This window comes from Elaeis guineensis, chromosome 14 (assembly GCF_000442705.2).
Source record: "Elaeis guineensis isolate ETL-2024a chromosome 14, EG11, whole genome shotgun sequence".
NCBI lineage: Eukaryota > Viridiplantae > Streptophyta > Magnoliopsida > Arecales > Arecaceae > Elaeis > Elaeis guineensis.
In genome coordinates this window covers 45,033,445-45,095,569 of record NC_026006.2, presented here as the reverse complement: position 1 = coordinate 45,095,569, position 62,125 = coordinate 45,033,445, and the positions used below count along the sequence as shown (strand labels likewise).

Genomic DNA, 62,125 nt, shown 5'->3' with positions numbered 1-62,125 from the left:
AAGTTTTTCTCTCTCTAGAATTGGACTTTCTCTCTCTACTTTTTCTCTCTAAAAATTTTTTCTCTCTAAAAAGCCCTATGGATCCCCTATTAGGCCATCTTCTCCACTCCTAAGGACCTATGACCTTACATCAGTTTAGAGCCGAAGGGAGAGATTTATTGGACTGATCATCAAATTGATCATCTTCTTATATTATGTAATTTTATTAAATATATGAAATAAAATTTATTGATAATTTAATATTTTAAATAGGACTGTCCGATTCTTTTAAGAAAGATTAAAAGGTCTAGAACGATCGAGGTATGTAGATCTTACGCTCCTTATTTATTTTTTAAAATCTCCATAATTTTCATGCATATGATCTCTTATTGATAAAGTCATATTTTTCGTAAAATCGGGATCAGCATATGTGATATAAAAAAGCATATTTTATTATGAGCATTGATTGCATGAATGTATTTTATAAAAGTTGTATGATTATGAAGTATGAGATTTTATTCTATGTATATGTATGGTTTAAGAAAAAGATATAAAGATTTCAAAAGCTCTCAGATAGCTATAAATGAATTTCTTCGAGAAGGTCGACATCCGGAGCTAGCATCCACATGAAATATGACCCTGCCAGTGGGTATAAAGTTGGCACATGAATTAAGAACTCTATCGATTAAGAAACATGACCCTGTCATGGATATAATAGTGACCTTAGCATGAATATCTGTAAGCAATATTTTTAAAATATAACACAAATACATGACAGAAATGATTTATGATTCATGATTATGAAATATACATGATTTATGCATGCATGATGAGCTTATAACTTGTTTTATTATATGCTCTATGAAATATTTATTTTTACAATAATTATTATTTGCTAAATGATGTATTATCATAGAAAATTTATGCTTGATCCGGTAAGGAAGCGAAAGTCTACTTACTGAGCTAGTGTAGCTCATATTCTTTTTGTTTTCTTTTTCATGTACAGAGAAATAAGGCTAAGACCGGTGGAAAAAGAATCCAGGCTTGGGGATCAGCAAAGCAAGCTTGAAAATTTTGTACTAGAAATTCAGTTTATGTTAGATTGTAGTCATTATGAATTTTAAGGCTTGGATTATTTCATCTTTGGATTTAGATGTTCTGAACCAGTTTTGGTTTAATTAAATATTTGAATTAAACTTTATTATTACATTTATTTATGATACACCTGTTATTATATTTAAGAAGATGAATTTTGGCTTCGTGTGTTATGTCCCAGATTTGGGGCGTGATATTTTATGGTATCAGAGCGATAGGTTTAATCAAGGGTAGAACTTAAAACCTAACAGTGGGTAGTTAGGTTACGCATAGTTAGACTCTGACTTAAATTATTAACTATACTGCAACTCTGTTATAAAATAATATAATAATATTGGCATTTGACTAGGAAGCGATGAGCGATAGGGAGGGCGAGACCTTGGCAAATATGGCTGCTAGGATAAGAGGAGCAAGATTGACATCGCAGGGAGCTGTCAATCAACCAGTTGAGCGAACTCCTGACGCACCGGCCACTCAGGCGGACATTACTGGTGTATGTCAAGTGGTAGCTCAGCTTATCCAGCAGCAGGCATAAACTACTCCTCGATCGATATTATCTATGGAGTCATACTACGAGAGATTCAGAAGGCTCAACCCACCTCTATTTGAGGGTGGATCTGATCCTATGGTTGCAGAGACATGAATTCGAGAGATGGAAAAGATGTTTGATGCCCTGCAATACCCTGAGAATGTGAAGGTCCGATTAGCCGTTCCTATGTTAAAAGGGAATGCTGAGTTTTGGTGGACTGCAATAAAAGCTGCCTATGAGAATAATGATGATCAGCTCACTTGGAAAGAATTCAAAGAGATATTTTATGATCAGTACTTTCTGGACACAATGAGATTGGTAAAAGAAAATGAGTTTCTAGCCTTAAAGCAAAAGGATGATATGACGGTATTAGAATATGCTAACAAATTTAATGAGTTAGGCCGCTTCTGCCCTCAGCTTATGGAGTTCGAAATGAGTAAAGCTAACATATTCGAACAAGGTCTAAGATATGAAATTCGATCCCGTCTGTCTTCTCATATTTTCAATAACTATAAGGACGTACTGGAGCGAGCTTTGAAAGTGGAGTCTGAATTGAAAAGAGCAGATCTAGAAAGATGAGATAGGAAGAGATCGAGATCAGCAGGAAATCTAAAGGATCAGCAGAAAAATTTTAAAAATAATTACTCTGATAAGAAGAAAAAATCTACATCCTGCTCCTATTATGGAAAAAATCATAATGGACCTTGTCTCAAGAGAATAGGAGCATGCTTCTTATGTGGCGAGAAAGGACATATGGCTCGTGATTGCCCAAATAAGAAAAAAGATGACTCTAGACCTAACAAACTAGTTGATCAAAAATAGAAAGGAAATGCACGAGTGTTTGCTTTAAACCAGTAGGAGGTCAATGCAAGTGATCAAGTGGTGACAGGTACTATCCCAGTCAATTCTATTCATGCTTGTGTGCTATTCGATTCCGACTCTTCTCACTCTTTTATATCTCTCAAGTTTGCTACTTCTTTGAATTGTGTGCCTGAAAAACTAAATAAACCATTATATGTTAGCACACCTTTTAAAAATATTATTGTTGCTAACACTATTTTTAAGACTTGCATAATCCAAATAGAAGAAAAAAAATTAGCAGCAGATTTGATTCAGTTAAACATGCATGATTTTGACGTTATTCTTGGGATGAACTGGTTATCTTCGTACCATGCACATATTGATTATTTTAGAAAAAGAGTGGTATTTCAAATTTTGGTTGAACCATAATTCTTCTTTCAAGGCGAAGTTCATAATATGGAGTCCAAACAATCTTTGGGTATTATCTCAATCATGAACATAAGAAAAGCTTTGAGGAAAGGATGCAAAGCATTTTTGGCCCATGTAGTAAATGCCGAGAAGGAAAAGATAAAGTTGGATGATATTCCAATTGTCAAAAAAATTTTTGATATTTTTCCAGATGAACTACCCGGACTGTCCCCAGAGCATGAGGTTGAATTTAAAATTGATATCACACCAGGAACCGGACCTATATCAAAACCTCCTTATCGGATGGCTCCCGTAGAATTACGAGAATTAAAGGATCAACTGCAAGAACTTTTGAATAAAAAGTTTATCCGATCAAGTACATTACCTTGGGGAGCTCCTGTGTTATTTGTGAAAAAGAAAGATGGGAGCATGCATCTATGCATTGACTATCGAGAGTTGAATAAGGTAACCATAAAGAATAAATATCCTCTTCCTCGAATAGATGACTTATTTGATCAACTTCAAGGTGCACAAGTTTTCTCCAAAATTGACTTACGATCAGGCTATCATCAACTAAGAATTAGAGATGAAGATGTACCTAAGACTGCATTTAGAATCAGGTATGGCCATTATGAATTTTTAGTAATGCCTTTTGGACTAACTAATGCACCGGCTGCTTTTATGGATATGATGAACAGGATTTTCAAGCCGTATCTGGATCAATTCATTGTTATTTTTATTGATGATATCCTAGTTTATTCTAAAAATATAGCAGAACATGAGAGACATTTGAGGATCGTGTTTCAAACCTTGAGAGAAGAGAAGCTCTTCGCCAAGCTTAACAAGTGTGAGTTCTGGTTGGATAGTGTTGTCTTCCTCGACCATGTAATATTTAAGAAAGAAATCTCAGTCGATCCAAAGAAGATAGAAGCCATGGTGAATTGGCCTTGTCCGACTAATGTGACGGAAGTTAGAAGCTTCTTAGGCTTGGCTGGTTATTATAGAAGATTCGTCGAGAGATTTTCTCAAATTGCAATTCCTCTAACCCGCTTAACTCAGAAACGAATAAAATATGAATGGAACAGTGAATGTGAGTAGAGTTTTCAAGATCTGAAGCAACGATTGATATCTACCCCAATTCTTACTTTACCATCTAATAAGGAAGGATTTGTCATTTATAGTGATGCTTCCAAGAAGGGATTAGGTTGTGTGTTGATGCAGAATGATAAGGTCATTGCTTATGCTTCTCGACAACTAAAAACCTATGAGCAGAATTATCCGACACATGATTTGAAGTTAGCAGCTATTATTTTTGCTTTAAAGATTTGGCGATACTATTTATATGGAGAATCATGTGAAATCTTTACTGATTATAAAAGCTTGAAATACTTATTTACTCAAAAAGAGCTGAACATGAGGCAAAGAAGGTGGCTTGAACTATTAAAATATTATGATCTAAATATTAAATATCATCCTGAAAAAGCCAATGTGATGGCAGATGCACTTAGTAGGAAGTCTTCAGCAAATGTGACGACTCTACTATCCTTTCAGCAATAAATTCTAAGGGATCTTGAAGATTTGCAAATTGAAGTGACTTGTACTGATGTTAAGAATGTGTTAGCAAATTTAATGGTACAACCAGCATTGATCGAACAGATAAAAGTGGCCCAACAAAGTGATATTCATTTGTGTCAATTTAAGAAGGACATGGAGAAAGGGCTACGAACTGAGTTTAGGCTACATACAGATGGAACTCTTTATTTTAGAAATAGATTATGTATGCCAGGAGATCCTAAACTTAAAAAAAAAAATTTGGAAGAAGCCCATAAATCCCGTTTCTCCTTTCATCCCGATAGTATAAAGATGTATAGAGATTTAAAACAACTCTTCTGATGGAATGGAATGAAGCAGGAGATAGCTCGATTTGTATCTCAATGCTTGGTATGCCAGCAAGTGAAAGCCGAACATCAAAGATTTGCTGGTTTGCTAAGACCATTAGAGATACCAGAATAGAAATGGGAGCATATCATGATGGATTTCGTTACTGAACTTCCAAGGACAGCAAGAAAAAATGATGCAGTATGGGTGATTGTTGATCGGCTTACTAAATCAGCTCACTTTCTATCTTTTTGAGTTGGCACTCCACTTGATAAGTTAGCCCAGATGTATATTGATGAAATTGTACGCCTGCATGATGTTCCAATAAGTATTGTGTCTGATCGAGATCCACGATTCGTATCTAGATTTTGAAAAAGTTTTCAAGATGCTTTAGGGATAGAATTGAGGCTTAGTACTGCATTCCATCCCCAGACTGATGGCCAATCTGAAAGGACAATTCAAACTCTTGAGAATATGTTAAGAGCTTGTGCTTTTGATTTCGGAGGACATTGGGATAATCATGTGACATTGATTGAAATTGCATATAACAACAGTTTTCATTCTAGTATCCGGATGGCACCCTATGAAGCCCTATATGGAAGAAAGTGTAAATCTCCTCTGTATTAGGATGAAGTAGGTGAAAAAAAATTAATAGGTCTCGAGTTAGTTCAAGATGCTAGAGATAAAATTTATCTAATCAAGAGAAGACTCAAGGCAGCACAGTATAGACAGAAGAGTTGGGCAGATAGAAAAAGAAGAGAATTAAAATTTTAGGTTGGTGATCATGTTTTTCTAAAAGTATCACCTACTAAGGGTGTTATGAGATTTGGGAGACATGGCAAGCTGAGTTCGCGATATATTGAACCTTTTGAAATTTTAAATCGAGTAGGAGATGTTGCTTATAAACTAGCTTTACCATCAGATTTATCCAAAGTGTACAATGTCTTTCATGTTTCACTACTGAGAAAGTTTGTACCTGATCCAAATAGTATGATAAAGTATCAGCCATTGCAAGTTCATGAAGATCTAACCTATGAAGAATTTTTTCTCCGAATTATTGATCGAAAAGAGCAAGTTCTAAGATGATGTATCATTCTGTATGTAAAGATTCATTGGAGTAATCATGAAGAGAGAGGCTACATGGGAGATTGAAGATGATATGAAGACGAGATATCCACACTTATTTGAAAATGAAGGTATGTTAAATTTCGAGAATAAAATTTTTTTTAAGGAGGGTAGAATGTGATAACCCGATCCGATGGGCCAAAAGCCCACTAAGCCCACCTAGAAGAAGAAAAAAAAAAGAGAGAGGGGGAAGAAGACTCTCGATAGGAGTCTTTTCCTTCCCCGATCCTGATCGAAATCAGAGTCCTAGGGCCATTAAAAGATCCTAGGATGAGCCCTATAAGAACCCCCCTCCTCTCCTCTAAGAGAGGACACAACAGTCACCGATGATCACCGAAGTTCTTCTCCAATTTTTTCGATTGAAGCCACGGCCCCTCGACTCGTGCTCGCCGTGATTTCACGTCGGTGGGGGTCATTAGAGGCTGTGGTAAGTCCTTCCTCCTCTTCCTCCCTTCTCTCCCTTCTTTTTCATGCCGATGGGCATGACTGCCGGTGACAGGAGTTGCCGGATTTCGTCAGAAAAGGAAGTTCTGTTCGGCCTCTCCCTTTTTCTGATTTTTAAGACGCCGATGTTCACCACCGACCGTCGGCTCTGGCCTCTCTGAACTCAGAAGGGTCGTCCCTTGCCGCCAGCCACCGTCGGACAAGGTATGGTTGTGAACGGTTGGTCAAAGACAAGGGCACCTCTAGGTCCCCTGTTTCGGCCAAAGAAGGCCACGGGAAGAAAAGGAAAAAGAAAAGAAAAGAAAAAAGAAAAAAAAGAAAAAGAAAAAGAAAAGAAAAAAATATATATATATATATATAATAATAATAATAATAATAATAATACACATGAGAGAAAGTTTCTCTCATCCCTCTCTAAAGTCTTTCTCTCTCTAAAATTGGTCTTTCTCTCTCTATTTTCTCTCTTTAAAATTTTTTTCTCTTTAAGAAGCCCTATGGATCTCCTATTAGGCCATCTTCTCCACTCCTAGGGACCTATGACCTTAAATCGGTTTAGAGCCGAAGGGGAAGATTTATTGGACTGATCATCAAATCGATCATCTCTTTATATTATATAATTTTATTAAATATATAAAATAAAATTTATTAATGATTTAATATTTTAAATAGGATTGTCTGATTTCTTTAAGAAAGATTAAAAGGTCCAGAACGATCGAGGTATGTAGATCTTACCCTCCTTATTTATTTTTTAAAATCTTCATGATTTTCATGCATATGATCTCTTATTGATAAAGTCTTATTTTTTGTAAAATTAGGATCAGCATATGTGATATGAAAAAGTATATTTTATTATGAGCATTGATTGCATGAATGTATTTTATAAAAGTTGCATGATTATGAAGCATGAGATTTTATTCTATGTATATGTATGATTTAAGAAAAAGATATAAAGCTTTCAAAAGCTCTTAGATAGCCATGAATGAATTTCTTCGAGAAGATCGACATCCGGAGCTAGTATTCACACGAAATATAGCCCTGCCAGTGGGTATAAAGTTGGCACATGAATTAAGAACTCTGTCGATTAAGAAATATGGTCCTGTCACAGATATAATAGTGACCTTAGCACGAACATCTATTAGCAATATTTTTGAAACATGACACAAATACATGACAGAAATGATTTATGATTTATGATTGTGAAATATATATGATTTATGCATACATGATGAGCTTATAACTTATTTTATTATATACTCTATGAAATATTTATTTTTATAATAATTATTATTTGCTAAATGATGCATTATCATAGAAAACTTATGCTTGATCCGGTAAGGAAGCGGAAGTCTACTTATTGAGCTAGTGTAGCTCATATTCTTTTTATTTTCTTTTTCATGTACAAAGAAATAAGGCTAGGACTGGTGGAAAGGAAATCCAGGCTTGGGGATCAGTAAAGCAAGCTTGAAAATTTTGCACTAGGAATTCAGTTTATGTTTATGGATTGTAGTCATTATGAATTTTAAGGCTTGGATTATTTCATCTTTGGATTTAGATGCTCTGAACCAGTTTTGGTTTAATTAAATATTTGAATTGAATTTTATTATTATATTTATTTATGATACACCTGTTATTATATTTAAGAAGATAAATTTTGGCTTCGTGTTATGGTGGATCCATCCCTCGGTAGCATGGCCGTGTTATATCTCAAATTTGGAGCGTGACACCTCCGACTGAGTAAATTTTGGAAGACCGCTTGGAGCCTATGGGGATGCATCACGTGGCAATGTATCGATTTGCGAAGCATCATCTGAGTTAGTTTCTGAGGTTAGGAAGATGTGCCATTTATGGCTTCAGAATAGCTAAAGCCGACGATTGGTGAACAATCGATGCACTCGTCCCTATAAAGTGGGCCTGATGGTTGGCGAGAACCTCACCTTCCACCCTTCTTCCCATAGAATGTATGAAAACTCCCCCTCTCCTTCGTCACCATGATGCCCTCTAGAAAATCTATCAAAGAGTTGGTCAAGGAGAGGAGGGCTGCCTCCAAGAAGGCTCACTCATCCAAGAAGGCGAAGAAAGGGGAGCTATGCCAGTCTGCCTCCCAATCAAGTTGGGCTTCTGCTCCCTTCGCAAAACCTAAGAAGAAGCCACCGCCGCCTGCCAGGGGTGAGAGTGCCTTTTTTCCTATCGAGCAGATCCTCTATGTGGTCTGCAAGCACTGCATTGAGGAGTTCAAGATGTTGACAATGTTAGAGGAAGAGGTCACTAGTGTCGTTGCCACCACCTTTATTTTTAGATTCAAAAATTGAAGGCCCACTTGTGGCGAATGATGCTGCAGCTGGACCTCAGCTATCTCCTCTTTGGCAATAGTGATGAGGAGGTGGGGGGCCTTCTCCTCAGATGAGGAGTAAACTCTTCATCCTCTTCTTCTTCTCCCCTTTTTTTTATTGGACGGTGTTTGTGCGAGATTCTGCAAGGCATTGGGATGTTGGAGTGGATGGTGAGGTGGGGGTCTCCTATAGACCTATAAAATAGTTTTGACTGATGGTTGCTTCGGTGGGGATCCTTCGATGCTCAACTCAAAACTCTCGTTTAACAGATAGAAGAGTATGAGAGAGAGTAATGGCACATCTTTTTTAGGATCCTCTTTGGGCCTCTTTTTATGGATGGAGGTGGTTGCTTTGGTTGGCAGGTTGGTTGGCACGATCCCATCTAGCTAAGGCACAATTTACATATAGTAGCAGAACTATCGCTCAAGATTCTTGGGATATGACGATTGTGGTTGCCTTATCAGTTTTATGACAATTGTCGTCAGGTAGCCATTGAATTTCAAATTGACATGCCAACTAGTCTCAATGAGCCAAGGACTGGTTAGTCACGATCATGAGTCAGATGCCCCATGCTGCTTCCATATAAGAAAGTTAGAAATTGAAGGCCCGCTCGGTAGGGGGAGGCTGGTGGGCCGGATGTGATCGGCTGATGACCATCTTCCGTTCGGACTGAGCTGGCCATTCGGATGTGCTATTGATTCGTTGGTCTATCCTACAGGAGTCGATCGCTAAGGAGATATCGATGGTCATATGTGAGAGTTACCTCAGTGACAATCAAGAAGTCTTCATCGGCTCTTGATGCTAATTGAACGAATGTCAAAGATTGATCATCGATAAAGTGACAATGATTACGGCCGACTAGGGGTCGGCTAGATCTTAGCAGGCAGGCTTGTCAGGTTTGGATATCCTGGGCCTTTTGCTTCTTCATATCATTGGCCTATATGAATTTTTCTCTAACACATACCTCCTACTCTCAGTCCGAGCTTTGGTCGGACAAAGGGAGTATACTTGCTTTCTTATGCCGAGGATATGAAAAGACCCTTCAGTTGATGGGATGTATGTGATTTTTAGGGCAGAAATGAGACGGCACGACTAAACCTTTATTACAAATTACATGGACATCTTTTCAAAATCCCCTTTTGAAGCATGGCATCGATTTGCCCAACTGGTGATAGCGGCTAATCAAATAGGGAGGTGCTAGGCATGCCATGTGCTGTAGGTTATTGGCAGGAGATGGTTCGATATTTGGTGATTATCTTCTCTCGATTATAAATAGAAAAAGAACCTATTCTAGATCCTTTGACTGTTTCTAGGCCCCTCCATTCTCTTTCTCTTTTCCTTGCTCTTTTTGTCAAGGTTGCTACTGCGCCAAACTCGTCCTCCTTCAACTTTGTCTTCGCTGCAGTCTTCTTGGAACAAGAGACTCCTCCTTTTGTTCATATTGCGGTCCTTCTGAGTTGCTTTTGAAAGTATTTTCTTGCTGCTTCATTTTTTTATCCTTTTTTCTTTATTCTCAGATGGATTTTTCTTGGTATTTCTTCCTCGTCCATCTATCTTCTTTATCTGTCTTTCCTTTTCAGACTTACCCTTTCGCCTTTTTGTTTGGAAATGACTGAACAGAGTGAGGTTGGGCCTAGCACCCATGATTCCGTATTAAATCTAGATTACTTGAGTCGGATATAAATTTGGTATAGAATTCCTCTGGAGTTCGATCTGGAACTCCCTAGGACTAGCGATCGAGTAAACAATCTGCCTCCCAGGTGGCTCGACATGTTTGAGGAAGCACTTCGAGCTGGCTTTAGATTTTCTATTCCTCCTCTTATTCTTGACATCTTCTATTTTTATGGTCTTTTCTTTTGTGCAATTATTCTAAACTCTTTTAGGTTTGTTATAAATTTTTTGGTTATCTGCGTTATGGCCAATATTTGGCCATCTGTCTCTCTCTTTCATTCTTTCTTTACCATTAAGAGGCAACCCTATGGCAAAAACTGGTGGTACATCTCTTTCCGAAGAGAGATTTCTTCTTTGATAAAGGATGCTCCTTCCTCCATTCATGGGTGGAAGGAGAGGCTTTTGTTTTTTTTCAGTTCTTCTGTAGATAGTTGGAATTTGCTGAGTTGGGATCGACCAGAGGCTTTAGCACTCCAGATCCTGAAACTAGGGGCTGAGGAAGAGGATCATTTAAAGATCCTTAGGAATTTCAAAGCTCCCTCCATTGATGAATTATTGTCCGATGAATCCCTTTATAATGCGGGACTCAATTGGGCCAACCTAAGGGGTGAGCAGTGTAGTCATCCATCTTTTCTATTTCTTTGTTTTTTCATTTCTGATCGAGTTTTGTCGATCACAGAGATAAGGTCTGAGGATCTCATCAAAATGAAATGGAATCTTTCAAAAAAGAGAAAGGCTCTGATATTAGAGGGCACTCCTAAGAAACCAACAGTCTACCGACAAGAGGCTGCGGGTGATCGGACCTCAGTAATCGAGGCCACTGTCGTGTTGGTGGCTACTGCCCCTCTGAGTCCATCTTCATCGACTGTGGCCCCCACCTTCATTACTCAGATGTAGGTATCTCCACCATACCTATTGCTCTTATGCCGAATCCTCTTGCATCCCCCATCAGAGTTGGGGTTCGGTCGTCTGTAGCTGCAGGCCCAAGTAGTTTCCTCCCCCAGATGACCAGTTCAATCTAGATGCTCACCTTTTTTCCATCCCCAAGGATATGATTTTTGATGATTGAAAAGTTGTCAAGGAGCTAATTGAGAGGACAATGCTCCCAGTAGAGCTGAGGGGGATCAGTGGCATAGACTTTGATGACCTACAACAATATTCTGCGACTATCATGCACCAAAAACTTTTCTTGCTCTTTCTCTCCTCTTCATCTCTTTTCCTAACATAGCTTCCATGTAGATGCTTCATTTCTTAGTTGTTCTTTTGAACTGCATTCATAAAGCAGAGATAATGAGGAATCTTCGCCTGAAGGCAGAGCCTGATGCTGCAGAGGTGCATGTACAAGCCAAGGTGACTCGAAGGGAGGTTAATAGTTTGATGGTGTCTTTAAATAAAGCCACTACTGATCTTGCCTGAAAGGACATCGAGGATCATACTAAGCTTTTTCGATCTTTAAGATGAGGTTGGAGGATGAGGTGCCTTATACTTTTTCTTTTCTTTCCCTTCTATAAGAAAGTCATTGTTAGTGAAATGATGTTTTGTCTCTTTTTAAATTTATACTATCCTTCTTTTGTTGGTTCAGTCATGTCAGTATATCCTCGATGGTTATGTTCCTTCAATTTCTATCATCGAGCCCTTACCAGCAGCTTCTGCTATAAGGATTAGGTCTTGCATATGTGATCTAGAGAAGAGGGTTAAGGAATTGTAAAAGAAAGCTGCTGCTCGAAGGATGGAGCTGTCAAAGATCAAGAAGGCATTCGATGTAGCTTCAGCAAAAATTGATTGATTGAGGTTGACCATTCATCAGAATAGCAAGATGCATTTAACAGAGAAGGCTCGGCTGGCAACTAAATCCACAAAGCTATTGAGACTCATTTAGGAAGCTACCTAGGGTGCCTCTACCAAATAGCACTACCTCCGTAGTCAGCTTCGTTGGGCTCAAGGAAGGAATTCAGAACTGGAGTCGTCAGAAATTACCGCTAAAAAAGCTAGAGGGTGCTTTGCCGATCATGTGGCATAGCTCCAAAAAGATCTTTGTGCCATCCAAAATGAATTTTCAGGCTTGAGCATTCGGGGAGTGCAGTTGCCGAATATAGACCTAGGAAAAGTTGGTCAGTAGTTACAAGATCCCAGCGTCTGGTCGGACAAAGACTAGTTGACCCCACATCTTTGGTTGATACGGTCCGATGTATGTTCGATGCAGGTTACACGGTTGGCTTTTGGACACACAGAAATCAGATCAAAGTAGCATTGTCAGGGTTACATCTTTTTAGCTTCTCGCCTGAGGGCAATACTGAGTCTTCCATCTCCCGATGTAGGTCTCAAGGAGTAGAGATCCACGACCTCGATCCTGATGATATGGAGATCCATGGGACAATTTCTAATGAAGCTTCGAAGGTCAGGACTAGTCATGACCTCATGTAACAATTTTTTTTGTCGTCCATTATAGGTGACGATGTTCCTATAGTCGTAAAAATTTTATAAATGCAATAAAAATTTTTTATGTTGCTTTCTCCTTTACTCTGTGATGCTATCTGGCATCATCATTGGACTACTTCATATCGAATTTCTAATGAAGAATCCTCAGTGCTTGTCAAGTCAAATGCTCCTTGCATTAATTATGGGCGGCGCTTCGTAAATTTGGATGCATTTAAGATGGGCATGATGTGATTGGGCAATGGTTCTAGGGAATAACAGTTGCTATTTCCTTCAACAAAGTAAATTTTGAGAGATTGCTTGGAGCCTGTGGGGACACACCATGTGGCAATGTATCAATCTGCAAAGCATTGCCTAAGTTGGTTTTCGAGGTTAGGAAAACATGCCATTTATGGCTTGGGGAACAGCTGCACTGTCAAAGCCGACAATTGATGAACAGTGGAGGTGCTCATGCCTATAAAGTGGGGTTGATGGTTGGCGAGAACTTCACCTTCCAACGTTCTTCCCGTAGCACCTGTGAAAACTTTTCTCTCCTTCATCACCATGATACCTTTTAAGAAATCCATCAAACAGTTGGTCAAGGAGAGGAGGGCTGCCTCCAAGAAGGTCCTCTTGTCCAAGAAGGCGATGAAAGGGGAGCTAGGCCAATCTGCCTCCCAGTCAAGTTGGGCTTCTGCTCCCTCCATAGGGCTTGAGAAGAAGCCACTACCGCCTGTCAGGGATGAGAGCACCTCTTTCTCCACCGAGCGGATCCCCTATGCGGTCCGCAAGTGCTGCATTAAGGAGTTCAAGATCTCGATGGTGTTCGAGGAAGAGGTCACTGGTGTCGCCGCCACCGCTTTTGTCTTTGGATTCGAAGACTGTAAGGCCCGTTTGTGGTGGATGATGCTGCAACTGGAGAAGATGGAGGCCTTCTCCTTCGATGAGCAAACTCCTCATCCTCTTCTTCTCCTTTTTTTTTTGTTGGATGGTGCTCGAAGCATCATTTTCTTGTAAATATTTTCTAATGAAGGACTAAGTCATTCCTCCTTATGTGTCATTCGTGTATGTCATTATCGATCGATGATCATTTCTCATCAGGTCGAGCAAAGGTCATCTCTTTTTAAAGCCGATCAAAGGCTCCATCATTTAGACTGATCAAAGGTCATTTTTAATTTAAAGCCGATCAAAGGCTCCTTCATTCGGGTCAATCAAAGGCTCTTTTATTGAAGTCAATCAAAGGCCATGTTTAATTTAAAGCCAATCAATGGGTCCTTCATTCGGGCCGATCAAAGGCCATTTTTAATTTGAAATCGATCAAAGGCTCCTTCACTTGAGTCGATCAAAGGCCATTTTTAATTTAATATTGATCAAAGGCTCCTTCATTTGTCAGAGGTCGTGGGCTAACGAGCAGGTAAGAAACCATTTTTTTCGAGAGTAAGGGTCTTATTAATGTTGCATGATACATTATTGATAATACACTCAGAGATTTTTTGAATTCCATGATCGGAAGAGTGGGGTTCCATCTAGTTACTTCAGTTGATCGGTTCCTGACTGGATGACTTCATCTACCTAGGATGGATCCTTCTAGTTTGGGGCCAGCTTACCGCATTCTCCATGTTGAAAAACTTTTGCTCTGCATAGGATAGGCTACTGACCTTGAAGATCTTATTCCAAACTTTGGAGTTGTAGTATTGGGCAACCTTGTATTGGTAAGCTATCATTCAGATACATACTTTTTCTTAGACTTCTTCAAGTAGGTCTAAGTCATCGTGCATCCTCTCTGAGTTGGTCTGCTGGTCAAGTTCTCAACCCATGCCAACGGGGTCCCAATCTCAATAGGGATCACAGCTTCTGTCCTAAAGGCCAAACTGAAAGGAGTTTTTCTTGTTGAAACTCTTAGTATTGTCTGGTACGCCCAAAGCACATGATCGAGTTCATCAGCCCAAGATCTTTTGGCTTTGTCTAATCTTATCTTCAAGCCCTACAAAATAGTTTGATTCGTTATCTTGGCTTCTTCATTTGCTTAAGGGTGAGCTATGGAGGTGAGATGATGTGAAATCCTATGCTCTTTATAGGATTGTTTGAACTTAGCTCCTGTGAACTAATGTCCGTTGTCAGTAATCAATACTCGAGGTAGACTGAACCGATATATGATTGATTTTTAGACAATATCTATCATCTTTGTTTTCATGATGCAGCCTAGTGGTTCAGCTTCTACCCACTTAGTAAAGTAGTCCACAGCAATGAGTAGAAAGTTATGTTGACCCGAGGCTAATGGAAAGGGGCCAAAAATATCCATCCCTCATTGTGCAAAAGGTCAAGAGGCGCAAATAGGGGTGATCGGCACTGCAGATAGTTGTTGTATATTAGAGTTCTTCTGACACTTGTCATACCATATGACATAGTTCTCAGAATCTTTTTGCATAGTCAGCCAATAGCATCCTTGCTGAAAGAGCTTGTAAGTCAGTGCTTTCTTTCTGATATGACTCCCATAAATGCCTTTAAGCACCTCTCTAAGTGCGTAGTCAGCTTTGGATGGTTGCAGGCATTTAAGGAGAGGCAATCAATAGGACCTTTTATACAGCTTCCCTTCATGAAGAAGATATCTGGATGATTGGTATTTTATGTTTCGAGCATCCTTCTGATCTATGGATAGCACTTCATCTTTAAGATAGCTGATCAATGGATCAATCCAGGAAGGTTCCTCATCCATCTACATTACGATCATCGGCCCTTCAATGCTTGGTTGGCTCATCACTTCGAAAGAGGCTTTCTTGGGCAATTTGGATGGCATCAACATCGCCAGCTTCGACAATAAGTCAATCCTACAGTTCTCCAACTTGGGTATCTACTAGATTTCAAATCTATTAAATGTGGACATTAGGTCTTTGATCTTTTAAAGGTATTTTATCATATTCTCCCCTTAGGCCTCATAATTGCCCTGAATATGTTCGACGACCAGTGGGAGTCATTGCAAGCTTTCAAGTTTCATACCCCCAGTTCTCTGGCTATTCGGAGCCCTACGACCAAGGCTTCATATTCGGCCTCATTATTTATTGCTGGAAACTCGAAGCAAGGCATACTTAGTTAATGTCCCTTCTGGATCTGAGAGGATCAGTCTCGCTCCGAATCCTATGGAGTTGGATGAGCCATCTACATACATCACCTAGGAATCAGTATTAGTTTCTGAAGGGCCCTCATTGATTGGGACATGTGGCTCGGCTTCTTCTTGCTTAGCTAGCTCATCTGGAATGGTGTATTCGGCCACAAAGTCAGTTAAGACCTAAGCTTTAATGGATAGTCGAGGCCAATATTGAATGTCAAACTCAGAAAGCTCAATCACCCATTTTGCAATCCGCCCAGACGTGTCTGACTGATCAACGATGCTCTTTATAAGTTGGTCCATCAGGAGAATGATGGTGTGAGCTTGGAAGTAAATCAAAATTTTCAAGCCGCAATAAGGAGAGCATAAACCAATTTCTCCAACTTCGAGTATCAGGTCTTCATATCCCTCAGGATTCAGCTGATATAGTAGATCGACTTTTGGATTTCACTCCGCTCATGCACTAGCACTGCACTCATTGCAACAGGTGAAATAGTAAGGTATAAAAATAGTTTTTCAAGATCAGGCTTACCAAGCAGAGAGTGGAACCAAGGTAGTCTTTGAGATTTGCAAAGGGTTTCTAGAGCTCCTCAGTCTATTGAAAGTTCTTTGGTTGCTTCCAAATTTGGAAAAAAAGTAGGCACCGTTCAGTCGATCTTGAGATAAATCGATTTAAAGTGGCGATCTTTCCTATGAGATGCTGCACTTTCTTGATCATCCGTGGAAGAGCCATCTCCTACACAGCTCTGATCTTCTTCGGATTGGCCTCTATTCTTGGCTGGATACCATAAAGCCTAGCAATTTTTTAGAAGTTACTTCGAAAGCACACTTGGTTGGATTTAGCTTCATCTTATACTTCCACAGGGTAGCAAAGGCTTCTCTGAGGTCGTCGATATGGGTTCTCATGGTCTTACTTTTGATGAGCATATCATGCATATATACCTCCATGTTTCATCCAATCTAGTCTTTGAAGATTTTATTTATGAGATGCTGATATGTTGCACCTATATTTTTCAAACCAGAAGGCTTGACCCTATAATAGAAGAGACCACGGTCAGTGATAAAATACGTTTTCTTCTCGTCTTCAGGCACCATCCGGATTTGGTTATAATCAGAGAAGGCATCCATGAAGATTAGAGGTTTATGGCTCGAGATGGCATCATCAGCTGATCAATCCTTGGCATGAGGTAGCTGTCCTTTGTGCAAGCCTTGTTCAAGTCGGTGAAGTCAATGCAGATCCACTACTTTTCATTCACTTTTTTTACCATGACCACATTCGCGGTCCATTCTGGGTAAGTTGTTTCTTTGATGAAGCCTGTTCGGAGCAGCTTGTCTATCTCCTTAGCTATCGCCTTTTATCGCTCAGGTGCGAAACTCCTTTTTTTTTGCTTGAAGAGATGGTGATTCGAGCTCACATTCAATCGATGCAAGATCACCAAGGGATCAATTCCCAACATATCCACTAGCATCCAGGTGAAGACATCCGTATTTTTCTGTAAAAAAAGAAGTTAGCTGGTCTTTTATTTTTTGATCTAAATTCGACTTGATTTGGACCGTGTGCTCTTGGTTTCCATATGCCAAAGGGATTGAAATGAGGTCCTCGATTGGTTCTCTCCATTTCTCAGTCAGCTCATTGCGGGTGTCCAATCCTTCAACCGAGTATGACTTGGTAAGATGAGCTTCTTAAAGAGCAATATTGTAGCAATAGTGTGCCAAATTTTGATCTCCACATACTGCTCCAACTCTGTGCGTCGTTAAAAATTTCATCTTCAGATGGTATGTGAAGATGATAGCTCAGAGTGCATTCAGGCTTGGTCGGTCGAGGATGGTATTGTAAGTCGAGGGTGCTCAGATGACCAGAAAATCAACTTGGATAGTGGATTGAATGAAAAATCAGTCAGCTTTTACGGTAGCGTGGTGACTCCTTCAAGGGGATGATGTCTCCAGTAAATCCAACAAGTGGGGAGTCCATCCTCCCCAGCCAATCAGCAGGTATTCTCATCTTTGAGAAGGCATTATAAAACAAGACGTCAGCAGAGCTTCCATTATCAATTAGGATATAGCGTACATCATAGTTTGTGATATTTAAATTTACAACTACTGCATCATTATATGGGAACTGAATTTCTTGGGCATGTTCCTCTGTAAAAGTTATCAATTTTTCAGTTCTGCACTTTTTCGCCGCTTTCTTGTCTCCGCTGGGTCCTCCACTACAATGCTCTTCAGTGATGGTGTTTATTTTGCCAACTGGGGATTGATCGTCCTGCGGTTCTGCCCACTATGGTTGCTCTACCGGTCGAGAGGATTTCTACCGTTCTTCCCGCTACTATCTCCTTCGTTAGATGAACCGATCAAGATGATCCTACCTGACGAATTCCTCAATCTCATCATGAAGTTGAATACACTCCTCTGTATCATGGCTGTGATCTCGGTGATACAGATAGTATTTATTTGGATTTCTCCAATCAGGATGTGTCCGCAGCTTCCTTACCTCCGAAAGCTGTCCTCTGGATTCAATCAGGATCTGAGTCCTTAGAGCATTCAACAGGATGTAATTATTGTACCTCCTCGATGGTAAGGCACATCGATCTCTTCTTTGAGGACTTCTAGGTCTGTAGTTATGAGGAGGGATCTCATTTTCGACTTTCGAGATGGAGATTTGGAGTACTGTTCGATTCTTTTCTCCTATCTAAAAAAGTGCTACTTATTTTGCTTTTTCTCTATGATAAAACTAACGAAACTTCATCTTTAATGAAGATCTCTTTTATAGATATGTACTTTGGGGGAGTTTGGTAAGCAATCAAAATTAGAATAAAAATGAGAATCGTAATGGCTTGGAATCGAAATCGAAATGGCCAAAACCTTCAAAGTATTTGGTTCATGCCAGAAATCAAAATCGAAATCAAAATTAAAATAAAAATTTAAATCTACAAAAAAAAATAAAAATTAAATTTTATATAAATTAAATTATTTTTATTTTATTTTAAAATTAAAATTAAAATAATTTTTTTTTAATTAAATAATTAAAATGAGAGCCATTCGTTCTGATTTTGATTTCAGACCATCGCTCCTCTTATTGAGACGTATTCCTCCGTGTGGATTAAGATATTAGGTTGACTCGAGACCGCGTGACCTAGCAAATGCCAACAAATAAATAAATATCACAAAGGCTCGAGCCCTCTTGCATCCTTTCCCAGATAAGACAAATAGCCGGCGGACCCACCTGTCATTCCTATAAGCCACGTACACGACCAAATCCCACGATCCCCAATCCTCTTAAGATCTTCCCCCACCCCAGTCCACTCCACTCCACTCCTCCTTCCAAAGTCCTCTCCAATCCCCATGGACTCCTCCCCTTCCTCCGGCGAAGCCGTCATGGCCGCCCTCCTCCATCCCCCCCCGCGCGCCTTCTCCGATCTCACCCGCTCCCTCGCCACCGACCTCAGCCTCCAGCGCCGCCACATCTACCTCCTCCTCCTCTCCCCATTCCATTTCTCCCGCACCCTCGCCCACCTCCACTCCCTCTCCCTCCCGGAGAAGACTCTCCTCCTCGGCCGCCTCCTCCTCCACCACCTCCACCTCCTCTTCCCCTCCCTCTCCGGCGGCGGAGCCGCCGCCCACCACCTCCACCTCCGGGACTTCGACGCCGCCCTCCTCCTCATGGCCATGTGCGACGCCTACGACTCCAACCATCCCCACGCCGACTGGCGCGGGAGGATCGCCGAGCACGTCGTCGCGGCCGCGTTAAGTCCGGCCGGGCTGGGGAACGGAGGGTGGACGGTCCTGGGCCACTACGTCGACGCCGCCGCCAAATGCCGGCGGCTGTTCGAGGTGGTTTCAGGGGAGGAGGGGAAGGTGGGGGCGGAGGTGGCGGCAGCGGCGGCGGCGGTGGTGGCGCTGCCATCGGTGGAGTGCCGGAGGCGCGGGAGGGAGTGCGTGATATGCAAGGAGGAGATGGAGGTGGGGAGGGACGTGTGCGAGCTGCCGTGCGGGCATTGGTTCCACTGGGGTTGTGTGCTGGGGTGGTTGAGGAAGAGGAACACCTGCCCTTGCTGCCGGTTTGAGCTGCCAACGGAGGATGTGTTCTATGAGATTGGGAGGATATGGAGGATGCTGCTGAGGATGGGTGGTAAAGGTGGTGGCATATGACACCACCACTCTTTGGGTTTTGGAAGATCTTAAGTTATTATGTGGAAGGTGATTTTGGTGCATTACTTTGATTTATTCATGTGCGGTGATAACTAATAAGAGAGACTGGTCATAAGTGAAATATATATATATATATATATATATATATATATATATATATATATATATATATATATATATATATATATGGGGTATAATTAGCATAAGCGGAAGGTAACTGCATGTGTTTTTACTTTGTATACTTGGTAATTGATCATCAGGGTGGGGGAGAAACATGAAAGTTCTGGTCTAATTTGCATGTTGTTCACTGACTGATGATGAATAAAAGGTTGATGTAATTTGGAAGAAAAGATTTTTATTTTTTTAGATTCTATAGTCTACATATAGTAAGGAGCATGAAATGCTTCATGGAAGGATTGAGTTTAGATGAATTATTATAGAATGACATACTATCCAAAGTAGATCAATCGTGTCGGTCTAAGATCTAGAGCAAATATCAGACACAAAAATATATTTATAGAAAATCATGAGAAAAATAATTATGAAAGAAAAGATTTAATTGAGAAAATAAATTTATTTAAAAAAAATAAATGTCAAAATCTTACAAAGATATCGCACGAAAGAGTCTCTACGTCCAAAAATAAATTTTTCTCTCTTTTTTTCCATATTTTTTTAATATTTTTTTAATATTTTTCTATGCTTTTCTATATATAAAGAAGATATCAAATGTTCCTTTAAATAGGATGTTATATGAATGAGAAATTAAACTTATTCTCAAATTTCAAAACTAAAAATTTATTAAAATATAAATTCTAAACTATAGAGTAATATTAGAAATAGAGTCATGTTTGAAATAGAATGTACAAGAAATATTTAAGTGAAGTCTTAAAGTCATTAAAATTAATAATTAATTTAAAAATAAAATTTTAATTAGAATAAGATTTGGCAATGAATCTCAACAGCCACATCTTTGTGTCAACAAAATTTGAGTCATTAGTTTTGGCCCAGTTGATTAAGTTTGATCTACTTTTATCCTAGTTTAAATAGTCTAGTTCAGTAAATATAACCAATATTAGTTGCAGCCTACAAATTTTAGATAGTCAGATCAAGTCTGCAAAGTTAAATTGAGCCATGTTCAAAAACTTGAACCGACTAGGTTAGATTCTTTGAGGAAAGATCAGGCAATGAAACCGATTTTAACCTCCTTTAGGAAAGTAACAGAGATACAGGAAGAGGTCATAAAACACAAAACAGTGAAAAGAGGAAAAGGATGTGGAGATAGGAAAAAGAAAAGGCTAGGAGCAAAGAGAGGAAAACAGATCGCAACATCTAGCCCATGTGAGCCTAAGAACGACAGTATAAAGGAGACATAAAGCAGAGGACTTAAAACGATTAATAATATAAAAATATATTAAGGGGATGTTTGGTTGGGAGGAATAGAATTTTGAATCAGAATAGATGGCTTTCATTTTAATCGCTTGGTTAGAAAAAGTTCTATTCCGATTTTTATTTCAGAGAGAAATGGAAATGGTTTAATCTCTCTAAAGCTCATTCATGGGTCTCCTATACGGATTCAAAGCACATTCCAGGATTTAAAATAAATTTTCTAAAATGCCCCGCAACTTTCGTTTCTCCCATTTCAATAATCCCGATGACCCTGATAACTCCGATAACCCGATGGCCATGGACTCCCTCAATAACCCAATAGAAAAAAAAAAAAAAAAAAAGATTGAGAAACCCTAGCCTTTGGTGGATCTCCCTACCTCCCCTCTCATTGCCGTCACTTTCGATCCTCTCGCCGCGTCGCCTCTGGCCGGACGGACTCTGACGCCGCCTCATCCTCTCCGGAGGAGAGCCCGGTGCTGCGCACCCGGTTCTATTCTTGTATCAAGGTGTTGGGATTTGATACCTCGAGATTCAACCCATATTGAGCCCACAGCGAGGTTTGCGGTGAAAAATGAAGTCCAACGAGATCAAGATCATCCCAAACGGAGCTCGGATGGAGGAGATAGGAGCTTTTGAAGATGGCACGAGATCCAAGGTGGCGGAGGACGGCCGACAGCGGGCCGGCGGAGCGGCGGCGGTGCAGTCGTAGGCGGCGGAGCGCGGTCCAGGTAGGGCCAACGCGCGGGACGCACAGCCCAGGCTGGCGCAAGGCCCAACCCATGCGCGGGCCCGCGGGCGGGCGCAGCCCAGGCCTGCACACACGGGCCAGCCCAGGCCCAAGCACCTTGCCTGGGCCCTGTACCCCGGTCCACCATGGATCGGGAGGTCCACGGATGGGCCTGTAGACCGCGTGGACATTTTCCATACGTTTCTCACGGTCCACGGTACTATTCCATGGATCGGAGTGCGTTCAGAGAGCATTGGTTAATCTGGTTCTCGATCCAATGGTCCAGGTCCTTATATGGGTTGATTAAGGAGTCTTAAACCTAATCTAATTAGATTTTTAGCCTTTAAAAAGGCCTGTGAGGCACAGAGGGAAAGTGTGGTGGCTTGTTTTCATGGGAGAGACCTGTGATCTCCTGTGATCGTGCAGAACCCGAGAAGAGAAAGAGAGAGGCGTGAGACCGCTGAGAGAGAAGGAGCAGGGCTCTTAGACAGCGGACGTCGGGCACTTCAGGGGTTCAGGGGAGTCTTGCAAGAGAGAGCTTTTGTGAGAGAGAATTTCAGGTGAGAGAGAAATTGGGTGTACAAGGGTTGAGGAGATCTCCTCTTGTAAATTTTTTTTTTCAAAATGAAGTTTGCATATCCCGTGGAGGCGAGCCCTTTTGTGGTTGATCCACGTATTTTGATTATTTTTTGTTTTATTTCTTCTTTCTTCCTGCTGCATCGCGTGGTACTGAAAAGATCCTGGAAGGTGGTGTCTTGGCCAAACATCCACCCAACAAGTGGTATCAGAGCAAGGCGGTACAAGGATGCAGATTGCAGCGGTGGTGAGCAAGACTGAAGATGGAGAAGACAGGATCAATCAAGATGAAGATCAATAAATTTAATAGTAGGCAAGGGTGAAGGACGTGCTCACCTAAGAGGGATTGATCGATGCTCTCTTGTACGATGAGAAGCCGATCACCATGGAGATGCGGGATTGGAAATGGCTACAGATGTAGATGGTGAGTACCATCCGCATGTACCTAGCGAATGAGGTGGTGATCCATGTGCTGAGTGAGACTTTTTCAATGGTGTTGTGGTCGAAGCTCGAGAAATTGTACATGGTGAAGTTTCTCACCAATACTCTTTTTCTCTGGAGGCAGTTTTACCAACTGCGGATGGCCGAGTGACAGAGCATGCAGGAGCATCTAAGCCACTTCCAGAAGATCCTCACTGACCTCCTCAGCGTTGGTGAGAATGTTGAGGAGAAGACTAGGGTGCTGGTTTTACTAGCGTCGCTTTCTCCTTCGTATGAGTCCTTGGTAACTGCTCTTCTAGTGGGAAAGAGCACTATCAAAATGGACGAGGTCACCGCGACGATACTCCAAATTAAGGTTCTCAGTAGGGAGAATCCAGCTTCGAGCTTAGGTGGCGGTAGCTCAGTTTTGGTGGCTTCTGGAGGAGTAGGAGGTGGTAGATGGAGCGATAGGAGATCGCAATGAGGGCGGTCTAAGTCCAGGCGGGACTTGAGCAAAATCAGGTGTTACCGGTGTGAGGAGTTGGGGCATCTAGCCAGAGATTGCCCTCAACTAAAAAATCGAACGGTGGCTGCTGTAGCGATGGCCGACAGCGATTCAGATGGAGATGTCTTGGAGATATGTGACGAGGTATCTACTTTTTTCCAACAGTGGATATTAGATTCTGCATGCCCCTATCATGTATGTTGTAGAGAGGAGCAATTTGACTCCCTGGAGAACAGTAAGGGCACTGTATATCTATCGGATAGATCGAGTTGTACGATCAGAAGCATTAGGACGGTCAACTAGAGGATACATGACGGTGCAGTGAGGAGATTGGGGGAGATCCGATACATATCCAATTTCAGGTGGAATCTTATCTCACTTAGCAGACTGGATTCGAGAGGCTACAGGACAGTAGTTGGTGGAGAAATCCTGAGGGTGCTATACGGTGATAGAATTATGCTGGAGGGGAAGAAGGAGAGCAGAGGATATTATTACCTGACGGAGAGCTCAGTGCAAGGTGGAGCTTCAGGAGCCAAACAAAGTCCAGAGCGAGGTGGAGCTCCAGGAGACGGATGGGGCACGAGACAGGAGACTCGAGAGGATGAGAGGCGACGTTGCAAGGTGAGATTCCTGTTGTCGCAGAATGATGCCCCGAGTAGGTCTTAGGTCAAGAGAAGCACAGCATACGACGGAGATGGGATCGAGCGACCTGGCTCGACTCCCATATTTGTCTATCCATGATCAGTAGGCGATTGCCTCAGGGTATGGAGGCGAGGAGATCTAGAAGCTCTCGGAGTTTGGAGGAGGCCGAATATTGAGTCGAGGTGGAGATTGTTAGGATTTGATGCTTCGAGATTCAGTCCACATTGAGCCCACAGCGAGGTTCACGGCGAAAAGCGGAGTCCAACGAGATCAAGATCACCTCAAACGAAGCTCGGATGGAGGAGATACGAGATTTTGAAGTTGGCACGAGACCTGAGGTGGTGGAGGATGGTCAGCAGAGCGACGGCGGCATGACCGCAGGCGGTGAAGCGCGGCCCATGCAGGGCCAACATACGGGATGCACGACTTAGGCACGCGGCCCAGCGGGCGTGCGGCCCAAGCGCGCAGCAACGAGGTTCGTGGTGAAAAACGGAGTTCAACGAGACCAAGATCATCCCAAACGAAGCTTGAATGAAGGAGATACGAGCTTTTGAAGTCGGCACGAGACTCAAGGCGGTGGAGGATAGCCGGCGGCCGGCGGAGCGGCGACGGCACGACCGCAAATGGTGGAGTGCGGCCCATGCGGGGCCAACGCGCGGGACGTGCGGCCCAGGCGCATGGCCTAGGCTGACGCACGGCCCAGGCAGGCGCGTAGCCCAGGCCATGCGCTGGCCCGCTCGTGGGCGCGGCCCAGGCCCGCACGCGAGGGCTGGCCAGGCCCAAGCCCAGGCGCCTTGCCTGGGCCCTGTACCCTGGTCTACCGTGGACTGGGAGGTTCACGGATGGGCCTGTGGACCGCGTGGGCATTTCCCACTCATTTATTGTGGTCCACGGCACTATTTCATGGACCAGAGCACGATCGAAGGACGTGCGTTGATCTGGTTCTCGATCCAACGGTCCATATCCTTCTATGGGTTGATTAAGGAGTCTTAAACCTAATTTAATTGGGTTTTTAGCCTTTAAAAAGGCATGTGAGGCACAGAGGGAAAGTGTGGTGGCTTGTTTTCACGGGAGAGACCTGTGATCTCCTGTGATCGTACGGAACCCGAAAAGAGAAAGAAAGAGACATGAGGCCGCTGAGAGAGAAGGAGCAGGGCTCCTGGATAGCAGACGTCGGGTACTTCAGGGGTTCAGGGGGATCTTCCAAGAGAGAGAGCTTTTGTGAGGGAGAACTTCAGGTGAGAGAGAAATTGAGTGTACAAGGATTGAGGATAAGATCTTCTTTTGTAAAATTTTTTTTTTTATAATGAAATTTATATGCTTCATGAAGATGAGATTTTTTGTAGCTGATTTTTTTTTTTTTTTTTTCGTATTGCGTGGCACTGAAAAGATGCCGAAAGATAGTATCGTGGACAGACATCCACCCAACACAAGGTCTTCCTTTGGCTCTCCGGGGTCAAGGTCGTTGCCTACTTCAAGGGCTGGCACCTGAGAGCCCCCCAGCTCCGGGGCTTCGCCTTCCGCACCTCATTTGGCGTTCGAGATCTCTTCGACTCGGTGTATTCCTGGAGGATCCACTTCCGGGTGGAGTACGTTGCCCCGCCGCTCCAGTTCCTCGTCGACGCCTGCGTCGTTCTCTTCCTCATCCAGAGCACCGACCGCCTCATCCTCTGCCTCGGCTGCTTCTGGATCCATTTCCAGCGAATCAAACCAGTGCCGAAGACCGCTAAACCCAGAGCCGGAGCTTTCGAAGACCTCGAATCCGGTGGCGAGGACTTTCCCATGGTGCTAGTCCTGATTCCCATGTGCAATGAGAGAGAGGTAAACATATGAGAAGGATCCAATTTTTAGCTTTTATTAAGCTTTGGATTTGGAAGATGTCATCTAAAGTTGCCACCTTTCCCTGGTGAATTGGCATTTGTCAGGTATATCAGCAGTTGATTGCTGCTGTGTGTAATTTGAATTGGCCAAGGTCCAATTTGCTGGTTCAGGTGTTGGATGATTCGGATGATCCCATGATGCAGGCGTTGATCAAGGAGGAGGTGGAGAAGAAGCAGCAGAATGGAGCTCAGATGTTTACCAGCACCGGGTGATCCGAGATGGATACAAGACCGGGAACCTCAAGTTTGTCACGAATTGCAGCTTTGTTACACGTTGACAATGGCCCTTATGCTCATCAATGCTAGATATAATTTGATGTTTGTGATTATAGATTTTGTTACTGCCATGCTTATTCATGCAGCCGGCAGAAATTTATGATGAAATGCTATCAAAGTTTGCAATTTTTGAACCTTTCAAAACTGGAGCTCTCAAAACCCAATTCATAAGGATGTTTTGTTTATGCATTCAGGGTCGAGGAAGGTCAATTTTTCTTTTTTTTTTTTTCCTGAGCTTTGGATAAGCAAATGTAAGCACGTTTTTGTTATCTATTTATCAAAGCTCTGTTATTAGTTAATTTGTTATCTATTTATTATTTTAAAAAATTTAATTTTTGAAGATTTTAAATTTAAAAATAAAAATAAAAATTTGAGTTGATTTCGATTTCTATATTTAGATGAACCAAACAACAACAATGAAAATTATCCATTTCGATTTCGATTCTAGTCACGAACCAAACGCTTTAAGAGATTTGACCATTTTAATTTCGATTTCAAATCATTTTGATTTCTATTCCTATTTCAATTTTGATCACGAACCGAACCAAACACCCCCTGAGTTTTCCAAAGGTCTTCTGAGACTGTACGTTGGTCCACTTAAATTCTAGTTTTCTAACCAAATTAATCCCCATTTTATTACTGCCAGCGAAACAACCAAACCAAATATTATTTTCTAAAAGATCCTTGACTTTCTGTTCTATCTGAAATACAAAAATCAAGCACCTCAGGAAGAGATTAACCTCAGTGGTGATGTAAATCCAGACTATTGGATTTAAAGCATAGATTAGGAAAAGATGATCTGTAGATTCTTTCTCAATATTTTGCATCGTGCACATTCAGAGGAAGTTGAGCAAATTTTTTTTTTTTTGTAGATTTTCTTAATCAAAAATTTCATTTTTGAAGAGCAGTAGATAGAACACCTTCACTTTTCAGGGATATGTCTCTTCCAATAGGTTACAGAAACAGGAAAATAAAACCATGAGAAGTACCATAGCAAATATGACCAGAGAAAATAAAAGAACTACAAAATCTACATTTTTATTTTGAAGAAGGGGGATTAAGCCCACCTGATTTACAAAACGAATAAACTGAAGATAACAAATTTAGCCTACAAAGTTTGCTCAAAAGGTTTGTAGAACTGGTGAGATGCTCAAAACTATATAAAATAAACTAGTCGGAGAAGCGACAAAGCATGCCAGAGAGGTGCTTCCAGAGGAAGATCATTTAGAAAAATTCTTGTATTCCTTCCTTTCCAGATTGTCTATAACAGGCTGCTAGAAAAAGTCTATCAAAAGCAGAAAGGATACCCTTAAAAAGTATTGCTTCATCTCCAATTGGTCCAGATATAGGTCAGGAAAATGGGCATGCATTGATTTACCAATCACAGATAGAGGTCTTTCCCCAGATATCTTTAGCAAAAAGGACAATATAATAGTGTGTTTCATGTTCTGCTCTGGATGATTACATGAAACAGAACCTCCAAAATCTGTATTAATTTTCTTGGCCAAGTTTTCATGGGTGTTAATCTTGTTTTTATAGCAGAGTCATCTGAAAATCTTTAGCTTCATAGGGCCCTGGGGCAAATTACAGTCTCCAGTAAACCTTATCCAAAAATAAATTGTTAGACAACAATTCTTCCAAAAATTTAAAGACCTTCATGCAAGGATCCATGTAGATGTGTGTTTAAGTTGCACGTAAGGGGGGCATGGATCCTCAAGCAAACCATGGAATCAAATTAATAACTCATGCTTAGTACTATTTTGGTGGTTCTTGAATCATTGCAAATGGTATTAGAACAGACTCAATCCATGGCAAGTGTTATAGTGGACTCCATAAATAGAATGCTTTGAGGCTGATTGTGAGTTGTATTGGACCTTCTTGATAAAAATGTCATGATTTAAATGGAGGCTTCTATGAGGACCCATATAGATATGTGTTTAGTCCTACATGGCTTATACTTTGGGGAATGCTTGGGTAGTTGAGCAAGTCAAAGAACTAATTAATAACTCTGGCTGCCCTTTTTGGATGGGGTCTAGAATAATTATGGTACTATTGTCTAATATTGTCTTCAACCTAACTACAAAAATGTTACTCATTTCAACATATTATTCTAGAAGGAAGCTATAATAGAATAAATGGAAGTGCATACCCAAATAATTTTCTAGAATAATGCTTACTTTCAATCAGCATTTTTTGAGATTTAATCCCTTTTTTGGAAGAGTATTATCACCACTTAACTAAGAGTATTATCATCATAGAATAGTGCATAGTACTTCCTCGAATCTTTTGTCTACGAACCTTCACTCCAATTAAACCATTCCAAGATCACTTAATTTTCACTAAGACCATCATTGAAAGATTTCATAACCTAGACTCCTTTGTACCCCTTGAATTTTTTCTCTGCAAATTCTCTCTAGTTGAGCAAATAAGCGCCACCTGAGATCTTATCATCACCTTTCCAGAGTAATTTCCTTCTCATTTTTATCATTTTTTAACCATCCATCTTGACAATTATTTTAGAGAAGACCTCCAGTAGGTGATGATAGTTGCTAGAACAAAACTGAGAGGCGATAACCTTCTACATGATGTCAAACTTTTCCCTCAACCTAGAAATTCTTTTGTCGAATTAATCGAATAAAAACATCTAACATTTTTCCTTAATTCTAAGCAATGAATAGGGAAACCAAGTAATATAGAGTGCAGCTTCCACATATCGAAAGAGATTTACTGCTAGAATCCTTGTATCTTTTGGATTATCCAAGTAAACAACCTACCTGATATTGTTATAGGTGGCAACCTAGGTGCATGGACAACCTAAGCGCCTGCATGTCTGATGTATTTTAGACTTTCAACAAGGTGACTGTTGAAGCCCTTAGTCTGGCACCTAGACAAGCTACTGCTAACCTTTGTCTTGGTGAGTATATTATTTCTTGGTTTGTTGACATATTAACATTTTAACTAATTCTCTTCTGGTAAAAGATTATTTAAGCCCATTTATGATGTGATACTAATCGATGCTTGAAAATGTTATATTTCTTTGAAACTTTAAACAATTTAAACCATCCATTAGACAAATTATTATGTAAAACTAAAATAGCTAAATAAAAATTTCATAATTCTGTGAGTACTGTTTTTTTTTTTTTCCTTTTTTTTTTTTTTGGTATGATGGGCCAGATCCATCAAAATTTATTAAGATCATGAATTATGATTGTCAACTAGTAAAGTTATCAGATGACTGAAATTCATAATTACTGTTAAGCAATAAGATGCTCTTTTGATGTGCTTTTTGTGAATTATATGCAACTCTATGCATTTGAACATAAAATTTATTAACTTTTGAGAAACATTTTTGCTAAACAAAATTTAAGTTACTTCTTAATCAAACACTTGGCATTTAGGCATTTTGCCTGAATCATTTAAAGGGTCGAAGCATAGGACTATCCAGGTGATTTAACAATCCTGTATTTGACTGTTATTCAAGATTATCTTAAGTCCAATAAAGAATTCCAAATAATAGAGAATAAATTTCAGAAAATCAAAGTGTCATCGGCATATAAGATCGATTTGATGCCTTCATTGATGTCTTCAGTTCCCAAGCTTTTAAGCAAACATTATACACTTGCCTTTTTTTTGGTAAAGAACATTATACACTTGCCTCATGTAAAACGATTTAGACTAGGACCTAGCATTGGACCCAAATAGATCATGCAAACCAAACTTGATTAAATTCAATTTGGACATGGATTAAAAATGGAAAAGAAAAAGGGCCAAGTCAACCTATCAATCAAAACTTTTTGTTTTTTTTTTTTTGACAAAAACATATCAATCAAAACATACAACTGCCCATTCTGTAAATTGCTTTCGACTGAGGGACCATTATTTGGTGTTGTTACCAGTTATGCCCTTAATGACACAAGTGCACAGGGGGTGGCCAGGTTATTATTGTTAAAAAGGAAAAGGTATTAGTGAATTATTAGAAGTGCTCACGTTAGTGAGGCTTTTCATATATTTAAATTGAGAGCTTCAAAACTGCACTCCACTGTTGTGGGTCCATAGCTCAGTGGTAGAGCAATTGACTGCAGATCAGTTGGTCACCGGTTCGAACCCGGTTGGGCCCTCAAATACAGTTATCTTTTACTTGAAAACTATATATATATATTTAAATCTATTTAGCTTTCATTCAAACCTAGTTAGTTCCTACTTAAAATTTTTAATTTCTTAATTTTTTTCTAAAAATTCTATTCTTTTTTTTTTAATTATATTTATCTTTTTTTATGCATATTCTATTTAGCTTTTATTTTTATTTTTTTTTTCCTTCTTTCTATTTATTTTATCATAAGGAAAAGATCCAAACTTGGTTGGGCCCTTAAATAACATTGATTTTTTAACTTTTAATATTTTTTTCTTTCTTTTGCTAAAACCTATTTAGTTTTTATTCAAATATGATTGCGCCCTCAAATAAATTGTAATAGTTTTATGTTCATAAAAATTTCATTCTATTCTTTCTTTTACTAGATTCTATTTTGCTTTCATTTACCCTAATTGGGTCCTTAAATGAATTTTATATTTTTTGAAATTTTTCGTTATTGTACAGGATTGACTACCCTACATGATGCCACCACCCACATATTTTTTGAATATATATATATATATATATATATATATATATATATATATATATATATATATATATATATGTATGTATGTATGTATGTATGTATGTATGTATGTATGTATGTATGTATATGTATATATTAAATTTTATTCTTTCTTTCTATCGCTAACTCATATGTAACTTTCTTCTTCTTTTCTTTTTTTTATTTTTTTATTTTTTCTCCCTTTTATTTCCATTCGTTGCCTCATAATGAAAGGTTCAAACGTGGTTGGGCCCTTAAATGAATCGTATACTATTTGAAAATTATACTTCTCGTTACTTTAAAAATTTTATGCTTTCTTCTATTAAATTATTCTAGCTTTCTTCCTTTCTTTACTCTTTTTTCTTTCTTTGTCTTTTCTCTTATTAAAAAACTCAAATCCTTCTTAATTGAAAATCATTTCCTTTAACATTTTTATTTTTCATATTCAACTCTTTTCTAGTTTTTTTCCATTTTTTTAGAGGGAATGGGCCGAAGCCCAAATTTATCAAGAACAGCAATACATCCTCTCAAGCATATTAAAGAGGAGGGGTTTTGGTGTGGGGGTGGGGGGGTGTGTGTGGTGTGGAGGGGTGGGAGGGGATAAAGGATGATACAAAAAGGTCCAGTTAATAGAATTTTTTTGATGAAAATGAGTTAGGAAAGACCTAACCCAAGGTGTATGTCACTAATATAATATAATAAATATAGTAATTTAGTTATGTCATAGTATATCTTGATGAGAGATTATCAACTTCGTATCCTACACATTTTGGTGAGAGGAGGTATACGGAGATCATACTTAAGAAATGAATAACCGACACCCTGTTTAGTTCAATCCAGAGGAGCTACTGAGTTGATGCTGGGATGATACTGCTGGTTAAGTAGTTTCTTCAGACAAATCAAAACCTGATTAACCGAAGAATTCTGATTGGCAGGCAGGTGTTCGGTCCAGGATAAGAACATCTTAGCGACATTTCTCGCCACAAAAAAATTGTTAGAAAGGCATGAAAGTCAAAACATCGTTTACTCCGTTCCTTCCATAGTATCCAAATTGTTGTTCCTTTCCACCCACGCTTAACAAGATTGGATTTGGTTAGTATTTTGTCATGAAAATAGAGATATATGAAGCATTTAACTTTCTCTGGAACTCCTATTTTCCATACAATTTGACTGATAAATGGTCTAACTCCTCCATCCATTATGAAGTTATAACATCATTTGGTTGAGAACTGCTCTTTGGGAAACCATTTCCATTGAATAGAGTCATGAGTATTAGAAAGATCTAACATGGACATCTCATGTTTCAGACATTGAAGACATCCCTCATGAGAGCCATTTAAAACGAGTGACCTGAAATTAGAGTCTCTGAGACAGATACAAGCATCAGCTATCGTAATGTTTTCCTCAGGTGTGAGAGCGTCTAGGCAAGGAAACCTATCTTTGATAGGTTGAGGAAATAACCAAGTATCATGCTAGAATAAGATATTGGTTCCATTTCTAAGACTAAACTTGATGAGGATTTGAAATAAATTACAAACCTTCGAGACTAAGTTCCAAAGTATCGACAGACGTTGTTGTTATTGCATGTTCAATGTGAATGGCCGATGCTGGTAATAAGCCGTACAGATCAGTGAGTACAAAGACAAGCCTTGATTCTCAAATAACTTCCACCACCACTTGCAGAACAGCACTTTGTTTAGGGTTGCAATGTCAGCAACGCCCATTCCACTGAACCGTTTTGGCCTGCAGACTGAACTCCAATGCAGTAAATGCCGAACCTATTTTACCTTGTCATCTTTTGTCCGTAGGAATGCCCGTCGCAGGCTATCTATTCGTCAGACAATGCCGGGTGGCAACATGAGGTTTGACATCCGGTAGGATACGATTGGCGTGATTACCGAATTAAGCAGAATTAGTCGACCAGCAATGGTGAGCAATTTTCCTTTCCATGCCGCTAACTTTTTTGAGACCTTCTCAATAAGCGGTGTCCAATCTTGTTGTCTCTAATACTTATAATGCAGGGACAGACCCAAGTATTTGAATGGAAAATCTTCTGTTTTACAATCAATAATTACATCAATTCCATGTTAAGGAAAATTAAAAAAAAAAAACAATTATTTTGGAATATTTTGTGAGATAATTCTGGTCCAAACCTGTGTAAGAAAAGGGGCTTTTACTAACATTGCTTCAATATTGAACCCTTAATTAGAATTAACTTTTTTTTTTTTTGCCAAATTTTATTTTGCTTTCTTCTTTATTTTTCTTTCTATTCCTTTTCTCATAATGAAAAGGTTCAAACCTGGTTGGGCCCTTAAATGTGTTGTACGCTATTTAAAATTTTTAATTCTTTTTTAAATTCTATTTTTTCTTCCATACTTAGCTTGGTTATTTCTTCTCACTTTTCTTTCTTTCCCTTTTCTCCTAATGACAAGCTCAGATCCTACTTAGTTGAAAATCTTACCCTTTATTTTTATTTTCTTCTTAAGGTTCAACTATATGTTTTCTAGTTTTATTTCCTGTTTTTTCGAGGGGAAATGGACCTAAGCCCAAATTTATCAAGAGAACGAAGAGTACATCAAAAAATGCTACCAGGAGAATTCCACCTTAAACAAAATAACGCACAGTTGTTTTTGGAGAGGACAGGGGTTGTATCTTTTGCGTGAAAGAAGGATTCACCTTCCTTCACATGAGTCCACCATTGGATCATGCAATGGCTGCTTTAAGAGCTGTGCAGATAAATGAATGGAATTTGTAGTGCTTTGAGAGGTGTGCGGGGTGCGGTCCAACCGTCAAGATTTTGCCCTTAATTGTTGAAAGAGAATTGGTTCTTTTTAATTCAAAGATTTGATTAGAAGCTGACTGGTTGAAAAGGCAAATCTCCCCTATTTGGGGGAAGGTTAACTTGAGCATTTTGCTTAATCTAATCTTCCTCTATTTTCTATCCTTTATAGTTCCTTCTTGGGTGATTAAAAGAATTGGTAGGATTAGAAGAGGTTTCCTTTGGAAAGGATAAGTTTCTATTAATGGAGAGTTTCTGTTGGTAAGTTGGAAGATTGTTGGCAAATTAAAATCTCAAGGTCATCTTGCTGTTAAGAACTTGGAGGAGCTCAATTAGGGATAGTTTGTGTTATAAATTATCAAAAGTGAAGGAATTTTTATTCCTATTCTTGTCTTCCTCGGGCTTCATTTTCTTGGAGGAAGTCTTAGAAGTCTAAAGATGGTTTCCTTCAGATTGGATGATGGTTTGAGAGCTAGGTTATAGCTGGATCAGTGGGATACAAAATGTACTCTAAATTCTATTTTTCATAGACTTTTAGGTCTGATATTTGAAAAAAAATTGTTTGGTTGCTAATCCCCCATTTAAGAGTTAAATGCTGGAAGAATTGGGGATTGTCCTTTTAGAAGATCTTTTTCCAAAGGGTTGCTTGGAAGGCTATTTCAGTTAATTCATTTAGTTTATTCCTTCTCTCCATCCTCTAATTCAGATAATTTAGTATGGGAATAGAGTTTACTAGGGGAGTCTTCATCAAGTCCTATAACTTCCTTGATTTTGAGGGAGTAAAAATGCCTAGCACAAAAGAGATTTGATCCACTTATTGCTTCAGAGTAAGTTGAGACTTTCTATTGGCTTGTTCTAAAGGAGAAAAATTTGAAATTGGACAATTTGAAGCAGTGGAATTGGCCTCATCTAAATAAATCTTTGATGTGTAATATGATTCAGGAGACTGGTTTCATCTTTTCCTGCATTGCGATTTTGTTAAATTTATATGAAAATTCTTTATGACCAAGTTGGAACTGAATAGCAAATCTGCTTCTTTATTTTCTTTTCGGATAATTTGTAAGCAGAAGAGAACTAAGCAGGTTTTCAAAGATGTTGGAATTTTGTGCATGACCACCTGGTGGTATATTGGATTAGAAAGGAATAGAAGAGCTTTTCATGCTTCATTAGAAAGTTGGAGGACATTATCTTTGATGTTAAGCATAATTAGTTAAAATGGTCCTCCATTACTTTGGTTGGCTGCGAAAGGAATTTATCTGTTTTTAGGTATGCTTGAAAAATGTAATTTACAAATTTTATAATCATCATCTTGAGTTTATAAGTTTTGATGTTCTGGTGAAATAATGACAACTTTTTGGTTATGTGCTACAATGGCTGTCAACAATGGTTCTGGAGAATCCTAACTGTCTTCTTGTTGTACACTCTACCAAGGCATCGGAGATGAGCTCCCTCTATGAATTTCTGAAGATATCTTCATTTTCTTTTGTTTTTTGGGCCAACAGAAACCTATATCCTTGAAAAGTTATAAATAGTCAGACCCCGAGTTACTGAACATCAACAGGTTTCCTACTGAGATTTAATGTTTTTTAACAGTTTAAATCCATCTGTCATCATCCATTGGTCAAGTGTGTCATTTTGCATGCAGACCTGCTCAAAGACCTATGTTCTTTATTACCACACTAACATCAAAATGTACAAGCAATGGGACAAAGACCACCCTCTATATCTAGATGAAGAACACATTTTCCTGCTGTTTTTTCCCCCTATGACATGATTTCAAGAGCCTCTCTAGTTTGTCCAAGAATATTGAATACAGTAGCTGCTATATGTGATGGTGTCAAGCCAGCCTCTGATAATTGATCAGCTGGTGATCCATGGTCAATGTATCTATCTGGAAGAACCACCGGTCTCCACTGCACCCAAGAAGTTCCAAATCAAAATCAATATCCTGAATGACTTTTAACATAACCACATCTTTGATGATACTATAAGACAATGGATCTTACCTTTGTTGTGCCATCAAGGAGGCCATCAAGTGACATGAACTGAGCAACATGAGAGCCAAATCCCCCGATGGAGCCTTCTTCGACCGTGATAAGCAGCTCATGTGATCTAGCTAGGCTCCGAATGAGGGCATGATCCAATGGCTTGCAGAAGCGCGCATCAGCAACTGTTACTTTCAGGCTATGTTCCTCTAGCAGGGAAGCAGCAGCCAAGCAGCCTTGAACAGCTGCTCCATATCCCAGAAGTGCCACCCTCTCACCCTCAATCAGTATCCTTCCTTTGCCCACCTGAAAATGCCTGTTAATCTATTTTGTCCTCATGATTGTTATGTGAGCTCAAACAAGTTGAAGGGTCATGATCTCCTTAACAAATACCTCAAGAGGGACACCCTTGTTTCCTGCTGGTAGTGGAACACCAACCCCATTACCTCTAGGATATCGGAAACAAGATGGCCGGTCATCGATGGCTGCTGCAGTGGCAACCATGTGAAATAGTTCGGCCTCATCTGAAGGAGCCATGACGACCATGTTTGGCAGGCATGCCATGTATGTGACATCGAATGATCCACAATGAGTTGGGCCATCAGCCCCAACGAGTCCAGCTCGATCCATTGCAAACCTTACCGGCAGTTTCTGCAAATCCACATCATGTATCACCTGCATCACGAAACTGAAACATAAACCTCTCGCAATTCTAAATGTATTTTGGTGAGATTTTGTTTCAAATGCTTATGAAATGGAACAGTTGGCTTATGATTATATCTCAAGTTTTCATACTTTTGCAGCAAATTCTAGAGAAGAAATGCAGCGAAAGGCATCGACTTGCCTGATCGTAAGCCCGTTGCAAGAATGATGAGTAGATTGCGCAAAAAGGCTTAAGGCCTTCACAGGCTAGACCAGCAGCAAATGTGACAGCATGCTGCTCTGCAATTCCAACATCAAAACACCTTGTCGGAAAGCGGCGAAGAAAGTAGTTGAGACCTGTTCCCCCTCCCATTGCTGCATGAATTGCAACAATATCTTTGTCCACCTCTGCTTCAGATATCAAAGCCTCAGCAAAGTAGTTTGTATAAGACTGAGTCTTGGTACTAGATTTGAATTGCTTTCCAGTTGATGGATCAAATTTTGCGACACCTGCAGGGGGAAAATGCAGATTATAACCTAAAAGACATTACCACTGACTAGAGCCTAATCCTCAAAATCTCCATCACTCTGCATTCCTCCATGGCATTCAGTCATTACCATGATACTTGTCAGCAGCTCTCTCCGCATAGGGGTATCCTCTTCCTTTCTCAGTCACAACATGGATGAAAACTGGGCCTGTTGTTTTTGTGCTCTTAACCTCTTTGAGAATGGTGACGAGGTCATCCATGTTGTGACCATCAACTGGACCTATGTAGTAGAGACCAAGCTCTTCGAACAAGGTTGAACCAGATCCACTAATCATTCCTCGAGCATACTCATCAACTTTTGCAGCTAGTTTATGCATTGAGCCACCAATCTGCTTTGTGACTCCCTAAAAAAAGTTCAAACAGACAATTCAGATTTTTATGATTGCAGAAAAGAAAATAACTAGTGCTTTTGGCTGCATCTAATGCTTGTTTGTGCCACAAGAATTGATTCTAGTTCCTCAGCAGACAATACTGAAGAAATGCCCTGGTACAACCATTATTTCCAGTGAATCTAGTGCCAATGATAAGCATCAACTTGCCTTGGATAGGACAAGAGGGGGAGAACAAAGAGCACTCACATGGAGGTCAGCAGGAGTGATCTGAAAGAACCACTAAAGTCCCTCAAAAGCTTTGGCAATAGATAAGAATCATTGGTAAGGTTCCCTCAACCAAAAAATGTCAAAAATAAAGCAGGATCCATATAGCCAACTTGGTGCGATAAGCCTTGTTATCATGCCTATGTTAAAGTGGCAATTAGATTGCAAAATCTAGTTCGATAGCAACGTCAAGAAAGTGGGGAACAGTCTTGCAAAAGACACTTGATCAAATTTTTTGTAAATGTCCATGTACAAGAGCAATTCTTTAAAAATTTGATCTAGAATTCAGTTGAGTGAAGCTCTGGTCAGAAATTTTTCTAAATTTTTGGCCTTGTAGCCTTATTTTTACTCTCTCTTAGATAAGGAGGAGAAAAAATGAACATAACCACACTGGCACACTCACATCACCCATCCACCCAAAGTAAAAAAGAAAATATATGCTTTTACTTACCTTAGCTACCTCCCTGAGTTCTCTTAGAGGTCGGCTAGACTGCAATCTACTGAGAGCACTGCTCAAAGCTCCAACTGGTGGTATAGGCCCATCAAGATTTGCAGTGGGCAGAGAAACCTGCTTGTTGTCATTCAGTATGACAATCATGTCTGAATCAAGATATCCAGCATTGTTCATAGCCTCATATGCCTGTCCGGCAGTCATGGCTCCATCCCCTATTACTGCGATCACATTGTTTTTTCTTCCCTTTAGATCTCTCCCAACAGCCATCCCTAATCACCAGAAAGCATTTCATGTATTGGAAGCAATGAATAATTGATGACATAATGGTTGCTCATCATTCTCAGAGTAGTGGAACCTCAAGACCAAGAAAATTATGTTACCATGTATACTTAAAACCAGAAAACTAAAAGTTCAGTTGATATGGATGTTAATAATCATGATTTCTATTATGAACTACCTAATGCTTTGAGAAAAAGGTATAGGATCCAAAGGTACCAAGGGCCGCCGAGATACTGGTGGAACTGTGACCAGCACCAAAGGAGTCATACTCGCTCTCTGAGCGTTTAGTGAAACCAGACAAGCCATTTGTCTGTCTCAAAGTTGGCATCTTGTCTCTCCTCCCTGTCAAGATCTTGTGTGGATATGACTGCAAAAACATCAAACTCTTAGAACACTTGGTCTTGCTCCTTTTCCATATAAGAACAATCTTATTTGAATACTTGATTGAGAAATACAAAAATAAAATCATAACTATATATTAAAGTTTTCAAGCAGCCATCATCATTGTCTCCATTAGAAGAAAACCGCAAGACAGTATAGAAGAAAAAAGAACAATTAAGGAACAGAAAAGAACCTGGTGGCCAACATCCCAGAGTATCTTATCTTGAGGAGCATTGAAGACATGGTGGAGGGCAACTGTTAGCTCAACCACACCAAGGCTCGAGCCAAGATGACCTCCGGTTTTTGAGACATGGAAGATGATGTCCGAACGGAGCTCATCCCCCAGCTGCTTAAGCTCCTACACGAAATAAAATGATCATTTTAACTTCAGCATCATATGCCACACTGATCTTTTGCAGGGATCCCTAGCAAACATTTCAGAGAATAGCTAAAGGGTGGTTTTGGGCACTCCTTAGCTCACCTTGATTGAGAGATTCTTCATATGGATGGGATAGTTGATAGTGTCCAAGAGAGGAGTTGGTGGTCTCTGTGAATGATACTCTCCATGCTCTGATAGTGATGCACAAACACATGGCCTTTTCCTAGTCTGCAAAACACCACAAAAACAACCCCATTTGATCCACTGATACATCCTACTAATTGCAAGTTTATAAGCAGCTTAAGTCTAAAAAACATGTTATAAGTAATTTTAATTCTTAATTATGATTATCTGTGTCTTAGACCACCTTGATGGTCATTTTATTCGGATTATCCGTTATAAAATCTTCAGAAAGATTCAAAAAATTCCTCAACTTCAATTCGACCGTTATATTTTATAACTAACAATCAAGCCACTCATAAAACTCTGTATTACATCATCAAAATTCCATCTAAAGAAACACTCATAAAACTCTGTATTACATCATCAGAATTCCATCTAAAGAAACTGCAAGGGACTTGCAATGGTTTGAAAATCAGAAACAGTTATCTGAAGGAAAACTTAAAAAAATAATAATTAAACAAAGAACAAATTTGGAAGGTGGAGCAAACTAACCTTGAGAAGTCTATACTGATGTTGGTGGGAATGGAGGTCAGCACCGCCAAGCCAGTGGGGACACAGAAGAGAGGGCATCTGGGAAGGGAAAGAGAATGTAGAGAGAGCCATAGGATTTAGGAAGCAACAATAGGTACCACAATAGCAGAGGAGGAGGACAGAAACAGAGGAAGTGCTAGTGGGCTATATAGAGACGCAAGAACAAGGGAAAAGAGAAGGTAAAGACCGTCATGCACGTTGGATGATGATAGGGTGTACGACGAAAAATGAGAGAGAGGGGGCAATGGGCAAGGTGTTGATGCATGTGGCTGGTATTAATTTGCCACGTTCGAACCCCACTTACCATCCTTCCATTGCTTCCGTCCCCATGAAACCTCCTCTGGCCGACGCAGTCGACAAAATATGGGCACCCGGGTCTCATTGGGCCACCTCATCAGAAATCCGCAAAGGATAACGTGGATGGATGCACTCAGGAAAAAGAAAATGTGATGCATTCAAGAAAAGGAAAATGTTGAGGAAACCAAAAGCGGTGTGCTCATATCTACCGTGATTTTTACCGAGATATTTGGTTGGATGGATATTTGGCTGAGATTTATCTAAGATATGATTAGGAATTAAATAATTTTCAAGAATGGATCATGCGTTACATGCATTTTTAAAAAATATTTATAAAATTATATTTCATCTCAGACTTGATGTTGATTTCTTTGGCCACTATAGATAGAATTGGACAGGATCCAAAAGTGAAACGTACTATATTAGAAGGTCAAATCATAAGTCAAAATTTTGGAGACTATAATTTGACCATATAATATTTGATTGAGATAATTTTTTTTAAAAAAATTCAAATAAAATTTTGATATCTATAGTACGATGCCACCCCCGATAGTTAGGTCCAAATTCTATTATTTGAAACCTAATCAAACCAAAAGCTTCCATTTAGATAAAAAGTTTGACTAAATATATCTTCTAGTTTGAGAAAAATCAAACACAATGACAGAAAATAGAGTTGATGTAGAAGTATATATTTACCTCTTGAAGAATTTTTTCTTGATCAAGTTCATTTTTATCAGTTATGTTTTTTTTAGGAAAGAGAGTTTTATTAGAACTAAGAAGATAATTCAAATAATGCAAGAACAAATCTCTGAAGAAAGTCTTTCTTTTTCCCAATCGGATTAATTTTTAGAATTGATTTATTCCTATTTCATAAGAAGAGGAGGCAAAGTCTTATGCCCCAAGCTCAATATCCGGGTCAAACATGTGACTCAGCTGTATGAACTCTAAAGTGGTGCCCTAAAAATCATGTAAGACCTATACGACGAATATAATTATAATGACATGAAAAATCAAATTAAATCATAAAATTGAGCCATAATAATTTATCTAAATAAATTCATTATCATGAAATAATAAAGTTTAATCAATTATAAAATTTTAAATGCTCATCTGATATCAAAAAATCAATTATCGAACTAACGACTCAATTGCACAAACTCCATATCCAAACCTATATGAGACGAGGCATCCTGCGACTCTGGAAAAAAAAAATACAATAAGAGATATAAGCCTTATAGCCTAGTAAAAGTCCTCTATGCCCACGCATTAGCTTGAATAATAAAAAATAGTTTTTAGCAAATATATAGTTGATAGAAAAATAGTATAATTCATCCATCAACAATCTAATAATTGAATAAATACTTAATGGATCTAGTACATGTACTCTTATGTTAACAGGTAAGCCGTACCAGCATGTACGTCAAGTTTTTAATCGTATAGCAACCTAATTTCATACAGTATCACCGTAATAAGAGTCTCAAGATGCATGTCATATGTTTCCATATATTTGTTCTACACATCATATATTACCCAATCAACAATTTCATTCAATAGTAATTTGGTGAGCTTACTTATCATTGACTGGTTAACATAGGTTGGATCCTGAAAATATTATAATTTCAGCATTAGATTAGTCCCACTCATACTCCAGCATATGGTAGGCTAAAAATATATACCACATTTCTCCCTTTGGCTTGTAACCATAATAGTACACCTCCGCCCATAGCTAATATCACATATACCATATTTCATACATGCCCGTTAGTTTAGATGCCCCTCTTTTCTTTGATCCTATAAGTATTATACAAAAACTTAATTTACTTATAATTAAATATAATTTATCATCTTAATTTATTTAAGTATGGGACTAATTACAATCATGCTTCAGCTCATGGTAGGCTAAACATATACGTTGCTTTCATTTAATGATCGACAATCATAATATCATATGTCAGCTCATGGCTGACAAATCATATTTCATACATGGCTAGCTAGACATTCAATTCAATTATATCACAATTATGATTAAGCATAGTTCATTATCTGGAGTTGACTTTTCAGTGGTCGACTAGTTATAGCTACGCTCGAACATATAATAGGCCAAACATAATGTCATTTACAGCATATATACCACTTTTTTTGTATGGCCGATTAGTCTAAATGCTGCTTATGTCCCATCATATAATCATGATTTTCTTTAGATCATTTACACACTACACGATTACTATAGTCAAGAATAAATTAATAAGTTTTGTATAGAGTTAGAATGAGTAACATCATAATTCATGCAATATCAATTCATCAGTATATAATAGACATGCCTATATATATAAAATATCTACAATCATATGGGATACATCTATATATAAAACTTTCATAATCATATAGATAATCATATTGAGAGATTCTTGTCTTTATCAGTGATTGATTCAAATATAGCAACTACTGACCACAACTCAACTTAAGAACTAAAGTGCACAATATCTTGCTCAACACTTTCTTGCCTGCAGAATGAGGTCTAAATAGGCTTAACAACCTAGGACCCTCTATGGGAGTCCATCAGGGACTATAAGTAATCTCCTAAATCCCTTCAACCAAATTCCCAATATCAACTAAAGAGATGAAAGAGAAAAAAAGAAGGGGGGGAGAGAGAATGAGAGAGGAGGTTCTCTCTATCTTTCTCAAAATAGAGGAAGTGCTCAATCTAGAGTGATGGTGGCTAGAAGGTGGTGTCCCGCAGTGGTGAGAGGCTGCAAAAGCAGTCGGCGATAGTGGTTGGTCGGCAAGAGTGGAGAAATAGAAAAGGAAACAAAATAAAACCATTTTTCTTAGACTTTTGTGGAAGGGCTGATGATGGTGGCCATAACCTCAGCTAGAGATTTGGGCTTTAGCAGGAGTCTCGGCAAACACCCTATAAATGGTGGTTGGTGGCAAAAGAAAAGCAAACATGGGTGAAAATTTTGAAATAGGGGAGGCCCTACTCATCATAATCTGAGCATCAATTAGTTTAAATCTGATTGAAAATAGTGATCTTAGGATCATGAAAGGGATAAGAAGAAAGATCAGGGGTCTTTACCTCGACTCTAGCGAGGTCTAGCTTGAGGAAAACCCCAAGAACTTCGATGGCAAAGAGCTTTAAATCCTAGCAAAAATCAGTGACGATCAATAGGATTCTTGATGGTGGAGTACTAAAGGGAGGAGAGCATCTCTTTTATGGAGAAGCCCTAGGGTCATGCTTGAATTCAGTGGGCCCTAGACTTTCATTGCTTGTTGAAGTCGAAAGAGCAAGTGGACCACCATCGGGAGTCCTCTTCACCTCACATGCCAATCATATGTCAAGGGTAGTCCAATTGGCCCAAACCAATTCAAAGAAAATCAGATTGTTATAGAAAGTGTGGTTAACAGGAAAATGAAAAAGTGCCTCATATTCGGTTGAAGTTTTCAAAAAAGAAAGAGAGAAAAGTAGCTTTTCCATAGGAATAAAATTTATATATTTCACTAAAAAAAATTCATATGGGATATGAAAAAGTCATTTTCCCATGGATCGAAAATTTGGATAACTTTTTTTCTAAAAATATTGTTAAGCTTTTAGATATAATTGGATAAGATATTTCCCTTTATTAGAGGCATAATAGATATTTTATATAACTTTTCCAAGAAAATAAATATTTAATTAAATATAAGTCACTTTGAAATGCATTAGTTTCATATGTCAACCAAATATACAAAACCTATTTTCCTCAGCATCATGTACCCAAGGATCAGCTTCCCAAAAAAAATATTCTAACAAAAAAAATTCTTCCTACAAACCAAACAAAAATATATTAATTTTTTACCACTATTAATAAAGTGTATCATCAATGAAGACATACGTAAAATCAAAAAAAATGATTAAAAGGCACTTTGTTCTTTTCATATACTTTTCCTTTATTTTATTTGTTAGTATGTTTTTATAAATCTACTCAAAATTTATCTAGCAAAAACAACCTAGATATAAATCTTTATAAATGTGTGCAACATTGATCAAATTTTTTACATCATCTATAATGATTAGTTCGCATAGATGATATAATAACGGAATTTATCTCACCCATGAGAATAAAAATGTGAGAAAATACTGCTAAAAAGCAATCCCACCTTTAACTTTCTCCAACGGTGAATTTGAAGAGTAACCTTTTAACCCTCTCCTATCCTCAATTTTCATAACCAATGATGATTTGGTCCTATTTTTTCAAACAAGACCCTAGAAACGATTGAATCTATTCCAAATTTATCCTAAACACTCCTAAATACCTTCAAGCCTAGCCCTTTAACCATGTGTAGAATTGCAGATTTGTGCTTAACAACTCTAAACTTGAATGGGTTGCACTTAGTCTTACACCAGCTTCAGAAATTTTTTGATAATATTTTTTTATTTTCCCTCGAGATGGGATAATAAGCTTGTGGCTGGGTTGGGTAATTGTATAGGCATGCTCTTGGCATCGGATAGTAGGAAAGATAGATAAGGAAAAGAGATTGCAGTGTGGGTCCTAATATCTTAACATTCGAAGACTTTCACTACCATAATACTTCCTACCTAAAAAAGGAGAAAGTAGGTGTAGCCAGGATTGCGAGTCTATACTAGCAGTAAGGATAAACTAAAGTCAACTGGATAATTAAGAGCAAAGAATTTAAAGAATTAAAGATACGATAAATTAAGGATAAAGTAGTAAAAATAAAGATAAAGACTAGTAATTGAATTGGAAGAAGGATTTTCTTTCAGATCACATCTTCTTATTTATATAACATGATCCTAAACCGCGAAACAACCACTGGTTTTCTATACTCATAACTGCATATGTCACTCATTATGTATCTCCAACAAGGCTGACAGTAATATTCTACAACTCTACCAGCTGCTCCACTAATTGGACATATACCTTCTTCACCATGTAACCATCAGCTGAAACCATTATTGGTTTTATGAAGTTCTAGCATTGTTCCATCTATACAATTGATGCCACTTACATTAATTTGGCCTAGCATGACCAAGTCTTCCATTCGGTTTTATAGTAGCCATGACAACCTTGCACCTTGTCCAGGTCTTCAATTTTTCTATGTGGTGCCCACTCAGTTGATTGCTTTGGTCGCTAGGATGAGGTATAAATATCTTTTTCCCCTTCAAAACAAGACTTATAAACACTTTCCATCCTAATTTCTTCCTAACCACAAATCCTTTACCATCCTAAATTTTAACCATATACTTTGTTAATCACTACAAATCCATACAAAAAATCCCTATTTTAATTGAAACTTATAATTGACGCACTCACATTAAACAATATTTTTATACATTTGCTTTTGATTTGATATCCTTCAATATATCTCTAAATAAAAACATTCCCTTTACAGGCATACACTAATGAGCATCGATCATTCTTGTGCATGAAATCTAGAGGCTATGACTTCTTTCCAGACTAGGGAAGTCCTTCCCAATTCATTAATCTTCAAATTTCTCATCATTGGAAAAGCACAACTATGCCCTCAAATCCAGATTGAAACCTATCATTACTGTCTCTCGCAATTTTCTTTTGTATTTAAATCTTTTCCTTTCATATCTTACTTGAGAGACCCACAACAAAAATTATCCTTTATATACTTAAGGAAGAAAAAGGCATGTTATGCTTTAGGATGTTCTCATGATTTCTACGGAAGAGGAAGATAAGGACCGAAAAAAAAAAGATATTTTTCAACGTCGCATCATTTGCTCGAACAAGCAAGCAAGCCGATAGTTACATTTATGGCAATGAGTTAGTTAATTAATATCACTTATTTATATTTTTACTTTATATTTCTTGTGATTTTTGTATTTATATTCAATTTTTTATTTTACAGATGCCATTTTGTGTGTTTTTAAAGCACTATCTTGTTTTGCATTTTTTAGTTTACTCTCTATGTTCTATTATACATCATTTTTGTTAGTTTTTAAATTTTATTTTTTATATTCTCATTTTATATTTTATTTTTAAATTATGTGCTATCTCTTTCAATTCTTATGTTCTAAGTTGTATATGTTTCATTTCATTTAATATTTATTCATATATAAAATTTTATTATATTTTAATAAAATTAATGTCATTGTATTTTTTTATTTTTATTTTTATATATGCATATTATTAGTTTATATTTATATTTATATTATATTATGTGGAACATGCTTTGCCTATTTGCTTGTGTATGCCCGTTGAGGTGGAAGCATGTTAGTTTTAGAGGGATAGATGTACAATAAACTATATTTGCTAGGATGTATATGTAAAATTATCTAACATTATGTAAGTTGAGATTGATGGCATTATAGCTTATTTAACCAACAAGTTGATCATATCATATTAAGATCTAGCACCATCACTTTTCATCTAATAACTATAGAAATGTTTTCATATATTTCTTTATTAGGTACAAATTATATTGTTTTTGTTTCTATATTTTCCCTAGTTTTCGGTTGCTTTTTATAACAACTTAGACCATAAAAACTTTCATGAAATGCATTGGCCACACGAGATTTCATATCATGTCATAGGACTGAGCCTCTTGCTGGAGAAATTATATCTAGCGCCATATGCACTACATCAGTTGTGCACAACAGACACAAATTAAGATAAGATGCATAGGGTGGCAACCTAAAAAATTATTATATCCCACACTACGCATTACATCAATGGTGCATCATAGGAACAAACTGAGATGAGGTACATAAAGTGACAATCCAAAATGAGTGCATGATGCATGGGGCTTATAGAAATTGAGATGGGTCATTGCATGATGCAGAGTATAATTTCTCCAATCCAAAATGAACATATGATGTACAATTCTCCAATCCAAAATGAACATATGATGTACAATGCTCATAAGAACTGAGATGCAATATGGTTGGCATAGTGCATGTGGTGTTGGCCTCTTTGGTGCCATTGCAAGAAAACTCTATCTAATATATATGTTATAAAGCAAAAACTGAGAGAAAGTTTTTTAGCATTTGAGATTGTCTACGTGAGCAATTTTTTCTATGCTATATGTCCTCCTACCTAACAATCCTTCAAGTATTAAATTCAAGCCTTAGATTAATAAAAAAACTATATTAAATCTTATTTATATAAATTAAATTATGTTATTAATGTATGATATTATTACATTCTTATAGTTAAAGTCTATTTATATAGATAATTGAGAATATGAAATAATACTAAAAATTTGAATGGATATTATTTTATTATTTATATATAATTTTTTTTAACATGATCAGACCTACGATCCATGTGAAATGTATGGGCTCAAAGCTAGTGAAATAATAAAATAATTCCAAGGAGACCAAGAATTTCCATCAATCAAAAGCAAAGGATATGCTACTAAGATGCACATCGACAGCCCATGGATGGGATCAAAAATCATATGGGGTAGGCATCGAAGAAAGAAGTATAGGATATGCTTCCTATTTTATTATGTTTCTCTAGAACCCAACTTTAACTAGAAACCTAAAAGTCAAAGACTACTCTTACTAATAGGGTCATCAATCTCATGATTAATTGAAAAAATGTGTAGCATCTTCTTTTCTTCTTGTTTTCAGAATGTGTATTTTATGGTACATGCTACATAACATGCACACCAAGCAAAGGAAGCATCTAGTAAATCAATACACACTTCTAAGTAATCAATACATAATTTTTGAAATATAATATTCACCAGTATATAGTATATAGTTAGATGATATGTACTCAGCAAATTAGTTATCTAATAAATCAATATATATATTCAAGCAAATTGATACTTTGTTTTCAAAATATTATATTTACTATTACACACTACATGGTTGGATAAAATTATATATGAGATAGACGCATAGTTCGATAAAAATATGTTTTAGAAATTATTTATCGATTTACTGAAAGGTATATATCGGATCATTACTGGATATATATCAAAGAGGCTTGTAGTTATATCAAAAAATCAATAAGGGTATATCATCCGATCATGTAGTATCTACAGGTGAATATTACATCACTAGATAATTAATTTACTAAGCGTATATCATCTAATCATATATATTTTGAAAATTATATCTATTTATCTAAAGATGCATATTGACTTATCATATGTTCATTTGTTTCGATATATGTATCAATAAAATATATATTTTAAAAATAAGATGAAAAAAAAATATTATATATTTTTTGATTATGAGATAAATAATTTTTTTAATAAATTTTTTTTTAATTTTTTTAATTTTTATATTTATATTTATTTATATATATATATATATTAAATAAATGAATAGATAAATAAATAGATATATAGATGGATAAATAAATTGAATGACAGGGAGGAGATAGATGGACAAACGGTAAAAATGACAGGAAGCTCATCTCATATTTCTTACCGGTCCCGTAAGAATTTTTTGTTCCATGGACGGTACTAGCCGACACTACGTTAGCCACCGAAGGGACCTGGTGTTGGCCCCGAACGCGCTAAACTCCTGAATGGGGAGTGGGGCGGTCGAATTAAAACGCACTCAGTTTCTTCCATAGAAAGTCCTTCAAGTGGGGCCCCACGGCACTTTATTTCGCTTTCGATTCCACCAATTTCTGTGTTACCGCACACTTGCCAAGCTCTGGACCCGCGTTCTTTCTCATAGCACGTAACCTTGACTTGGAAGACCGGCTCTTTCTAGAAAAAAAAAAAAAAAAAAAGAGAAAGGAGGAGGAAAGAAAGAAAGAAAAAAAAAATCGGATATGAAAAATTATTACATATATGAATCAGATAAATCCCAAAGCATATGCATGATGGAGAGTGAGCAATCGTAAATCAATGGGATATAAAAGACAGCGTGACGTATTATCCACCGTGAAATTTGTACGGTTTCATTGCGTCTGATGCATGCAATACAAGAAGCCTCCGATACCTGGACCCTCATACAGAAATTATTGCATCCTACACTGTATGTACCACGTGATGGCCGTATGTTCGCATCAACCACCTTATCTTGCTTCTCATGGGTTCTATTAATTGCATCCTTATGTCCATTATTGACCTACAGAAGGGGCACGTTGCACCAGATATGATTTGCCAATCCCCATTCCCCTTCATAACAGAAATTATTGCATCCTACACTACTTGTACCACGTGGTGGCCGTGCGTTCACATCAATCAGCTTATCTTGCTTCTTATGGGTTCTATTCATTGCATCCTTATATCAATTATTGACCTTCACGTTGAACCAAATATAATTCCTCCCTTATATATATATATATATATATATATATATATATATATATGTATTGTTTCTACTAGAGGCCTAAACATACCGCCTCAGTCTTAGTTAAATTTTGTTCTTCCAAATGGCTGACTGGGGTCTTTTCGTCTATTGTTGTGAAGGAAAAGAATTGGGCCAAACTAATGAAGAAATGTTCAGACTTGGATCGTTTACTAATTAATCAAGTTTGTTATCCGTTGGCCCCGACCTCTAATTTGCATCTATAAGCCTAAAGCGTTCGGGCAAGCTTTAAATGAGTGCACAAATAATGGTGGGGGTTTTATTGTTGTCTCGTCAAACTATGTTCAACTCCTCTGCAGGCAGATCTTTGCTTGTTTATGACTGGCTCAACGACGCTTACAGACATGACAGCACCACCAGTTGCCACTGGGGCAAGGGGACGTGGCTTCAATTCCGAATGGTGTCCAGCCTCACTTCCACAACCGATTAATAAAGCACCAATTCGGCGAGTTTTGACCCGGTTTGCATTAAAGGTCTCGCCTCCAACCTAGATTTTTTTTTAATTATGCTTAATTTTTATTTTTATTTTTATCAAGAAAAGATCCGAAGGGAGGTCTAATTATTACCCACACCAGATCTAATGGACAGCAAACCCTGCGGTGGATTACACGCTACTTTGCCCTTTCTATTTCACCAACTCCCACAGGTTGCATCTTATCCACCACCATGCATATGTTTCGAGATTTGTCCTGATCCGTATAATAATTTTTTTAGAGGCAAAGTTAGCACGCACTACGTGGCTATACATCACATGAATTATCCTGTCTCTTATCGTATAAACTCTATTCATCATATGCTCATTTCGATGATTGATCGACAGTAAGAAGAAAAGATGATTAGAACGGTGCATGACCATTAACCATGTAAGTGAGGGTTTCTTCTAACTTTCTTTAGAAAATGTAAGTGGCTCAATTACAAGTCATGAGGCTGCGTGCTCCATGACACAAGCACAAACAAATTATATGTGGTATTTTCATGTGTAGCCCCACCATCAAATCAGGATGTGAGATTTCGCTTGCTATTTTGATCACACAGTTTCAAGATTATGACCGTTAAGATTATGACTGTTACAGGAGTGCTTTGAAACCAAACACTGGTATCAAAAATAAAATAAAATAAAATAAGAGAGGGAAAGGAAGAACATAGAAGAAATACCCCACTACCTCATATTACTCTAGGATTGTGATTTCGCACCAAACCCCGGCAATTAGATATTGCAGTTACCATGTGAATTTCACCACGTCACATAGAGCCTTTTTTTTTTTTTTGGTTATCTTGGGCCCTATAGAATCTTCACTCCTGACCGTCAAACTTATATTTGATTGCAACTTCGTAGCAAGTGGAACCAATCACAGCAGAACCTTCCACTAAATAGAGGGAAAAATAAAGCAAAAAAAAAAAAAAAAACAACACCTATTATTTTCTCCATATCAATTGCATAGAAGCAACTTGACAAGATCTTTGCCGTCATTTTCACAATCATGTCTACCAAATAGCATAAGTTAATCCAATTTAGTGTGATCATCAAGAAAATGATTTTGATTTGCTATTAGGAGTTCTCAAGATGGTTTTGCTTTCTGATCCTTCTTACTCTGCCAGTGATCACCTCGACGGCACTCATCTTCTTTTATGAAGCTGAGAATTGGGAGAAGAAGGTGTTTGGCCTCTGAAACTTCTTCGCCATTAATTTGTCGCGGAGGAATCCATGAGTAGTGCATCATCAGATGCGAATAGTCTCTTCTTCTTAATTAACTATGACAAAGTAGCTGGCGTCAAAATTTGAGCTAGCAGGGTCCTTCTCATGATCTCAAATGTTGTCGGCGAGGCAGATGGGTGAGAACACAACTTCTAAGCTTGCTGGCGTGAACCGTCAAGTCTGAATCACTCCTCACTCCCAAGAATCTTACTCATCTGAAATAATAATAAAAAAAAAACTACATATTTTAGTATTATCTTATTCGATCAAGCATAAATTTTATATAATTTAATAAATCATTTAGAAATAATAACTTTTGTTGGAAAGTTGAATATTTCATACGGTGAGTCAACAAACCAATCATGCTTTCGTACATACATAAACCATGCAAATTTGATAAATATGGTTCCAAATATAAAGCATCATAAAGCATTTACCATTCACCCATATCATGGTTCAAAATAATAATGTGGGACATAATGTAAAGGTATAACCTGTTGGAGAAAATCTAAAAAAAAACTCAAAATTTTGTTTTATCTTATTTTTTAATTTTATTTTTTAAATATTTTAATCTCTTTATTATCATAATTTTAATTTCTAATCATTGAGTTCCTAATTACCAACAGTCATGTACATTTAATTTCATTTTTATTTTTTGATCGTTGAACTCTGTATTAAAGATTTTGATCGTTGGACTTCTTATTAAAGATCTTAATGGATAAATAAAATCTCCAACGATCATAAATGGTCATGTTGATTGGCTATAAAAATGATCATTTAGGACCTAATCATATAACCTATCCAAGAGCATTCTAATCTTCTTTCTCCAATGATTTTCTCTCTTCAATTATAATATTTCTTCTTCTCTTCATCTTCCTGGGTGCTGAAAGAGTCTTCATCAACCTCTTTCACAATCGTACTCGTAGGTGGAGGATTCCAATCATATTTTGAGATGATTTTTTCAGATATTTCTGCATGAGAGATGGGAATACGCCTTAGGACAGTATCCAACACGTTTCTGGATTTGATCTTTTTTATTTCTAAATTTTCTGTAAGTCATTTACAATTTTACAATAAAAATTCCTATTAGTCTTCTTAAATCACATCGGATTTTAAAATATTGTTCCAACATAACCATGGCACATTTGTAATTCACAACATGCCACCTATTATGACTTACTAATAAAGTATATACTAGTTAATATAAACTGCTAGCCAAGACTGTATGCTAGCTATTATAATCCACTAGTGAGGGTTATATGCTAATCAAGATTTTAAATCCTATGAGATAAGAGTATCTCGATTTGTCCATAGAATGGATGCCCCACTATCCCACCTCGTTCTGGCTGTAGTCCAAATCGAGAGTCCTGAAGGCACCCTCCTCTCTTCCCTTCTTATTTTCTTTTCTTTTTTTTATATTTTTTTTGTTCTTTTTTTCCTCCTTTTCCTTACCTTCCTTTCTTTTCTTTTTCATCTTCTATTTCCCACCTCTTCTTTTGTTTCTTTCTTCTTTCTCATTTCTTTTTTCCTTATTTTCTTATTTTCATTCTTTTTTCATCTTTCCTTTCTTTTCTCTTTCTTTTTCTTTTCTTTCACTTTTCTTTTTTCACTTTCTTTCTTTTTTTTTTCTCTTTTTCATTCTTTATCCATATAGATAAGTTTCAAAGTTCCAACCCCATCTTAGTCCCATTTTTCACAAGAATGAGACGGGATAACTGGGATGTCTCCTATCCCATCTGGACTTCAAACCTTGATGCTAAGTGCTAACTATTATAATCTACCAGTAAGGACCGTATACCAACTATTATAACTCGAGGATATAGAATTAGCTCTAAATATCAATCTATGCTACCTCTAGATATTGTATGTAGCTATCTAAGAGTCTTTAAAATATTTATATATTTTTTAAAATATAGATAAATAAATTAATTAATAATAAAATAATCCACGAATCATATTTTTAATAAGAAAATACAACTTTCCACAACTTAAAATAAGTCATTAACATTAAAACATTCATGAAACCATTTTTTGCATGACAAAATATTAATTTCATAGTATCATATGCTTGATCCTTAATTTTAATAAAAAAATATAATCATCGATACTAAATATTTTTTATAATTTTTATAAAGTCTTAAACATTAAAAATAATTTATAGTTCAAAAACTAGTAAGGAATGTAAAGATTACTTTTCTCATCATAAAATCTCAAAATTTAACTAAATGAATCAACCAAACCTATTCAAAGTCATTCAAAGCCCAGTTAATTTTTGTTCATCAACTTTAATAGTTGTCAAATTTTAACAGAGAGATAAAGGCATGGTTGTCCAAGTGATTACTATTAGAAATAAGGGCTTCACTGATAGATAATTTCAATAGAAAAATCTATAAAATCTATCAAAAATATGTTTCTAATAGATTTTCTATTGGATTCTCATCTATCAGAAAAAATCATGCCAGTATTTTTTTCTAATAGATCATATTGTCAGAAAATTTTCTAACCAACTTGTGATGGATATTCTATCAGAAACATACTTTATATATTCTCCAACAAATGCTATTTTCCATTAAAAAATATAACTATGACAGAACTTTGTAACAGATAGTCTGCTAGAAATTTTTTTGACAAATTATCTGTCAGAAATTTTTTTGACATTAGAAAATATAACTGCAATAGAATTTTTTGATAGATAGTCTATCAGAATTTTTTTTGACAAACTATCTGTCTGAAAATTTTTTACGACTTAGTACTTGTACTAACAGATTTTTTATGAGAAAAACTTTTGATAAAATATCTATAAAAAATCTATTATTATTATATTTGAATATATTTCCATTCACTGACAGATAATACATCATAAAATTTATAAATAAAATATTCATCAAAAATCCATTAGAAATCCATCAAAAATCTAACAAAAAATTACAAACCTAAAATAAATATCAAATTTAATAAAATAAAATATTGAGATTCACATGTTAATATTCAATCAATTACATATTTAAAATTTAAAGCTTACCATCAAGTGCGTTAAAATATATCAAATACCATACAATAAAAATTCTTCACATACTTATAGAAAAGCATTACATATATAAGTGTTAACTCTAAAATATCAAATGTCAAGTCAATTAGTAGTTGGAGGATTATTGTCATTAGAAGGGGAGGCAAAAATTAGTCTGAAGGTGGTACATCCATGCCCCTTGAATGTACCCAAGCTTCAAACAAATGAGAAATCTAGACCATCATTTGAACTGTAACTTATGCCTCTATCTCAACAACAGTCTTTGCCTGCAAGTGGTCCTCTATTCATTTATTGAGCATCTTCTCAAATTGCTTCTATATCCAACTAGGCTGGAATGAGTAGCTGTCGAGCTGTGTATAGGAGTAGGATGTAGAAGGACCTCTAAGTATAGATGTTGCTTTCATTGGACTTAAAACTATATAATCAATCCGTAGTAGGGCCTCCAATTGCTTCCACCCATGCATCAGTATCGAAAGAAGGCTGCAATGAGGTATCATCATCATACTTGACCAAAAGGATCGATGCATAAGACTCCTGTAAATATAATAAATATATAAATTTTTAAATAGTAAATGGCATACTGAAATAAAATAATTTCATGACTCATAGCAACTTTGTTTGACTTGACATCAATATATTCTGACTTCTCTTTTAGCATATGAGTGCAACTGAACAACTCCATGTGATTTGGTTCTCTACCATACTCTTACGTCTACACTTAATAACACATGATATTATTGAATAGTAAAAAGATTTAAGACCAAGTGCCTAAAATAATTAAAATTATATTTATAACTTATTAACTCACCATTCTTTCCTTGTGTATTATAATGGGTATCGAACCATATGAATGTTTGGTAGTAGTTCCCTCCTCCATCATTCGATTAGTATGGCCAATTTTAGACTTCTCTAGCCATTTTTCCTTGACCCAACAATCATCAATAAGCTTCTCCTATATGCCAGGTTTACTCTATTTAGAACTTAATCCTTTGCATTGCTTCATAAAAAACCCAATAATCTTAGCTCTTCTCTTTTTTACCTTATCTTTTGATTTTTGTCATTTTTCATTGAGAATACTTCTAAAAGTTTCAGATGTTGCCATATGATGTCTATGTGCATGTGGCCTATTATCATATCAATAAAAAAAAATATAAATTAATAAATAATAGTGATCTATATTATGTAACATAAATATTTATGTTTATATTTTATAACTCATATGAAATCGGTGCCAAATCTCATATTTGGTGCGTTCTGGCACCAAACTCCATATAGACCAAAGATCGAAGTACAACTTGATTGTGGTTGTAACCGCTCTAGTGACCTTAGAATCATGAAATCTACATGATAGTTTGTGTAACATCAGAATGTAATACTAGTAATTTTTATTAACTAAAAGCAATTTAACCATCACATACTTTTCATTTGCTGTCATGATACATTGTCTTGTTGATGGATCCACAGACTCCAAAGTCCATTGATTTAGCCCTCTAATTCTAGACGATGTAGATGGTGGCAGACTAGTCTCTGCTATCTAATCTAATGATGGATCATCATCTAAAGCATTTGTAGGATAAATAATATCATCTGCAGTATTAGTAGTATCATTCTATCCCTGATGGTGAGAGAATTATCCTATAGGCTCTGCATATGGGATATAAGTGTCCTACATATCTTACAGATATAATGGTGGCCTCCTGCCAACCCCATCAGCAGTAGTATGATGATGATGCAATGCTTATCCTCTACCACCTTTCCTACCTCCCTGAAAGCTACATGCACTATCTCATACTATCATATCATTTGGAAGAAAATATTATTATTCAAATATAATTGAATATGATGAAAATTATATAATGTTAATAAATATTATAATAGAATATATTAGTTGGCAAAGATAATATCTTGACCAAATTTGAAAAATATTTCTAAACAATTTTATAATACTTGATATAAGTTAAAATCATCTAACAAAGATAGTAATTTAGATCAATATATTTTATAAAAATTCAAAAGTACACACATCATTTTTATAAATTAACCATCATTATTATCAGATAATTCAAATTTATTTTCTTCTTCTTTAGTTTTATTTTCTTCAACAAATTCCTCTTCCTCTTCCTCCTCTCTATCTTCCTCGGGATACTCACATTCTAATTCTACTATTTGTTGTTGCAACTGTCTTAATTCATCTGCATCAAGTTCTCGATGCATACTAAAATGTACAAGAATATCAACACTATCAAGTACATCTGTTGCTTCAATTGGAGCTGGAATGAGTATCTCATCCTCTTGATAGATATCATCAATTGTAGCCACATTTTCTTCATTGATGATGGCAACTAGGATGTTACATGTGCTCCTGGCTCTAATTTTGCAAATAGCTCACCAAGCACGTCTTTCTCTTCTTGATGGATAAGTTATGTACTAAATTTACTTACTGAGCTAGAACAAATGGCTCATTCGTGGAAAGAAATGAATTGTTTCCAACTTCAATAAAACTATGCTTATCGACTTTAATCTCTATCTCTATATCATACCAATCACATTTGAATAGTACAACCTTATTCCCAATACCATAATACTGTAGCTCTATAATTTTAAGTAACATCCCATAACAGCCATGTTCATAATCATTATAATAGTTTCTTTTGATACAAACTCCATTATTCATTGTTTTTCTATATTGGCCATAGCCAATTGTATGAGATTTAAGTCCATTGACAAAATACCCCTGATAGCTTTTCACACCCATGACAGACCTTGTGCTATATCCACTATACGGTTATCAAATCCATTTTTAGTTGTGTTTGCCTATTCAATAAATATTTAATGAATAGATAATCCATATATGGACAAAAAAAAATCTTTGAAATAATCGTTTGCTAACCACTTGTTTCAACCAACTTGCAAACTCCCATTTGCGAGACTTTTCCATCTCTTCATCACTTATCGAAGGATAGCATGCCCTCACATAATCATCATATTGCCTATAATTATGTAATAATTCAACTAGTAGATACAAATTATCCTTCTAATGAAATAATCACTATAAAGATATAAGAATTTATACACTTACTTGATAAGAGATCTGGACTCATCACCATTTAGCAAGATAAAAATATATACTGCATTATATTCAAAATTATCCATGTACCTATGAGATTCTATCAGACCATGATGGGAGAAAATAGACAAAAGTCCCACAGGCCCCTCAGCTCTCCCATCGTCATTTCATGGAACTCTATTCAATCATGTTTGAATCTCGGGTTCAAAGTAAAGTGAGCAAAAAGTTGAAATTTTCTCTATAATATAATCTTGACAAATCAATCCCTTGATAAGCCTTATTTCATACCTTTTATTTTAAAGAGAACATAAATCTGAATCATAAATAAAACAGTAACCCCAATAAGTTAGCAACGTATGCAAATAATTGCCTTATTCAATTACTTCAAAAAATTACGATCACTTAATTACCAACTTTATCTTTTAAAGAGATATATCCAATGAAACTGAACAGATCCTCCAATTTTAATCTCATAAGCAAGATGCACTAGCAAGATCCAACTCGTAGCCTCATAAGCAAGTATACATCGTGTTCTCTGGTCAAACTATAGGTGGCCTTAGGTTTGTACACTCTCCCATTACCATCTTATTGCAACTCCAAATTTGGGTGCTTACAATATGTGGTAGGATCCAACCTGATTTTTTTATTATCTTTAGACTTCCTTTTGATGTCCGTTGCTATGTTCAATATATTGTCAAACACATTCTTCTCAATGTGCATGACATCTAAATTATATCGAATGAGATTTATTGCCAATAAGATAACTTCCAAAGAATACTCCTCTTCATCCAATTATATTGGATAACAAAGTCAAGAAATGTTTGTTTACTATTCTTGGTGCCAAATATGATATCAGGAAGACTCTATACTCTTTACAACAATTCATTACCAAATAATTGAGGATAAGGAAGAGATTTTTCAATTATACCCCTCTTAAAGGTATCTCGCTATTTTTTATAGGAGTGATTAATAGGCAAGAACTGATAGTGGCAATCAAAAAAAAAATTTTGTCCACTCTTCTCTAAAGTAAATGCCTTAATATACTTTATACAGTAAAGACAATCTAATTTTCCATATCTGCTCTATGTTGATAGTCATAGATAGAAAAATCACTCATTATCCTTAAAAGTGCTCTTATTTGAAAATTCTACTTTTGATGAATTTTATAAGTTTAACCTCTATACTTCGTAATATTTTTAACTCATCAATCAAAGGTCTAAGAAATACATCAATATGCTTATCTGGACTTTTCGATCCCGGCATGACCATATTAGGAACATGTATGGTTGTTTAAGACATATTTGAGTAGGCAAATTATACATGATTGTCATCATTGACCAATAAGAGTAAGGAGTTGAGTAGACAAATGGATTAAACCCACTTGTACACAATCCAAGTCGCATATTTTTTGGATCAGAGGCAAAATCAGGGTGGGTTCAATTGAAATCCTTCCACACCTTACTATCACATGGATATGCCATAATACCATCAACATATCTATTCACCATATACCATATCATATGCTCAGTAGTTTTTGAGGACATGTAAAGCCTCTAAAATCTCTCTGTAAGAGGAAGATAGCACAAGACTTTATAAGATATACCTTTTCCCATTATGTTGTCAATATTTTTTCTCAGTTTATATCAATAATGTAAACAAATCGAGCACACAATCTTGTTCTCATCTTTTTTATAGTATAACATGCATATATTAGAACAAGCATCTATCTTTACATATCCAAGTCCAAGCTTTGCACCCCTCTTTTTTGTCTCATAAAAATTGCATGTCAACTTCTCATCCTTTGGCAACATATCTTTTATTACAGAAAAGAGATGGTTACAACAATCCTTATGTTAAATTCAGACTTCTAATTTAAAATCTATGAAACCATAGATAACTTCATATGATTTTTGCAATCTACCCACAATGGCTCACCAGCATCTCTTAATAAATCATAAAATTTAGCAGCTTATGGATTAGGAAGTTCATAAATAAATCCAATCTCATTAACTCTATCTATAGGCCACTCATAATTATTACCTGCTATATCCATACCATTATTCTATAAAGATTCACATCACTTTCTACATTTGTATTCTCATTTCTGCTTATTGAAGACTCTCCAGATAGCCATTGTTCTTCATAAGTTTCACCATGTAAAAGCCACGCAGTATATCCTTCAACAAATTCTTTTCTATATAACTATACTCTCACTTCATCATGAGTACCTCACTTTTGATTACGACACTTAGAGCATGAATATCTTATTTTATTCTCACTCACATACGCAGATTGAGAAAAAGCAAAATTAAGAAACTCTTCAACCCCCAAAATAAATTCAGCATTTAAATACCCCATTAGTTAATCGATTATACATCCAAGAATGATCAGTTTTGCACTAATAAAAGAAATAGGATAAATATTATATGCTAATATAAGAAACCACTAAATAACATATTTTAAAGCTTTAGAATTCACTAAGGTGGTAATAGGTTTATGCCAGTTAATTACTGAATCATGATATTTATTATAAATTTTATTATATATTATTCAAAATTCTTTTTTGATTGATTATAAAATATTTATATTCAATTTGAAGTTACTCCTACAATTAACCTGATCATATTTTGCAATGTCTCTTTTGGTTTTATCATAAAAAAAAAGAATATAAAGTCAGCATCATGGGAAATACATAGCTATGTGCTTATGTAGTTAATTTGTCATTCTTGTATGATATTTTTTTATGCATATTAGAGATAAACAAAGTTCTCCATTAAAAAAATTATTTTATGACCTTAGATTAATGAAACAACTGAGATATGGAAGTTGTTAAACTAACGAATATCTTTACCTTTAGGCTTATCAACATTAGGTCCTTGCTGGTTATTGACACATCGATAGCTTACCACATTTTCTTAAGGAAGATTTGTTTAATGTGATTTCTTTCTATATTAGTACATTCATATTTTTATGCCTCAAAACTCTAGATGACATCCACTCATAATCAGAGGAAATTTAATTTTTGCTTTGAAAACTTGTGTTAGTAAGGATCAAATTATTACTATTAAAATTCTTGGCTATTTTAAAACAATGCATATGCCTCATATACTAGTTTTTCCTATATTATCAATACATTCTTTTGAACCAAAAAATTAAAGTCATCACTTAGATTAAACACTCTACCCATCTCAGGGATCTAGATGATATCCAAAAAAATGCCTATTGAAATACTAAAAGTTGGACTAGCTAATATTTAGTGTGGCAGCTGGTTCTGTGATTAATTTTAATCTTCTGAAGGCTAAAGCAAAATGCTAATCCTCAAAAGACTATGGTTCCTTCCCTTTCTTTCTGAAGATCATATTTTCTAAAAAAAATCAATAAAAAAACAAAAAGTATTTTCTAATTATTAGAAGACCACGGTTCAAACCCTAACCTTTAAAAAACCATCAGATTTGAATCAAAACCCTAATCCAAGCAAGCATAGAGAGGGTCAAAATCTGAACTTTCATTCAAAAATCAAAGCTTGGAATGGTGGAGTCGAAGATGAGGAAAGGAAGAGAAGGAAGCTATAATACCCACACCTACACATGGATCTTGAAGCAGCAAAAAAAAAGAAAGAAATTTTTAAGCCAGCACGTGCTCTACACGTGCTGGGCTGTGGATGCCTTAGTGAACTCCTGAAGTGTTGGAAAATGTATCCCAAAGTCAATCGTCAGTCTGTTGATGATTGTGTTTATAATTATAATTATATATAATTTTTTATTAATAAAAAAATATTTAATTTTTTATCATATTTTATCCATCTTATTTAAACTTCGATGTTGTGATGAAGTCTTTAGGACTATAATTAATCGACAAAGAAAGATTTATCATTGAGTTCTTAATTAAGAATATTCACGATCAAATGATATGCTGTTAATAGGATGATAGCAATATCGAGTATAGGTCATTGTGTGCCATATGAGTTGGTTGTCCTCTTAATCAAGGAGTATGGAGATACTGGTATGGCATGCAGGTAGAATGTAGGAGAACATTTGCACTGAATGTGATTATTTATCGAGCAATCTGCTGTCAAGAGTAGCTTGTGAAGGGTATGGATATAAGTGTCCTTCAGATCTGAGATCACTATGGTGACTTATAAGCAACTCACTGTACTTTAGTGTCGGACTATTTAAATTTCTAATTCAATGATGGAAGGTTACTGGGTGTAGTCAAGTACTTATCAAGTCAGTGTGTGAGTCAAGATGGAATTGATCCCTCTAAATTAGTGGGAGATATATATCAGTGTATTTCAATTTAGTAAAATCTTAATCAGGATAATCCATGTGATAGATTTGAAAAGTTGAAATACAATGTAGTCAACTATATTAGGATTGACAGTCAAACCCTAGGTCACCTTGAGCATTAGGGTCAAAGAGATGAATTATACGATAATCATACACCAGTAGATTCTAGATTGTTGCTTTGCAATCTTTCAACCTATCCAGACGTCGGATCTCATTACTAGATGATTACATCGATTAGTATAGAAAGTTATTCCTATGCTATCAGTTTAGGTTCGAACCTATGGGATCATACACATTAGAAGATTCAATCAGATCTAATGGCTGAAGAGTCCAATTGAATTGTGACTCTGGTGAAGAGTCCCATTGGGATTGAAACTCTGGAGGAGAGTCCTAGTGAACTGGAACTCTACTATTAATAAAGAATTAATTAGTAATTAGATTACTAATTGACTCAATTTGATTGAGTAAAGAGCTTTAGATCAAGTCTAATTGAATTAGATTCAGTTTGACTTAGATTGGATTTGATTTGATCAAAGCCTGATTGCAAAAAAAATTTGATCCTGATTCGATTAGGACTTGGACTAAATTAATTTCTAATTGAGTTAAAAATTTATTGAGATAATTAGACTCCTAATTAGATTAGATTTATTTCTAACATTAGGTTCAAATCAGATTTGATTTGATTTAGAATTAATTTAGAAATGAAGAGTC

The 62,125-nt window shown here is 37.0% G+C and overlaps 3 protein-coding genes, 1 non-coding gene and 1 pseudogene across 6 annotated transcripts; 4 read left to right on the top strand and 1 right to left on the bottom strand.

Annotated features, from left to right (window-relative positions):
- Positions 1-1,429: 1,429 nt before the first annotated feature.
- LOC140853609 (uncharacterized) lies at positions 1,430-6,377 on the top strand (annotated as a pseudogene).
- Positions 6,378-19,067: 12,690 nt separating this feature from the next.
- LOC105057889 (E3 ubiquitin-protein ligase SGR9, amyloplastic) lies at positions 19,068-20,060 on the top strand. Its single transcript, XM_019854826.3, has one exon. The coding sequence runs from the start codon at positions 19,124-19,126 to the stop codon at positions 19,928-19,930; it is 807 nt and encodes a 268-aa protein (XP_019710385.3). The 5' UTR covers positions 19,068-19,123; the 3' UTR covers positions 19,931-20,060.
- Positions 20,061-21,954: 1,894 nt separating this feature from the next.
- LOC140853608 (probable xyloglucan glycosyltransferase 12) lies at positions 21,955-26,594 on the top strand. The gene is made up of 3 exons (XM_073248263.1): positions 21,955-22,044; positions 25,603-26,007; positions 26,112-26,594. Exons 1-3 carry the CDS (start codon positions 21,955-21,957, stop codon positions 26,277-26,279), a joined length of 663 nt encoding a protein of 220 aa, XP_073104364.1. The 3' UTR covers positions 26,280-26,594.
- Positions 26,595-30,388: 3,794 nt separating this feature from the next.
- Positions 30,389-30,460, top strand: TRNAC-GCA (transfer RNA cysteine (anticodon GCA)). Its single transcript has one exon. It is a non-coding gene; the product is annotated as a tRNA-Cys (tRNA).
- Positions 30,461-35,406: 4,946 nt separating this feature from the next.
- LOC105057845 (probable 1-deoxy-D-xylulose-5-phosphate synthase, chloroplastic) lies at positions 35,407-43,216 on the bottom strand. 3 transcript variants are annotated; one of them, XM_010940551.3, is made up of 11 exons: positions 43,110-43,216; positions 39,698-39,775; positions 39,125-39,250; positions 38,837-39,001; positions 38,479-38,629; positions 37,981-38,252; positions 37,004-37,277; positions 36,588-36,895; positions 36,137-36,418; positions 35,765-36,049; positions 35,407-35,671 (listed from the first exon to the last, which is right to left on the bottom strand). In XM_010940551.3, exons 2-11 carry the CDS (start codon positions 39,773-39,775, stop codon positions 35,522-35,524), a joined length of 2,091 nt encoding a protein of 696 aa, XP_010938853.1. In that variant the 5' UTR covers positions 43,110-43,216; the 3' UTR covers positions 35,407-35,521.
- Between the last annotated feature and the right edge of the window lie 18,909 nt (positions 43,217-62,125).

Coding starts and splice junctions, on each gene's coding strand:
- LOC105057889 (XM_019854826.3), top strand. CDS start 19,124: ATGGACTCCTCCCCTTCCTCCGGCGAAGCCGTCATGGCCGCCCTCCTC.
- LOC140853608 (XM_073248263.1), top strand. CDS start 21,955: ATGGCACGAGATCCAAGGTGGCGGAGGACGGCCGACAGCGGGCCGGCG. Junction 22,045..25,602: donor GGCGGCGGAGCGCGGTCCAG/GTAGGGCCAACG, acceptor TATCGTGGACAG/ACATCCACCCAACACAAGGT. Junction 26,008..26,111: donor CCATGTGCAATGAGAGAGAG/GTAAACATATGA, acceptor GGCATTTGTCAG/GTATATCAGCAGTTGATTGC.
- LOC105057845 (XM_073248213.1), bottom strand. CDS start 40,118: ATGAGACCCGGGTGCCCATATTTTGTCGACTGCGTCGGCCAGAGGAGG. Junction 39,002..39,124: donor TGAAGAATCTCTCAATCAAG/GTGAGCTAAGGA, acceptor TATTTCGTGTAG/GAGCTTAAGCAGCTGGGGGA. Junction 36,419..36,587: donor TGCAACGGGCTTACGATCAG/GCAAGTCGATGC, acceptor TTCGTGATGCAG/GTGATACATGATGTGGATTT.